At 40.7% G+C, this 72,089-nt stretch overlaps 1 protein-coding gene across 4 annotated transcripts; it reads right to left on the minus strand.

Annotated features, from left to right (window-relative positions):
* Positions 1-570: 570 nt before the first annotated feature.
* LOC111142857 (SERPINE1 mRNA binding protein 1) lies at positions 571-16,675 on the minus strand. 4 transcript variants are annotated; one of them, XM_022496212.1, is made up of 8 exons: positions 16,252-16,675; positions 12,164-12,314; positions 11,347-11,487; positions 11,145-11,234; positions 10,442-10,561; positions 7,467-7,644; positions 4,138-4,311; positions 571-2,791 (listed from the first exon to the last, which is right to left on the minus strand). In XM_022496212.1, exons 1-8 carry the CDS (start codon positions 16,562-16,564, stop codon positions 2,735-2,737), a joined length of 1,224 nt encoding a protein of 407 aa, XP_022351920.1. In that variant the 5' UTR covers positions 16,565-16,675; the 3' UTR covers positions 571-2,734. The 4 variants fall into 4 exon arrangements, with proteins under 4 accessions (XP_022351920.1, XP_022351923.1, XP_022351921.1 ...); XM_022496215.1 differs by having other exon boundaries at positions 10,442-10,516; positions 11,145-11,216; positions 16,252-16,660; XM_022496213.1 differs by having other exon boundaries at positions 11,145-11,216; positions 16,252-16,660.
* Between the last annotated feature and the right edge of the window lie 55,414 nt (positions 16,676-72,089).

Raw genomic sequence — 72,089 nt, forward strand, 5'->3', positions numbered from 1 at the left:
TCCAAACCCATGTCCTGAAATAAGCCCCAAATATATTTACAACCCTGGAGATTATGTGTCATGCTTACATGTTCAAAATAAAACTGAGTAAATTAACTAGATACAGTACTTAATATTAAGTACCAACTCTGGCATTACTCCCATGTAAAAGCATCAAAATAAATGTTGACTAGAACATTAAATCAGCCACTATTATTTAGAGATACATATTAAAGGATTTTTAGTATTTTATCATGTGTTTAAAAAAAGAGAGGCATTCAGTATGATTAACCTTCACAATATGTGTGATCTGCTAAGAGAAATGCCAATTGCCTTGTCAGTCCTTGAAATTCATTTTTTTTTTTAAATTCATTTTACAAGTTAAAAATTCAACTTTCTAATTTTTGTAGGTTTCATCCCTTCCAAATGTGATCCAATGTCCTGGTTTAACAAAAACCCCACAAAGGCAAAATCTAAATCTAAGGGGGGGGGAATGATACGTGATCATTATCTTGGGGGTGCACACACAGGTCAGAAAACACGTGACGATAAATGGGCTCCTATTTGATTGTTTTCATGACTTTTAAGAAGTGAGCATGAAAATAAAATCTTTATTTTCAGTTATTACCCACCAATAAGAGAAAGTTAGGTTCACAGTTTTAGCTCTTGACACAAAGTGAACTTGGAGGCAAATTTACATCCATCAGATACAACTAATGGACCAACTTTTTAAAGTTCAGGCTATCTTGAAAGCTTGCAACATACCAGATATTGCTGTATTCTCTAGTGACAGAATGCCAGCAAAGGCTGACACTAAGTAGAACTTGTGACGTGTTTTTAATAGGTGTTTTCTATATGTTGCTAAAAATCAAGGTTTACATACATGTTACATGTCCAGAAACAAGGTAAGATACTCGAAAGTCTAACCACAATGATTTCTGAGCGTGTATGTTGCAATCTCAAGAGGGGTCAATAGTCCATATGGACTAAATTAATACTTGCCTCTGGGTAGCAGGTATGTTTGTAAATATAAAATTATATTAGACATTAGCACCAGTGCAGAACATGCTCAGCATCATAAGATCCAAACACCAGCACGAAAGTTTACCCATCATTAAAAACCAATTACCTCCTTCCTAAGATGTCAAGCTAGCAGGTAACTAGATTAATAAATCTAATCCAAATGAGTAACTCTTGTACTGTACAATTTCTCTTTTAGAAGTATACGGAAGAATGAATCAGCTAAACAGATATTTTATGATTTAAGATCTTCAATATTTCAAAACTGGACATTACCATACACAGGTAGAAAATACTGAGTTACAGAAGATCTTTGAAACTGTACATGAAACTTCCTTTCCTGTTTACTAATGAATGTGGCATAAGATTAAAAAAAAGAATCCTAGAAAATCTGTTTGTTGATAATTCTCCATGTATGTTTTAGTAAGTGGTGATGCCCCCATTCAAGGAACCCATTAACCTAATTTTCTAATGGAGGAAGAGGTAAAAAATACTTATCACTTTATGTGGAACAGTTATCTATCAACTCAAGACCAAACTTAACAGTAATATAGGAAATTCAGAAACAGTAAGATTTTTGGTTTATATTTCATGGACGGTGCTGCTGTTCCAACCTTATAAAGTAAAGCTGTCTGCTTTCCAAATTCCAAAAATTAACATACTCCCCCATCTTACCATACAAACCAGTGCCCTTTGGTTTCTTTAGAAAAAGGAAGGGTTAAAGGGTTGTTGATTATGGAAGAACAATTTTGATTTGGGACCTTCCATACACACATATACTGAGTGGCTAGATGCTTATTTTACATAACAGTTTAAATATTATGCAGTAGCCAAATCAACTTGTTCCACCCATCCCTTGAAGGGGGAAAAAACCCAACCCCCATAAAACTACTTCACTTGATAGGATGTGTATCAACAATAAGTAGCTTAAACTTCCACCAATAAGGTGTCTAGTCTGGTTTTTAAAATGGGAAAGCCACACATTGTAAAAGTAAATATACTTGAAATTGTGTCAATTATAAATTTGAACCTAATGAACCATGCAGGAGCAAGGGTTAATAAACCAATGTGCTTTGAATTTGTTCAAGTACTGATATTTCTGTATATAAAGATTTAGCATATATAACAGCTATCATGAGAAGTGAAAAAAGATTTTCCCCAGAAATGAAAATATTAAAACTAAGTTAAAATACATAAAGTAGTATTAGTATTCCACACAGCATAAAATTTGACAAATCAAAGTTTACATGACCCAGCTGACCATGTGTGAAAATGCAAAGCAGGTATTAAAACTGATATTATGTCCAATATTTAAAACCAGTTTGTAATTGGGAGAACATCTAAATCCTTAATTAAAAAACACAAATGAAGTGAAAGCTTTAAACTGGTACACACTGTTCACACCTATATTTCAAGTTTGGAAATGCATATTTGCAAGCAGCAATACAAAAGTATTCATGAAGAATGCATAATCTCTGAAAATTATGAAAACATCCCTGCTACCAATACATTTCTAAATACAAAACTGACTACCATATTGTTACTTCTGTGTAGCGAGAGAAGTTCATTTTCAAAACAGATAAAATTCAGTCTTTAGGTGTGAATGGTATGAATGACAGTCTTTTTTTTTTTTTTTTTTTTTTTTTAAATTCTTAAGTCGTTTGGGATCCTTAAGCATGCAAAACCTCAGATGGGAGGGTCCACAAAGGAACCAGGGTTGTCTTATGGCATCCAGTTACGCCAGAGCTGGGAATGCCTCAGGGTCATCTACATCAGGAGCAGAAGCACTTGACTGAAAAAGAAAGAAATCAAAATTAACAACTCTCAAATCTTGGATTTCCACGTCTACATTTACACACATAACTCTAAAATACTAAGTAAAAATGTGTCAAAGCTTTACTGTTACAGATCAGAACAGGACTATAATTATTTGCAACAAGCCTTGTCCTGAGTGTCTACCAAGACCTATTCCTTAATAACATGGGTTTAGTTTTCTAATAAATCACATAAAGAGAACCACATGGGATATATATATATATGATTCTTTGTTTACTATTTTATTCTCAATTGCTAAATAAGAATGGCCTCAGTTTGAAAGCAGGCTAAGAAACCTATTACATGATTCACTCATCAATACTAGAAAGGGACCCAACTCCTACTTATAGTCAAAGAGTAACAGCAAAAACGTACTTAAAGATCTACATACACAAAGACCCGTTAAAAAACCTGATGTTCAGAGGAAGAAAAAGAAGTCAGCACCCCATTATTATTGGCAACCATAAAATCTGTATTAAGCTACCACTATAATCAAACATGACAGACTCAATCAAGCAGGTAGGTTCCCAATTTGCATCATCAGGTATTGACGATTCAGGAGGACATCACTGTTTCCTAGCCAGACCACAAGAGACAATGAACTAACCTAACTCAGAAGTTACTGCTAATATTTTAATAGAATCTAGTCTTTAACAGTATGTACTTTGGTATCAGATCAGAATTCAAATTTATCATTTACTAGGGCTTCTATAAAAATATTTAAGAACGTATTTTGTGTCATACACATGGTACAAGGTATTAAATTATAAAAGTAGGACAAAAATGAACCAGCTGTCACACTGTAGTTAAAAAAATTTTTTTTAAATCAAGAAAAAATACATGCCTATAATCATCCAGTTAGTGTCACACAATTATGGACACAAATGCTATCCTGAGACTAAAAGAGCAGGAGAGTCGAGGCAAAGGAAGTAGCTGGAATTTCAAGTAGACCTCAGCCAAAGTCAAAAGTTAACTTGGTTCCCTACACCTCAATTTCCTTTTCTATAAAATGGAGATGTCAATGTAGTAACAACAATTAAATGTCACAGTACATAAAATACCTAGCACAGCACCATGACCAGCACCTAGTAAATACTCAATAAACACCTGGTAAATACTCAGTAAACAGTGATTAAGTGTAACTTTACTAGAGCACTATTCAATTAAGTGCCTTAAGCAATAATATAGCCTAGAATGTATTTTCCTCAAGGTATATCTACTTCCTTTCCCTTTTAATCCTATCCCCAAAAAGATCTAGGGCACTCATTTACCGAAAGAGGTCCTCGAATTAACTTCAAAAAGTGAAAGAATTCTTAAAATTACCTTGTCAGTTCTGCTGCCACGGTTTGGACGTCCACCACGCCCACGGCCACCTCGTCCTCCCCTGCCACCACGTCCTGGGCGGCCAAGGTCTCCAAAATTGATCTCCAGCTGAGACGTTATATCATTTGCTGGCTTCCGGAAATGATGGTCCATAACTGAATCTTCAGCATGAGCCTAAGAATTTAAGAGCAGGCCATGGGGTGATGATTAATAGGAAAACAACACTGCAAATTTCTAAATAATGAACTTTCTCTTAAAAAGACTAAAAATCTAATCTGCACTTCATGTGAACAAATAGATCAACAAATGATAATTTAAAAAATGCCAACGCCACTACAGTTAATATGTAACGCTTAGGGATCAGCTATAGTCATCTTAGAGTAAGAACCCTTTGACTTTTAACTTTATAAACTACAGTTCATACTGGCAAGTCTTGAATAAAGGTATAAAATCAAACAACAGAAGTGGCTGGGCGCCATCTGAAACCTACTGAATCATAATCTTTAGAAGTGAGGTTTGGGAAAGTACATTTTAAATATGTCCTTCAGGTAGATTCCAATATGGAACCCCTGATGAAGACTTATGGATAGATGGAATGGGAGGTCTCTACTGATGATTAATACTGAATCACTTTTTTTTTCCTTTAAATACTGAATCACTTTTTAAGTTATAAAGAAAACTCGCTCTGTACTCTTCCCAAGTATTGGGAAAATCAGGTATTAACTTCTCAGAATGCTTTTCTGTTCACGTACAACTACTCTGTGTTCTTTCCTATAAACTGGAAAATGACAGACTCAAGTGAAATGTAACTTTCTATCAGGGAGCCTTGAAAAGCCAAGCATAAAAAATGCAAGTCTTAAATATAGACAGGTAAACTTAAAGTCAACATGTCTGTGAAATCCAGATCCTCCTTTGTATTTATATATAAGGTATACCACCCACTCTGTAAAACAAAAACAAAAACAAAGCCAGACAATTTTAAGCAGCTGAATTCTTAATTTCTTCCTGTACGTTTGGGATGAATAGGTTTTAAAATCTTCTAATTGATAACTTTTCTTACACTACTTTAAAGTATGTTTTAGTTTTTCTAAATACTGGTATAATCCTTTTCTGAAGGAACAATAAACATTTTGTTCTAAATCTTGTAACACTACATCTGTTAATAACTATCCCTTAAAGTACCAATATTGTATCTTTATCTATGTCTTTACCCCTTTAATCATCTACTATCCAAACTAACTGTCATTCCTCAGTGCTAGGCAACTTAATTTAAAGGCAGTAAAAGGTTCTTCTTAAGAGAGCAATTTAAAATTAATGTTTAAATGTAAATCCACAAAACCACTAGCAAATTGAAATCAATTATATATACTAATTGTTTAATTTTTAAACATTTGCTATTGCAAGGCAACAGTATCAATTCATTAATTAGAAGCTTTTTATAAGTTTATAGAGCACAGAAGCAAAAAAAACCTAATTGATACACTGCTGAAACACCTCAAAGTTTTTACTACAGTAATACAGAGGACATCTGGATGTTCAGGGAACATCTCTTAAAGGCAGCAAATAAATGTGCATAGTTTTTGCTTTTTCTTCTAGGGCAGTGAAATGATATCAGGAAATAAGAGCTCTAGCTTCAGCCCTGTCAATTAACACCGTAATTCAATTTTCCATTTCTAAAGTTTCTTATTTTCCCTAATTACTACTTATTGTTTTGAGGATTAGGATATGTAAAAGAAAAAGAGCCCTTGGGGCGCCTGGGTGGCTCAGAGGGTTAAAGCCTCTGCCTTCAGCTCAGGTCATGATCCCAGGGTCCTGGGATCGAGCCCCGCATCGGGCTCTCTCCTTGGTGGGGAGCCTGCTTCCTCCTCTCTCTCTCTCTGTCTGCCTCTCTGCCTACTTGTGATCTCTCTCTGTCGAATGAATAAATAAAATATCTTAAAAAAAAAAAAAAGAGGCCTTAAATATACAACAAACTTGAAGACCTACACAAAGACCAGACCATATATGCCAGTAAGGTCAGATCCGAACAGGTAGCCACATCACAAAGGCTACATGAATCCACACAAAAAGTGGCTTGATAACAAAATTATCCCAGTTTCAGTTATTCTCAACCACTTTCACATTTTAATTTTCAAAGATTCCTAATTCTATATATATCATCTTATATAATAATTATTTCTGAAAAGCTCAATGTAAAACTGTGACTATCTAACCTGATTTTTACAAACTGCATAAAGAGACTTCAGGGTAACTAATGAATTATGTAAAATATATCAGTATTTTGTGCAGTGTCGTGTTCTGGAGACAGTTCTGTCAAGACCCCAAAAAAGTTACAGATAATTCTATCAAAGGTACCTAAGTAAATCTTTCCCATATTAAGCAGTTTAATCATCAGTACAAATTAACAATCTCCCCAGATGAACTTGCATGATTTCTTTAATCAGGAATACTTTAACCCAGATACACAACTTTATCTGAAAGAATTACAAAAAAAATAAGCAAAAGCATTCAAATGAAGCCAAATATTTTTTTCCCGCAGGACTTGGCCCTTAAGACAATGTCCCCATTTATATTATTTTATTGAGTCAAAGTTGTTTCAACCTTGATTTTATTTCAAAATGTCCCAAGTTTGTTTCGCAGATATTTAAGAAAATTAAAATGCAATCTCACTGAATCTTATTACAGGTTGCCTTAATTTCAATTTAACTTTATGATTAAAAACTCATACTTGCACAAGCCCTAAATGATTTAGCAGTGAGCCATTCCTCTAACTACCTGCCCAAGGGACTGTTACCAAATCAGAAACCAGAAACATGTCTTTCTCCAGTAAATTAATCTGCTGGTTCTTATAAGACATCAGCCCTCAGAAAGGATAGCATCATTTATTGAAGAGTCTTGATCATTATAAATGACAAAGTTTGAAAAACTGAACATTGATGAAGCCATTCTTTTAGGTTTGGTTAAACCACACGAAAATGCTAACCTTTCAACTGATTCAAAGGCGGGACTTTTAAAAATACCACCATGAAAAGACCTACCTTATTTCAAAAACACTAGTAATTGTATGATATACAACAGACTGCTTTCTAGAAAAAACAAAACCACCACATTAAATATATTCTGGATATATTTATAGGAAGACTACCTTTCTTGAAATATATGGTAACATAGTTTATTTTCCTTTTTGAACAATTTATCTACCCCCAAGGATCTTATGTAAAGTTTTTATTTTTTATAAAGATTAACCACGTGATATTTTAAAACAAGTAGTGTAAATACAATTCAATACACATCTGAGCATTTCCAAACACCACAAAATTTAATTTTACCTCTTCACTCTTTGACTTATGAAGAACAAAACCCTTCTTCCATTGCCCATCAGCACCTTCATTTGGTTTTCGGATATTAAATTCTACTTTTGCCCGGTCCTTATTTTGAATAGCTTTCCACTCATCCAAAGTCATTTCTTTTGGACCCTCTTCCTTTACTTCTTCAACTTCGTTCTCCCTGTGAAAACATACTTGTTTTATAGTTGGTAAGGGGCTGATAAAATCGTAACTTATGATTATAAGGAAGAAGAAAATTTTGGCTTGTTGGTAATCTTTAGAGATTATCCAAGGACAAGAGGATACCAGTCTTCTGTCCTCCAATTGTTAACACATAATTTGGTGGAAGATAGAAATTCCGTGCTTCTTCAATTAGTGAAAGCATGGGTAACAGAAATACACAACTCAACTTCATAAACTATGAAATCAACTATCAGTAATAACAACCTTGAACGCTCTTTATCCAAAATACACATTTCTTAAAACTATATTGCTTTAAAACTGTATTCTTGGGGTGCCTGGGTCATGATCCTAGCATCCTGGTATCAAGCCCCCTAACGGGCTCCCTGCTCAGCAGGGAACCTGCTTTTCCTTCTCCAGCTTGTGCTTGTGTTCCCTCTCCCACTCTCCATCATAAAAATAAATAAACAAATAAAAACTGTACCCTTATGTGATTAAAATAGTTGACCTAGCTTCTCTTAAAACACACTTTTAATTTCTACAATTTCCCACAATATAGAACTTATAACAAAAATTAGAGGCAGTCATCTAGGACGCCTGTGAACAACCAAAATTCATACTCTAGAATATAAAAGAACTGTTCCTCTCTCCTTTATCAACTAACACTTAATGACAAAACAATTTTAAAAGCAAAGTTCCCATAAATCCAAAATCCTGTATACTCCAAACTTTCAAAACAGCCTGCATATGGGAAGGAGACTGTGGTTTTATAAGTATTGGAACCCTCCACAAAACAGTTTCAATACTTAATACTAAATTAGTTATTTCCAAATAAAATTCTCAGGATATAACTGTTATATACTATTCTTTTCCCTTTTTATAAAAACAAAGCATGGGCCTAGGATTCTCTTATTTTAGTCTAATCTCAACATGTAATGGTCACCAAACAAGTTGTTTGCTATTTTGGGAGCCCTGCTTCCTTCCAAAGATAGCAGGTGATTCAGTTAGCCTTAGAGCTCAAATATCTCTCTTCCATGCTACTCCTGTTTGACAAATCTTATCTTAAAACCGCCTATACCACGTTTACATTTAATTAATGAGATCTTGGCTATCAATATCAAGTCCAACTCTGTCACTTTACAAATGAGAAAACTAAGGATCAAGAAAAGGTCCTAGTTATTCCCAAATCATGACGAGCCAAGAATAGAACTTGGCATACTTTTACCATGTCATGAAACCACAATACCTACCTTCAAAGGTTGTAAGGATCAAATGAACAAAATAGAAGTTCTGGGAACTACATATTAAGGGAATTAATCAAAGTTCAGCCTGTGCTTCTTAAATTTATACTTCCATATGCAAGATATAATGCTATATTCAGATTCTCTCTACTCTAGAATAAGACCAGAAACTGCTCTAATGTCATTATCTCAATCATCTTTAGGCCAAATATCCACAATTTCATTCCTGGGTCCTGTCAATACATCATTTCTTCTGATAAACTTATAATCTTTGCAAATCACTCTTAAGGTGATCTAAATATAGGCTCTTTATTAAAGGAACAGTTGTGTTGGATGTTGTGAAGTACTCCTGTTACATTAAGGTTCATTTTAGTCGCCCACCATAATTTCATTGTTTACCACTCAAAATTGTAATTTCATATTACCCCAAATTCAACAACACTTAATACCATGTGTTTTTATTTACTCTAACTGTAAATCAATTATCATTCCTTCTTCCAACAAACCTATGGAATATGATAGAATTACCAACAGTGGTTCACTGTAGGATCAAGCCTTGGAGAAAAAGCAGAAAACCACCCGACTTATATATGCTCTGATTAAGAATCATAAACCCTATATGATTCCTAAAGTCTTTACATCACAATACTACATGACCAGCATGTAACTTCTGCTTGGGCTGATGGATACTAGAGGAAGGCATTAAAGTATTTACATCTTTACAATTCTTTCATCCCTGAATGAAAACTTCAAAATCAAATCTTATACCTAAAAATTCAGAAAATGAAAAAATTGGATTAAGAAAGCCAGTGAATTAATAACATATTCTGGCCCTTGCTCTCCTCATACATTTTAAAACATGCTAATAATGCTATGTTCCAATTCTATGTTGATGGAAAAAGAAAAAAACTTCAGATGGACAAAATATTTGCCCGGTCTTCTAGTTTTGGAATAAAATTTATATAGTTAAGAGTCCAAAGTACTTTGAACTATGTGTTCTAAATACTACCTTTTCTGTCAATCATTTGGTCTAATTTTTAGAAACCCCCCAACTTTAGCTTCCAGTTCCCACCTATTCAGTGCCTCTGGATAGCTATCATCACCAGGATTATTCATTATAATATTAAAAGCCATTCACAACTTCTCTACCAAATAGCTAAGTAAAATGCAGGACATCTTATTACTATTCTCCATTCTCAGGTTAAATAGTTTATTTTTGTTCTTAAAGTTAACAGATATTACTAAAGTATGTGTTTTCCTTATCTTTTCAAAGACAACAATGATAATTTTAAATAGAAATAACCATTTCTATTTTTCAAACAATTATAGCCCAATATAGGAATGTGTAGAGCACTCTTCTGAATAGATACTATTTGAAGAATTGTTGTACAACACAAGTCTCCTGTTAAAAGCCATCAAATAACAGCATTAGTGCTCGCTTCGGCAGCACATATACAAATAACAGCATTAAACACCTATGTTATTTTCTCGGTAGAAACCCAAATTGCTTCCAATGCTTATACATAGTGGCATCACCACTATACATAAACCACTTACTTATTTTCAGTGTCTGCAACTGGGTGCTCTTCACCTTCAGGTGTTTCCTCAGTCACATTTGATTGATCCAAGTCACTGCAATTATAAGATATTTGTTTCTGAATGTATTTTGGGGACTCTCTAAGGAAAAAAAGAAAAAGAAAAGCATCTAGGTCCATTTACATGTAGCTTAAGGATTTCTTATACAATTTAAAAAATCTTCACATTCTGAGTCTTTTCTTACTAAATTTACTTCCCAGTAGACCTCTAAGAGAAAATAATTTAAAAATGCATACTGATCCAAGGTTATATAGTTCAAGTACTTTACTCAAAAAGTAGCAGGACAGAGTAGCTTGCTTTAAGACAAACATCACCAGGCTGTCAAATTTTTAATGACCACAAGGGTCAACAGCTCTACCAGGAACTATTAAAGTCACACAGAAAATCAGAATACCCAAATAACTAAAATGTAAAGTTTCAGGAAAAGTTATATAGCTGTATGAAAAGAAAAACTAACATCACACTTATTTAAATATAGAAAAATCGGTCATGTGACATACTGTACTCAAACATATCCAACAAGCTATTTTAAGGAGTCGCTCTGAGAGCACCTGTTAATGTCCTACAGATAAGTTAAAATATAATAGTTACAGACAAAACTCTAATAAAGCATAAAATCAATCTTATTTAAATATTATTTATTTTAAAAAATCAGAATACCAACGTTAATTCATCTTTGACAGTTCCCCAGTTGTGAGATCCGCTACCTCCACGTTTATCCTCATGCTTCAGGCCACTGTAATGTGAAAAAGAACTAACAAAACTGAGTTAACATAATACTCTTTAATTCTAGAAATGCAAATTTTGTTATATTAAAGAAGTAGAATCACATGTAAAACTACAATAAAAACCAATATAAGACTTACGATCTATCACTTCCACTATGCCTATCAAATTCACGTTTGCCACGAGAATCAAATCCATCTCCTCGGCCCATTCCACGTCCACGGCCTCCTCGACCTCTTCCAAGACCACCACGGCCTCGGATGGGCCGATCAATAATCGGTCTGCAACAAATAAAAAATATCATGTACTTCCAAGGTTTCCAGAAAAAACAAAGGGGGAATGGGATGCATCCAAAGGCTCAAATGTAGAAACATATTTATTGGCTAATAACCCAATGGTTCATTAAACACAGGTTTTAGAAAATTCAGAAACAGTCTACTTCGAACCACATAAAAGGAATCAGAACTGGGAAGCTCCCCCCAAACAGGAAAATTATTTTTGCTTTCTCTAAAAGTTTACTACTAGTGCCTGTACTTTTTTCATGATTATTCATATTATAATCCAGTAAAACCACTACACCTCACCAATACACTTCGAAATTAAAATGAACACATCTAACATGCATAACACATCTAACACGATAATATGAGTAATCTGTTTTGCTATAAACAATTACCCAACAGGACTTTTCTGCTAACATCTGGGGATACCAAGGAAAAGAAACTGTCCATCGATTCAACTGAAGTGTTCCATTACCAGAAATCCAAGACTGCACACTAAAAATTGTTACCAAAATGTTCATAGTAAAACAATGAATACACTTAGGTATTTCTTGAAAAACTGATAAACGTAACCAACCACACCGCTACCTGGCAAATTACACCCAATTTATAGATTTGTATTAAGACATCACTCTCTTAAACTGACAAAACATGAAGAGATTTTTAAAAATCTTGCCTATCAACTGAAAATTCTCCTCCTTCACCCTTTTCTTCAAGTGGCTTTTCAAATCGTCGTTCACGAGGTGGTCGCCTTTCTGGTCTCCTATCAATTATTTTCCCTTCACCTTGCAGCTGTTGATCAGGTCTTCTTCCAACACGTCTTATTCCTGAAATGATAAATAACCTGCGTAAGCAAATTATTTTTGCAACACAAAAAAACTGGCAGACTACTGAAGACCAGAAAGAAAAAAAAAGCTGTTTTTTTTCAATCCAGGAACTAGCACTTGCAGCTGAAAAAGGCCAAAACTACGCATCTCTAAAAAGGATAACAAAGTACCTGAGAAATTCCTATTTAAAGACCATAAACTTGTTTCAAACTTCTGTGTAGTTTGCATAATTATGCCTCCCCCACCAAGCAGTCTCTATAACCAACCTGAAAGTTATCTGAGTAACCGTCATTCCTCTCAGGTTTCAAGATGCCAGTCTCTTAATTTAAAATTCTAACTTTTGAGAAATTTTAGTCATGATACATTTTGGCTTTAAAGATACCAAAAGAGATTAACACCAGTAGCCATTCATTAATAATACCCAAGCAAATCAACACACTCACCAAAGAAGGACCCTCAGAAAAACAGTGAGAACCACTATTTTAAATGATCTGGAGAAAACAGAATCCCAGCAGAGTAAAAAGAGTGATAGTTCTATAAATTGAAAAACTGAAAGGAAAACAAACAGCATTGAGGATTACATCTCCACAGTTTCAAACAACTAACTAACCAGAAAAGAGTACTATTTTCTTGTATTGGTATATGTATTCACATATGTATCCATCCATATCCATACACACAGATTTAAAAAAAAAAAATACTGCTATGCAACCACTAGGAAATAGTCCAGTTGTTTTATTATAAATGGAGAGCTTTTTTTTTTTTGCCTTAACAAATATCTTTGTTTCCAAATCTTTAAATCCCCTCCCCCCAACCACACATACCCCTTTAAAAACTATTTTCTTTCTATTTAAGAAATAGAAACTTGTGGGGCGCCTGGGTGGCTCAGCGGGTTCCAGTTCAGGTCATGATCCCAGGGTCCTGGGATCAAGCCCAGCATCCCGCTCTCTGCTCAGCAGGGAGCCTGCTTCCTCCTCTCTCTCTGCCTGCCTCTCTGCCTACTTATGATCTCTGTCAAATAAATAAATAATCTTAAAAAAATTAAAAAATTAAAAAAAAAAAAGGAAATAGAAACTTGTGGCACTAAGTGATGGCTGAAGCATTTAATGATTTCCCCCAGTATTACTTTATTCCTGTTAGTGTCTGAGGGCCACAAAGGCAACCAGTATACATTACTGGCCTCAAGGATAAGTAGATAAATTCATGACTGGAAAATTTCAGGTATGCTCTAATTCCCAAACCATAATTTCTGACAAAGAAAAAAAAAGGCTGAGGAATTAGTCTTAGAACAAGATCTTAAGCTGATTCACTGGTTCTAAGAAACTGACCACCATCAGGATGCACCCCATCATTCAACTGCTTATAACTAAAGTTAAATAATAAATATCAAACTCTTAAATGAAATTTTAAGGTCCATTCCACACAAACTCTCAGGACAGCCCATAAATGTTAGATCTTAAAGCATCTTAAACAAATGTTGTCACAGGTATAGTGTACTGGGGTGGAGCTATGGAATGAGTCCTTATAATCATAATATCCAAGCCAAACACACCCGAATGAACAATGGCTTCCTTCCCCACCCAATATCCATTATTACACTTAGAAAACATAAAAAATTTACTAAATAAATTCACCCAATGGCTGACATTTAAAAATTCAAGCTTCTCTTAATCTATTTACCTGTACTTGCAAACTTCACTTGATTTTCAGTAGATTCCAGGCTTTGAATAAAAAAATTTAAAAACATCTCAAGCTACACTATTAGTGATGTTCTGCGGTGTCAGTTCTCAGATTCTTCAAATAGACAAAACGCAAGATACAAAACTCCTATAATATTACTAAAAACATGTATCTAAGATATGCCTAGTATCTGCCAGCACCTATATCCAAAGGCATAAACACATAATCAGGTAGCAATTCTTCCCACTACATGAGGTAGGGAGACTTTTCACAGGTCTATCAGTCTCCAATGCCCAAAACATCAACTGACAGATAGTAGGATTTAAAAACAAAATCTTTTTCACTCAACATTTTCCCTGTATTTATAAGCTTATGTTTTATGCAATTTAAGGTTAAGAGTACTATGAATTGCTGATCTAAGTAAGATGGTGATAGCTAATATGTAAGTTTTCCCAAGGAAAGAGTACTGAATGGTAAACTCTGTCCTGGTTATAAATTTATGAAGTAATTCCCCACCACAGCAACTTAAAATACTAGGTTCCAGGTCAAAAGCTTACCTCTTTAAAGCTGGGCTTTATGATCAAAACAACTGAGGGGTTTAAACCAGGCTTCACAGTCTGAGCACTCAAAATGGGTGAAACACATCTACCTGGTACACTTTAGATGTATACATTAGACTCAATTTTTTCATGCACTTTTTTTGGATTAGTGAGATCAAGGAGGTAAACCTGAGCAAAAACAGTAATACAGGCCTGTGTTCCTTAACGCAGAAATTAAGTAATTATTCAACTGTGCTACAGACTGCTTTAAAACCTAGATGACTGAATTGATATTTGGTCTAAACGATGTATAAAAGGCTTTCCAACACTCCCAAGTTGTGCTTCTCCCCAACCTGTAATTTTAACACAAGAATGCTTTTGTTTTATTCACCACATAGGTTCTTCATTCCAAGCATTACAGAAGCTCTGTATTTAAAAAAAACAAAAAAACAAAAAAACAAAAAAAAAAAACAACCTAAGCCAAAACCAAACACAATTGCTGTGATTTTTATAATTAGTTGAATGCTGCGGGATTCAACTAAAACTAATGAGAAACAAGTTTCTTTCAGGAGCACGTGCCAGTGAAGGGTAATTCCAACTTTCAACATAAAAAGGCAACTTTAAAGATCCATAGCTTAAGTCCTACACCTACTTGCTACTGATCACATACACTTTTTATCCTCAACTCTTTTGCTTTTTCATCCACCACAAAAGATCAAACAGAAATAAGAAAATGCTAAAATCAACCTCAAGACAATCCTGTGAAGTTTACAGTGACCTCTGGTAGCAACTATTACCCGCCAATGAATCCTGACCATGCTTCACGCACATGTGGCGAAAAAGTTACAGACTCAAAAGAGATCTTCTGTGGCTAAAGCTGTGACAACCTCTGTACTCAATTCACCACGAGGCCCAAGCTGGGCCACCATATGAAATATTGAGTGCGGGGGGGAGGGAGCGGGGGAGATGTTGGGAGAGAGGACGGGCCTCAGGATTTCCTGCAATAACCAGTCTTCGTTCAGAATTCCCGCTTCTGCTTACTACAGTGTAACCAAATTTCTCTTTTCAAAAGGTTAATTCACTCCAGCAAGTTGGTAATAGTTGAAGGGATGTGGGGAGGACAATAAGGCACATGTGGCATCTGAGACAGTAGCTCACTCCACAGAACCCAGAACTAGCTCAGGTGCAAACTCCGACCCCCAGCTTTTCACTTGGGTACTCCGCGCCATCGTGGGACAAGATGGCAGGGAAGAAGCCAACCGCACCTAAAAGCAGCACGCCGAGGGAGTGCTCTGAGCAGAAAGAAGCTCTGGACCCCACGCTTCCCCGTAACTACAAAAAGCTTCACTAAGTAGCCAGCTTCCCCGAACCTCGGTCCATGCGCTTGCCCGCCACGGAATCCGGCGGGAAGGCAACAACCTCCCAGGATCGCGAACACGCTCAAGGAGCAGCTTATCTATGGAGCACGCTCCCCCCCTCTCAGGAACTGAGGCGGGAAGGGGGTGGCTCCAGGATCCTTGCAGGTGGTTTCAACTTGGGGCTACCACGCTCCCAGCACCTTCGCGGGACCTAGCTTTTGTGGTGTGGGGGAAAACCTGAGGAAATCGGCGGCAAAGTCTCCCGCGAACCCTCGGAACTCCAGAAGCAAGTGATAGCCTTAAGTCCCCTCGCTCCTTCCCTCCATCCCGGTTCTCTCCCACCTTCTACCACAGCTTTACCTTCTTTCTTAAGCGCCACGGGCGGCTGCGTCTCCTCTTTCTTGTCAGCCACGCCAACGTTGGGGGGCAGCGGGTTCTTGCGGTCTTTCTGGGACTCTTTACGCAGCTGTTTGCCTGCCGCGTTGGAGTTGGTCTGGGCTGCGGCCTGAGCTGCGCTCTTGGCCCCAGGGCCCCCAACGCCGCCCCCGCCGGCTTCTTTTTTCTTGTTCTCTGCTGCCTTCAACACCTCAAAGGGGTCCGATTCGTCGTCAAATAACTGGTCGAATCGGTTGGTGACCACGCAGCCGAAGCCTTCCTGTAAGTGCCCAGGCATGATGGTGGCTCGGCGGCGCGTTCCTCCACGGATTGCAGCGGGCCGCGCCGAGCCAAGAGCGCCTGCTTCAGCTCTTCCCACAAGATGGCCGGGCCGAGAGAGGGGGGCCGTCTTCTCTTCCGGCGCCAGGCGCACATCCGGGAGCGGCCAGCGCCGCACGGCACTATGGGGTATGTAGGCCAGAGTCGCTTCTCCTGAGGGGGTTTCCGGCGCCAAGACTACAATTCCCAGAATACGTGGCGTGACAACTCTTCGCGCGCGCCTAAGAGGCGGGACCTCACGGAGGGCGTGGAGCGTGCGAGCTGAGGGCGGGGAAGCGCGATGGTGGGCGGAGTTCTGCCACCTGCTCTTGCCACCCTTAAACTCTCTGGGTCTCACGCTACGCTGAAAACAGGAGAACGTGACCGCGTTTTTCGCTCGCGAAAGTGTTCTGTCTTTAGTTTTATTCTCCCCGCCTCCATCCCTGGACTAACTTTCCCCACTTCCCCGGGAAGGTCAAGGTGACTCTAGATTTTACAAGAGGGGAATCGCAAACTTCCAGGGCTGGAGGGCCTCCTGAAGGCAGGTCCCGATCCGTTCCATGTCCCTAGCTGCCCAGGTGCTGGAGTAGCCCTCTTGAATCGCCAATAACGAATCGAGACTCTAGTGTTTAATGTGAGGAGGAATACGCTTTCTCTCGCGGTGACACGAACTCAGCAGAATTAATAAAAAAGACAAGTTGAACTGTCGCAGGGGTGTACTGCGCGCCTTTCCGAAGTGTTGCGTTGGGTGCTTTAATTGCTATTAACTCCTAACAGTGCAGCACTAGCTAGACGCTGGGCAAGCCACGAAAGGCAGTGTTTGTGGGAACATTTTCTGAACTCAATCCAACTGTCCATTAGTGTCCGGCAAGCTGAGGATTGGGTGTTAGTAAAATGTGCTCAAGACACAACATTTTAAAGTATCCCACTGCACGGTGCTGAGAGATGCAGTGAGAGGAGGAAAATACGTCATCAAATTAATTGCCATTACTAAAAATACTGATATTAATTGGTAATATAAAAGTCCATTAAGGTAATAGATGTCAGTGCACATTCAAACATACCTGGTAACACTCAAGTGTTTAACTATATCACCGTAATTTTTCAACCTTTTTCCCATCTACACTAAATAGAAAAATGCATCTCTATGTTCCACGTGGCATGAATAACTTTAATCTCAACAACTTGTTAGGTAGGTAGTTTCCTCTTTTTACAGCTGATGAAACCATTTCAGAGGTGAAATGAGTTACCAAGTTCACACCTCTTTAAGTGCTAATGCCAGGAGGTAATCCAGTCTTCTAACTCCACGGTGAGACCGTTGACATCAACTTTTAGATCCAAACTATACCTTCTGATAGAAGTTAGTCCATTATTAATTAATTTCCAATCTTTAATAAGATTTGAATATGGTTGCATGTCAGGCAGGGTATGTAAACATGGCTGAATGTAATCTTACCAATTTCTGAGACTTTAAATCAATTCCTTAACAGGGAAAATAGTCATACTGCAGGCATGTGGCAGCAAGCCTGGTGGTTTTCTAGTTTCTATCTGCAGCCTCACTCCTCAAAGTCAATTATTTCTCTGTTGCCTCAGTCCCTGCCACACACACTCCCATTTTACACACACACGCATCCCACCCCGTTCTGCAAACTCTGACTCTTGTGGCTCCCAACAAGACAAAAGACAAGGACTTTTTGACAGTACTCTTTATGCCCGTGCAATCTCCATGCTTTAAGAAACTCTTCCTCTTTACATAGGCTGTTAATATTTGCATCTTTGAGATATCTGCTACAGCACCTCTTTACCTCTTTCTGGCCAATGCCACAACAACAATAATAAGAGCTAAAACTTGACATTTTACGATGTGCTTGATGCACTTTACATTTATGATTTCATTTCATCCTTATATCAACTTGATGAGAAAGCTCATGTATTCCCTTTTTAAGGTGAGGAAAATGAATGATAGAGACTAACTGGGGCGTGGAAGTATAAAGAGGGATTAACTGGGGCATGAGATAAGCCTATCCTCAGTAATTTCTATGTTATATACAGATCCCCAGTTTTCTCAAACAGATCTTTATGACCACCAATTGTTATTACAACAAGAATATTTACTAATAAGCTACACAGAGGGGAATTGTGTAGCTATGAGTTTCTGAGGTTTACTTATGCTCCTCAGAGAATTTTACCTACCAATACAACATAAAAATAAGAGTAAACATTTGGGGGAAAAGGGGAGAAATTTGTAAGTACTTTCAACTTCCTTCTCTCCCTTTCTTATCTCCTGGAATTTTGGTTGATCCTGGAAAGTTTTAAAGTCCACTTTTAAAGTATACAGTAAACCTTAAAACAGCAATTCTTTCACACCTCACAATCAGTTATTATTTTATAAGTAATTATTTCTACTAATGTTTCCTCTCTCCTAAGAAGTTAAAGTAGTCCTTAAAAATAGTTAGAAGTTCCTGCTGTTCTCCATAGAAAAAATATTGACTGAATAAACCTTAAGGGAGGAGGAAAGGAGACTTCTTGACGGATTTGTTACTCAAAGGGTTGAGTTGTAAAGTGACAAGTGATAAGATACCACTGATTAGAAATGTAGCCTAAAATATCAGGACTCTGTAGCAATGATTGAATCACATACTGTTTTCTGAAAAATATTCATGCAACTTCAAAGCTTTATGTTTAGCAAGCTCTCTAAAGAGTTTTCCAGCAGTAAATCCTGAAAACTACCATCTTGTTTAAATATGTTGTTTAAATGTTGAATACAGTTACCTATTTTAATGAAATTGAGAATAACAATATTGTATATCCTTCCAGTGCTCGCTGTTAGGATTTTAATACTCACTTCTCAACCACATTACAATTTGTTTCTACCCATTTCTTAATAATCTCAATCACCTATCAGTTATTAAATTAAAATAATAATAGCTAATAACTACTGCAAATTGAGCATTTACTATGCTCTTGACATCTTGTGCTAAGTTCCTCACATGCATTATTTCCTTTAATTCTCAGAACAACATTATGAAGGAAATAGTATCATGATCTCTACTGCCCTTTTACAGATAGGGAAACTGAGGTTAAGTGTCTCTCCCAAGTTCACCTTGCCTGAAACGGCTCAGGCAGTCTGATCTCACAGCCTGAGCACTCAACTATAATGCTTGTGAGGGACACGGCAGAGGGAACAAAGTCTTTCATCTTTATATTGCTATTACCTTTTAGCAAAGTAAAGCTGTTATTGTTATAACTTGGAGGCCACTAGACATAGGCAACATATAATGTAAATAAAAGACTCTAATTTTTAGTATACTCTAAATATATTATGCATTTTTAAAACAAAAGCAATAAAGGTTGTACTTGTGAAGAAAAGGGCAAATCCTCTGGGTCTAAAGATGCAAAGCTAAGTATAAAATTGCAAGTCTATACTCTTGCTAAAGTTAGAATATCAAAGCTAAAAATAGAAATATTACACTCTATTTTGCCACCTCAAACTTACTTTGAAGTTTGATCCTCTTCATTTTAAACTTCCTTTCCTTTTATTCCATTGCACTGTATTCTTAAAAAAAAAAGATTTACTCTCGAGATATGAATCATATGCCATATAAAATTCACCCATCTAAAGGGTACTATTCAAAGGCTTTTGGTGTACTCACAGTTATGCAACTATCACCACTAGCTGATTTTAGAACATTTTTATCACCTCCAAAAGAAACAGTCACTCCCCATTCCCTCTACCCCCAGCTAGGCAACCATTAATCTATTTTCTGTCTCATAGATTTACCTATTCTGGACATCTTAAATAAATGGAATTATATAACAAGTGGTCTTTTGTGACTGGCTTCTTTCACTTAGCATAAGGTTTTCTGGGTTCACTCATACTGTAGTATGTATCAGTACTTTATTTTGACTGAATAATATTCCATTTTACAGATAGACTACATTTTAATTATCCATTTTCCAGTTGCTGGACATTTAAGCTGTTTCTGCTTTTTGGCTATTATGAGTATTGCTGTTGTGAATATTTGTTTATAGGGCTTGTGTGGACATGATTTCATTTCTTTTGTGTATATATATCTAGGAGTGGAATTTCTGGATTATATGGTAACTCTATGTTTAACATTTTGAAGAGCCAAACTGTTTTCCAAAGAGGCTGCATCGTGTTACAATCCCACCAACAATTATGAGGGTTCTAAAGTCTCCACATCCTCATGAATGCTTGCTTGGTCTTTTTGACTATAGCCATCTTACCGAGTGTGAAAAGCTATTTCACTGGTGCTTTGATCTGTATTTCCCTAATGGCTAATGAGGTTGACCATCTCTTCATGTGTTTATTGGCCATTTTTGTATCTTCTCTGGAGAAAATCTATTTAGGTTCTAACTGGTATATTTACCTTTTCAGTATCAGGTTATAAGAATTCTTCATATATTCTAAATTTCAAGTGCCTTATCAGTGATATGATTTATAAATGTTTTATCTCATTTTGTGGGCTGAATTTTCACTTTCTTGGCCGTAACATTTACAGCATAAAAGCTTTTAATTTGATGTGGTCTTTTGTGATGAAGTCCAATTTGTCTTTTTTTTTTTTTTTTTTTGCCACTTGAACTTTTGTTGTCATATCGAACACAACTTTGTCTCGCCGAAGACCACAAAGATTTACATCTATGTCTTCTTTTATCTATCTATCCATTATTTATTTTCATCTAAGTCTTCTTCTAAAAGCTTTATGGATATTTTTTATAGTTTTAGCTTTTACGTTTAGGTCTATCATCCATTTAAAAATAATTTTTTGTTTCATATATTCCCCTTCCTTTTTTATTTTTTTTTTAAGATTTTATTTATTTTATTTGACAGACAGAGATCACAAGTAGGCAGAGGCAGGCACAGAGAGAGGAAGGGAAGCAGGCTCCCTGCTGAGCAGAGAGCCCGATGTGGGGCTTGATCCCAGGACTCTGGGATCATGACCTGAGCCAAAGGCAGAGGCTTTAACCCCAGGACCCTGGGATCATGACTTAAGCCAAAGGCAGAGGCTTTAACCCAGGCGCCTCTTATTTTTTAATTTTTAAGTAGGTTCCTTACCCCGTGTGAAGCCCAATGTTGGGCTTGAACTCACCACCCTGAGATCAAGACCTGAGCCAAAATCAAGAATTGGACTCTTAACTGAATGAGCCACACATGTGCCCACCCCCCTTCCTTTTAATTTAAATTAATTCTGAATATGTCAAAACAAAAAGAAGAACTTTAGAAGAAAAACAAGATACTGTTATTATTCATCTTGTGAATTCATCTTATCTTATTTTTTATTTTTGACATTACAATAAATAGCAAGTTTTTAGGTTTAAATACATCCAATGAAGTTCCAAATACATCTGTCTAAACCCATTTGAAAATAGAAAATATGGTTCACACTTAATACTATCTATTCATTCTAAGAATAGACATTTAATTCAACAATTGTTTATTAAATATCCACCTAGGTCTCGAGTACTATTCTGAGCCCTGAGGATTCTATGGTGAACAAAATAGGCAAGACTTTCATTTTCATGGAGTTTACACACTGGTGGAAAGAAACAAAGAAAAACAAGTAAATAGATGCATCATTAAGATTATTTTCAGAATGATAAGTACTGTGAGAGTATAATATGAGGGAGGGACAACTTTTTGGATTACACGGTCAGAAAGTCTTTTAGCTGAGGTCTGAATTAATGGCCAATAACACCAGCTTTGCAACAATTTGAAAAAATAAACAAACAAACAAACCAAAACAGGTGGAACAAGAGACCAAGAGGTAGGAAGAAACTTGTAGGTGCCAAGATAAAAAACAAGAGGAAAACCAATTATCTCTGCATATCTATAGGCAAATGAGCGTAAGATTGAGATGGCAAACTGGAAGATCGTTTCTGAAGTGAATACAAAAGTAATTAAAACTGTATATGCCTCCAGTTTCCTATTTAAAGAAGAATTATCAACTAACATGGTAATAAGGTTTAAAATTTAAATGAGGAAAATATTCTGTAATCAAAATTAGTGTTTGTAATTCTAAGGAGGCCAGATCAGTACATTCTTGAATTTTAACCTGCTACCTTAGGCATTGAGAGGGCAAAGGCATTCCCCACTTTATCCAACTTAAGGGGAACTTCAAGGCATTTCTTCTTGATCCAAAGGGAACTTAAGCATTGTTTTTTTGTTTGGTTGGTTTTTGTTTTTTTTTTTTACTAAAAGAAAAGTCACCCCCTCTCCATACTCCAGCTGTTGATGGCTTCTGTAAAGTGAATTAGAGGCAACAACACCAAACAAAGATTGTTAGCAGAAGCCTTCTTCGTAGTAATATCATATTATTTATCAGGAGTTACCATAGAGCTGAGATAGAATATACCCAGGTGTTATCCCTAAAACTGAAAAATTAGGAGAGGTAATTAATTATAAGAACAATGCTCAACCATAATAAGCACTTAATAAATGGTAGCTGTTATCTCAATAGCTTTGGCTGATCTTCAGTGATACTACTCTTGATTGCTGTCTGGAATCTCTTAGGTTCCTGCTGCCCTCAAAGGAAACAAATGGTAAGGGTGAAAGAGATGAAGCCTCCATAGTTAATCTTCGCAGGAGGAGACTATATATAGAAACTTTGGAGCAAGTTTTGTGTATGCGGAAGTCTCAGGTTAGGCACAGGTTTGGGGGATGAGAGGGCTACGAGCTCTTGCTACCCACCATTACCACTGGGAGGTTCTTCCTTCCTCTCATGCCAACTTTGTAGAAATTCTGTTTGCATTTATTAAAGGTATTCCTTTTAAATTTTAATCTGAGGTCTCTGATTGCCAAGAAATTACATGTAAAATTTGGCATATTCCCAGGGTGGAAGTTACTTTCATCAGATCTTCTGAAGCATTTAAGAGCAAACCTAAAGAAATAGTAAGTAGATTAGTGGCTGCCTGGGTCTGTGAAGGAGTGGTAGGGAAGGTTGGGCAGTGACTACACATGGGAATGGAGGTTCTTTTAGGGTTGATTAAAATGTTCTAAAATTAGATTGTGGTGATGGCTGTAGAAGTCTGTAAATAATATGGAAAAACATTGAATTGTAAACCCTAAATGGGTGACTTGAGGTATGTGAATTATATCTTTAAAAAAATTTTTTTTTTTTTTTTAACAGTAACTATCTAAGACATTCAAAAGACTAAGAACTGTCTGGCATACATCCCTGATCACATCTTATTTTCTAACCCCAAAAACTCACAACTGTCATGTTCTGAGTGCTTTCTATGTGCCAGCCACTCTACTAGGTACTTTGTGTATATTATATTATCATATAACAAACTTTGAGGGGGGGATTCTTATCCACATTAAACATGAAACCAGCGCATGGTAAAACTGGATTTGAAGTCAATTCATCCAGCTCCAAAAACTTATGTTCCTTCAGTTATGCCCCCAGTACTTCTCCATTTTTTTTCCAACTAAGTATCCATAATAGCTAAGAGGGTACCATTGTTGAGGGCAATGTACAGTATTATTGCCTTCCATTCTGCTCTGATCAGTCATTACATTCTTTTTTGTTTTAATGTTACGTCAGTCATTACATTCTAACAGTTCTTCCCGTTATCTCCCAAACATCCCACTTCTCCCCCGCTATGACCAGCACTCCAATGCAGAGTATCTAGGAGTATCACTGTATCTGGTGGCCCTGACTTCAGATTTCATCTGGACTGGATTGCAGATCATACCATTCCTAGACTTGACAGCTCTTCCCTATTAGATACGAGATAAAGTCCAGAACCCACAGCAAAGCCTTGGAGGGCTTTGATAATCTGGTACTACCTTCTTTCCAGCTTCCCAGTCCATGCACTCTGACCCTGAAACCCTATGGGACTAACTCACTCTACCCCATGCACACTCGCATGCTTCCTATCCTTTAAATACCTAAAATTTACATACTTTTCCAAGAATTCAGGTGGCAAATTCCTTCTCATCCACCAAGTCTCATCTTGAATTCACTTCCTGTAAGAAGCCTCCTTTGACCCTTAAACGTCATGTCTCCCTGCCCTGTCATGTGTTCTATTATTACCCCCTTTCTACCTCATTTGCACTGTTTACCACACTGCATCATCATTGTCTGTTTACCTCGTCCAGTAGTTTTTAAATCTTTGCAATGGGGGTGTTGTGCTTAGCAGTGATGTACCCAAGTGCTGGTGCTTAGCACATAAATCCCTCTATTGGAGAATGTGCCCCTTATCTCACACAGAATATAAACTCATATATCTAGTGCCTAGCATACTTCTATATCCTAAATACCTCGTCAGTGATACTTTAGGCATTTTGAGCATTTATTGCATGTCAGGCACAGTTCTAAATATTTAATATGGGTGAACTCGTTTAAAACTCATAATTAGCTTTGTGAAGTCGGTGGTATCATTAACCCATTTTACATGAGGAAACTGAAGGACAGAAAGATTCAATAACAAGTGGCGTGACCTTGAGCAAGGAAATGGCAAAACCACAATACAAACAAAGTATAGTTGACCCTTGAACTACACAGATTTGAACTGTGCAGGTCCACTTACATGTGGATTTTTTTCCATTAACTACAGTATAGTAAATGTATTTTCTTTAGGATTTTCTCAGTAACATTTTCTTCAGCTTTATCGTAAGAATACAGTGTATAATACAGATACAAAATATGTGTTAATTGACATCAATAAGGCCTCCTGTTAGCAGTAGGCTATTAGTAGTTAAGTTTTGGGGAAGTCAAGAATTAATATGCAGATTTTTGACTATGTGGGGGGTCGGTGCCTCTGACCCCTGAATTGTTGAAGGATCAACTATAGCCTGGTTCCAATGTCTGCACTCTGGCACTATGCCATGTGGCCTGTGTGTCTGTCCAGGGAGGGACTGAATAAATAGAATCCTTTCCAATTTCCACAGGATAAAAGCCCAAGAGTCCTGGGCCTATTTAAGGAAGGGTTAAGGAGCCTGTGGAAGGAGGCCCTTAATTTCTCATTGATTTCATTGGGAAGGATTGAAATACTGTAAGAACTTTGGGCACCTTCCAGGCAGTACACGCAACAGTGAGTTAGCAGAGCCTGGGCTTGATCCCCAGGGCTGTGTAAACTTGACTCTCACGATGGGCTGCTATGGAATTAAAGGCTCTCCCATCAAATCATCACCCCGTTTCATAGCCTTGCGCGTGGAGCTCAGCTCTTAACCTCTTTAACACCAGTTTCTTATCTGTTAAATAGAGATAACTATTGTTAGGATCTCTGAGGATTGTGAGGACACCGTGAGTTAAGACATGCAAAACACTTAGAGCAGAGTGTGCGATTAAGTACTCCAGGAAAGAAAAAGGAGGAGGAAAAGTGTTTCTCCTTAAGGAGGGTCACTAACACCGAGTAGTCAGGTCAGTAGTTTGTAAATAGCAGCCGGCACCTTTTTTCTTTGCCACTTTCCATCTATTTGGGAATTTAAGGTTAGGAGGAGAAGGCCATTGTAAACTTTTGTTAAAAGGAAATGTTGGGACAAAACACATATAAATATTCACCTAAGGAGTCTACATAGCTCACCAAGAAGTACCTGGCCATGTATTTATACTTAGAAAGTATCTCTCTTTTGAGGAATTTAAATGGCTTTTAAAATTAGAACCTTTCAAGCTCAAGGGGATTCTGAATTCTGTTAATCATTTAATGGCTATGTTTCCTCCTTTCCCTCCATCACCTTTTTTTCCTTTCCGCTCCAGCTACAAATTTCCCTCACAAACTGCTTTTTAAGATGCATTTCTAACCAGTCAAATCCCTGAGTTTTTTTTTTTAATTTATTTTGAGAGGAAATGGTTAAAAATGAAAGTAAAAGAAAACAGAGAAATACTCAGTCCCCTTGGCTGCCTGCCAAGAAAAATGCCAAATGTCAGAGGCCCTGATGAAAGCTACCCAGCCACAAGCAGGAGGGATTGGCCCACCACAAGATCATCCTCCCAGGGGACTTTTTACCAACAGCCTAAAAACTGGACTGCCTCAGAAACTTTTCCCCAGTAAGGTCCTACAACCGGACTTAATAGTAAAATATCAGGGTCTTAAGCTCTCAAAACCATCACTAAACAAGAGCCTGGGAACTCAGGTTACATGCAAAGGATTTAGCTATGTGAATACTTTCATCTGTCTGAGAGGCCGTAGAGCACAGCAGTGAAACACAGGCCCAGGTGCCAAAGGGACTTTGGTTTGGATCCTGGCCCACCACTTAACACCGTGGTGATTTTGAACAAATTGCTTATTCTCATCTAACTACTTATGCCTTCCTTTTTAATATTAGGAATAATACAAGGTCCATCTGAGAAGGTTGTGGTGAAGCTTAAATTAAAGATCCTAACACATTGAAGTACCCTGCTCAGTAAATGTTAATTAACTGCCACTACTAGTTCTGCCAGCCCTCAACACTGACAGGTGGGCACTGACCCCTCATACTACTACTTCTAGGACAGAGGCTGTGGGACCATACCACTCTCGGTCGTTTTCATTATGTCTACATCAGTCAGTAACCCCAGAGGATCTGAGTGATCCTCAGAACTCAATCATGAGTTTCCAGGGCAAAGGAAACCTGAAAGGGAAGAACTTGATTCAAGGTCAAGTGATAAATTTAGTAATAACAGTACCTATCTGAGCACGTGACACATTTCTCTACCTATTCATCGCAATAGCCCCGGTGGGGGAATCATTACTACTTCATAAATAAAGACACTGAAGCTCTCAGGAGTTTACCTACCTAGTAAGTGGTAGAATTGGGATTTATTTGAGAATTATCAAACACCAACCTTTTTTTTTTTAATTTAGAGATTTTATTTATTTATTAGAGAGGTTTTATTTATTAGAGAGAGAGAGTGTGAGCACAAACAAGGGGAGCGGCAGGTAGAGGGAGAGGAAGAAGCAGGCTCCTCACTAAGCAGAGAGACAGACCTGGGGCTCAATCCCAGGACCCTAGGATCATGCGCTGAGCCGAAGGCAGACACTTAACCAACTGAGCCATGCAGGCACCCCGCAAACCTTCTTTTTCATATCTGCCATAAAGTCTTGATGCTGAAAGCTTCAAGATTTAGCAATGTAATCTAGAAATGCTCAGTATTTTTATTCAAATGAAGTGTGGCAAAAGCTCAAAAAGTAGTCTCTCTACAGTCTCTTACCCACCTCAAGATCAGAATCCCCCTTAATGGCACACTTCTTATAGGCACATGCTTAGTTAGAAGAGATTCTGAGCAAGAAGCATTTTAATCATGTTAGACACCAAACAGGGCCAATACCCTGAAGCTGTCTTATCTATCTATACTTGGTAATAAATGCCTATCAACAGGACAGAGCTTGCAGAGAAACCTGAGAGACAGAGCACCCAAGCAAAGAAATGGTGTGTCCCCCCCCCCACCCCATAGGAGAGCCCTGTGGTAGAATGTTGGGTTTTTTGTTTCTTTGTATTTTGTTTTGTTTTGTTTTGTTTTGTTTTGTTTTTAAGTAGACTCCACACTGATCTTGAACTCCCGACCTTGAGAGCAAGACCTGAGCTGAGATCAAGAGTCTGACCTAGCTCCCCAAGCTCCCCAACAGAATATATCTTTTAAAGACGAACAGAACAATGTCTCATCCCATGTGCTCTTCTGCAATGTGATCTTGCAACTCCCCAACAAGAGGCGGGGTTCAATGCGCATACCCTTGGGTCTGGGCTGGTCTTAATGATTTGCTTGACCAATCACATGTGTTGCAAGTGACAAGACATACTGGGTCTTCCAAGGTTGTGTCATAAAAAACATTTCAGCTGCAGCTTGGGTCTCTCCCAAAGTATTGGGTCTCTTGAAATACTCTCTCTGACAAGCTCAGGCCACACAGATAAGTCACACGTGGGTACTCCAGGTGACAGCCCCAGTGCAACTCCCTGTTAACAACCAGCATCAGCTGCCAGCCTTGTGAGTCAGTCAGCTTGAACATCCCTCCTACTCAGCTCTACAGATAACTGCAGCCTCGGTCAGGACCAGCTCCATAATTTGTAGGGCTCAGTGCAAAATGAAAATCTTGGGTTTCCTGTTCAAAAAATAAAGACAACAACAACAGAGCAATGAACCAAATGTGAGGCCCTCCAAAATATGGGGCCTTCCATGGCTGCGTAGGTCACATGCTATGAAGCCTGCCCTGGCGCCCTGGCCATATAGGAGACTTGGACTGCAACCACTTGAGACCCCAAGTGACAACTTCTCAGCTGAGCTTTTGTCAACCCATATAACTATGAAACATAATGAGAAATTGTTATTTTAATTGGCTAAGTCTTGGGGTGGTTTGTTATGCAGCAAAGGAAAATTAGAACATTCGTACAAATCAGCTGCAGGACCTCTACCAAAGGACCCTCTGTTGGAATACATAGAGGAGGTTGATTTTACGTGACAAAACACAAACAATCCCAGATCCAGAAATATGGCTTCCCTGGGGTCAGAGAGATTTTTCTTTATTTGGGCAGATCCTGGGAGAAGAAGACAGGCAGTATACCTGTCTCAGAAATAGCTAAAAGAAGAGGCACTACCATTAAATATAAAAGTCAAATAAAATATGAATAAAGTTGTACTCTGCAATCAGATTTCTTGGAGCAATGGAAGGAAATTAAAAGTGAGGAAGCCAAACCACTATTTTATCTCTTTAAGGTATCAAGGAGAATGAGAAGTTTTCCTGGGGGTGCATAAATAGCTTTATTTTCTAAAAAAGTAAAAAAGCTGGATTCTGCAAACTACAGCTTGGTTCCCTCATCCTGGGCTAGATTCTGGAATAGCATGTTAAAGGAATACTTTGTGAATTACTAAAAGAGGAAGAATCAATCACTAAAATCCCACACCAATTCATTAGGGACAAATCAGGGTAGATACAGAGCCTGACATACAGTAGGTAGCCAAGAAGAAATACTTGTCCCATGAACTAATTTTATTTCTTTTTTGATGAAGTTATCATACATTTTGTTCAAGAATTCAAGACACTTAGCAACACATTTCATGAATTCATGGAGGGAATTGTGGGCCACAGGATAGTGGAGTGAGTTATTAACAGATTAAACAACCAATTAAAAGCTCTTTGAAAAAGTCGTAAGGAATAGACCACTTGGCCCATCTACTGTAGGGGAATGAAGCATGAATTTTGATGTCGTTGTTCTGTCATTTGCTTATAGTAAGACCTTGGGCAAATTACATAACCTCTCTCATTCTCTGTCTCCTTGCCTGAATAGTAACCCATGTGGGATAGGCATGAAGCAGTTAAACAGAAAACCCGGGTCAGTTGGCTACAATCCGTTCCCACAGAACCAGAGCAGGTGGTTCCTCTGCCAGGGAAACAATTGCAGTGAGAGGCGGGAAACAACCAAAGAGGAAAAGATTTTTGAGTAAGAGGAAAGTCTTCTGGGCGGTACTTGGCTCAGAAGACTGCCCTTTTATTTCAACAGACTTTAGATACAGAGGTCCCTAACAGCCTCTCTCCTTCCACCATAGGTCTGAGAAGAGTCACTGACAGTCTGGCGCCTTTGCAGTGCTGTTTGACTTAGGGCGGGAAGAGGGTGGGGGAAGGTCAAGGTTCCTGGTATTTGTGTCTGTTCTATAACTATTAGAGACAGAAACAAAACACAAGAATAATCTAGATTTAGCAACACAAATACATAGTTCAGGGAAACACCATGCTTGAAAGACCCAACTTCGAGCAGCTTCAGGAACGGAGTTCTGTGCAGATCAGCATTTAAAGAGAAAAGCAAACAATTCAGGGATAGTCCAGGAGGCCCCCACAAGGCCTGGGCCTCACGTTCAAAGGTCTCCAGTGTAGATTTTTTTACGTTATTCCTAAATAAATTTATGTATTTGGTTGTCCTGCAGATATACTTACAGAATTGAGAGAAGGTCATGTTCACTATGCAATTTTAAACTTGCATTTCATTTCTAGACCACACTACCTATAATGTGTTGTCAATTGATATTTTTAATAATATTAATAAATTTAGTAAGACAATCTCATAACTATGTTGTGCATGGCAAAAATATATTGCTTTTATCATATGTTAACAAAACTGTTACTGAAAACCACATAAATAAAATATGATCATAATTTTTACCACCTCATTTTAGCATGTTTTTAGAAACATACCAAGATTCTCAAAAACCATACATGGCCTGTACTTGTCTCATTCTCTCCAAGAAGGCCAGGTTCAGAATCATGGCAGTGAAAATAGATAATTCAGACAGGATAGCATGGGCACTGCTCCCTGGTTGAATTTCTACAGAATCAGAGAGACGTCTTGGGAATGCTGGCCCTAGCTTTCTGAGTTACCATTTGTGTGTTGGGAGGTGATTTCTCTATGGATACTAGTTTTTACCCTTTAAAAAGAGGAAGATATTGAACTTCATGATCTCTGAGATATTTTCCTTCTTTAACATTTTAATAGAGCTGTGAATACCTGAGTCAAGAAAGGGGATCCTCAATTCCTTATCTAAAACAGGTGGATCCAGTTTTCAAAATTCAAAATTTTTCAGATTTAAGAGAGATAACATGTGTATAGAAAGTATATTACCTAACACTGTAGTGGGTTACACAGCAGACCTGTAATCATAATCAAACATTAGTTCTGCATTGAAATGTATGAATATTCATACTAAGTGGGAAATAAAGACTATAAATAGCCATGTAACATGCCAGCTCAGTTCAGGTTTGCCACTAAATGAATTCAGATCAGGTTAGGTCTTGTCAGGAATGAGTTACAAAACAAAACAAAACACTAACCTTTAGCTTTTAGAACTTTTCAAAAACTTTCTGAGGTTTGCAGTTTCAAAAGATTTCTGAGTTATGAAGTTAGCATCACCCTAAAGGTATGTCTGGATATCAAATGGAACTTATGCCTATCTTAATATGTTTCAGTTATATTTACCAAACTGCAAATTGTTCATGTAGAACATGACTTGTCTTTTGTTTTTTCATCACTAATGATTTTTTTTTTTTCCTTATACAGTTTCAAGGTAGAAGAAGTCCTTCAAATACAGGAAAGGGAAGGTAGCTGGCAATTGCAAAACTAAATTTCCATTTACAAGGAAACCACGTTGCTTTTAAATATCAAAACATCAGCGTATTTTTTGTTACATGTATATATATAACCTGAAATTGAAGCACTTGTTTTTGGGGATGTGTCTAAAGAATTTTACACTGCATTAAAATTCCAAGTGGAACAAAGGTGCATGTTTTAAAAAGTGTTCTGATGACATCCCTTCCTTGTTTAAAAACTCTTTCAAGGTCTGTTAGCTTCGTTTTAAATTTCCTTTTCTCAGGTTTCCAGACAGGTTGGCAGCCTAGGTTTGTTACTCGTTTGTACGCCCCACTGCCTCTCCCCAACCTGTGTTTTTTCTGAGGGTGTCCTTTTAGAATGCTGGGTGGTGACAGGGAGGGTGGGTGGTGGGTGGAGAGGGTTCTACGGAAAGTATGTACTTTGGTGATGGGACTAGAGGAAGCAAGGATTAGGTGATGTGATGGAGAGGAGAGTAGAAAGTGCAGGAAGGTGTCAGGTCAAATCCCCGTCCTTGCCTTGGAATCTAACCACCTTCCATTCCCTAGTTCTGCCTTCCCTTAACATTCTTTCCCTTTCATCTTCTAGAATCAGATCCATTTTCTCATAGCCTCACTCTACCACACTCCTAGGATAACTTATTTTAGTTAGGACTTTTTTTCGCCCTAGGCGTAAGCATGTTACATGGAGATAGTAAAAGCTGATGGGTAAAGAATGCCTAGTCCTAGACCCTGGTCTTTCCCACAGGGAAGAGCATCTGGGGACCAAGTGTAGAAGGACAGTGAGGACATAGCTCAACCAAGTACAGAGGTATCAGTCATGTCATTTTATGCTGGTGTCATAATCCCTGCTATTTTTAATGTTCATCATAGTCAAGGAGTGGAACTCATCATCGATTTCCTAGTAGACCAGAGGAGATCCTACTAGGAAAATCACTGTGGGGTTACTCTAGTCTCTAACTATCTTCACTAGTCTACACAGATAGAGCATGAGCTCTGGAGCCACACTAAGACACCTTGGAGTAGATATTTAGCCTCCTTTATCCTCAGTATATTTCCTCTATAAAATGTGAATTAAAAATTCCTACTGCCTGTAAATTGGCATGTAGAGATAAAGAATATAGCATGCCCAAAGCAGTGGCAATGTGTATTAAATGCTTAATAAATGCTATTTCCCTTTTTCTCCTTATAGAAAATTGTGGCCCCAGCAAACTGATGGAGATGTTAGAGAAGATAGACAAAGAATGGGAGAGATGTGAGTCCCTACAATTTCAGATCTTCTTAGGTAGACCTGAAGAGAAAGTTGACTGATACATGTTTTTTAGATATGAACAATGTTGGAAGGGGAGAAAGGGAAATTTTATTAGCATCTAATTATTTCCCCCAGTTTATCTGATACTTTACAGGTATCCCTTGCCTCTGTGTCATTGCTATTTTTTTCATGACTCTTCTAAGAGAAACATACCACAGCAATAGAGTTCTATCTATGCAAGCTTTCCAGAAAGCAGTGGGGCATGAGGTCAAAGGTTAGTAACCAGGTTAGAATCACATAGACTTGTTTCCAGTCTTAGCTATGCCATTTTTTTGTGTGTGGCCATGGGCAAATCTCAGTCTCCTTTTCATCATTCGTAAAATGGTATGATCTTACCTAACTCTAAGGTCATTAATTTGCTCACAAATATTTTTTTCTAAGCACCTACCATGTGCTAGGTACGGTATTAGATATTGGGGATAGACAGTTTAAAAAACAAGATCCCGTTCTTACAGACTTTGCATTCTAAGGGGAGACACAGAGACTATGCTAAGAAATGTAATTATGTCAAATGGTAACTAAGTCGGAAAGTGGCTACAAGGGGTGCCTGGGTGGCTCAGTGGGTTAAAGCCTCTGCCTTCGGCTCAGGTCATAGTCTCAGGGTCCTGGGATCGAGCCCCGCATCGGGCTCTGTGCTCAGCGGGGAGCCTGCTTCCCTTCCTCTCTCTGCCTGCCTCTCTGCCTACTTGTGATTTCTCTCTCTGTCAAATAAATCTTAAAAAAAAAAAAAAAAGAAAGAAAGAAAGAAAGAAAGTGGCTACAAAGAAAAAGCCAGGTAGAAGGACATGGGAGATGAGGGTGCAGGTTACCCTTTTATATGGAGTGGTCTGAAATGCCTCCATAAGAAGGTATCCCCTGAGTCGAGTCTAAAGAAACTGAGGAAATGAAGTGTGTTCTAGGCCATTGTGAGATTTAAATAAGATAATACTGATAAATTTAGCACATTATCTGGAATATATTGGGCACTGTATCAATATTAGCTGCTTGTGTTATTAAAGAAGGTATTTCATCACAGTCAAGGCTACAGGCAGGTGAAATCTTTCTAGCTCCACCTAACATGCTCCCAAGGGACCCTTAACCATTGTGAAAGAGAGGGGTGGTGGCTCAGGGGACTTCATACACATACATTTTATTGCTGGCAATAAAATTCCAGTTGTGCAAACAAAAGTATTTCTGTGGGAGTGGGATATTTTAAGCCAGCAAGAAAGAGAGTGGGGTAAGAGAAACTCTTTAGGGTATGTGAATCTTAAGATTCACATTCTCTGTAACAAATATTCCCAACTCTGAAGTTTGCATGTGTGTAGAAATAGTCCACCTCATCAACAATAATAATGGCAATGATGACATTAATTATGCTATTTATAGGTTTGTAAAAGCTATTCTTTCAAAGACCTCAAGTGTTTTATGTACATGACCTAATTCACCCTCACAGCTTCCCCAAAGACAGGTCTAGTCCCATTTAATGGCGGAGGAAACTCAACTATAAAGAAGTTAAGTCACTTCTACAAGGTCAAGCAATTATCTAGGCAACTCTGATCTAGATCCCAGACTTAAATTTCAGGTTAGGTCCCTTCCTGCCTGATTCTTCATCTGTCTGGATGTCAGAGATGATAAGTTGGGGGCAATGAAAGAAAGCCCTGATGTCAGATGTCAAAATGCTCACCCCTGGCTCATCCTATAGTCAGTGATGAGCAAATGCTGGCTTTTTAAAAAGCTCTTTTAGGAAAGGGCTTCTTTAGTGCTACCAAAATATTAACTATCTCACACACCTCTCTCTGATAGTCACTCAAACTTATAGATCAAGATGGTATCAAAAATATAAACTTTGGGGCACCTGGGTGGCTCAGTGGGTTAAAGCCTCTGGCTTCAGCTCAGGTCATGATCTCAGGGTCCTGGGATTGAGCACCGCTCAGTAGGAAGTCTGCTTCCCACCCTCCTCTCTGCGTGCCTCTCTGCCTACTTGTGATCTGTCAAATAAATAAATAAAATCTTAAAAAATAAAATAAAATCTTAGGGCACCTAGGTGGTTCAGTCAGTTAAGTGTTTGCCTTTGGCTCAGGCCATGATCCCGGAGTCTCAGGATTGATTCCCACATCTGACTCTCTTCTCAGCAGGGAGCTTGCTTCCTCCTCTCTCTCTGCCTGCCTCTCTACCTACTTGTGATCTCTGTCTGTCAAATAAATAAAATCTTAAATATATATATATATATATATATATATATATATATATACACACACACACACACATATATATATTTAAACTTTGGTTGATGAGATAGGCCTAGTTTAGAAATGCCCATATACTTACATACAGATATTTGGCTTCTCTCTGTGAAAGTCAACACGAAATTAGCAAAGTAACTTGTTTTTGTTGATCACCTTCTCTGTGCTAGTCCTTCTACATATATTATTTCATACTCATGGCAAAATTTGCAGGAAATATCATTGACCACACTTGACAAATTAGGAAACAAAGCATCCAAAAAGTCAAGTAATTCATCTAGTGTCACACAGCTTATATATGGCAAAGCTGAGATTCAACCTCACATCTATCTGACATCTGAGTCTTGATACCTTCTGTAAACCCAAACTTACAATTCAAACTACCAGTCCCTGCAGTCTGATGATCCAGTGTGAATCGTTTATGACCCATTTCTCCCTTTACGTGAAATATTAGCAAAAGAGTAAAATCAGCAGGTAAAATTTAACAATTTTGCTATCTTTAAACTTTCCTCTTAAAAGTTTAACAGGTTTGTATATGCAGCTAAAATTTGGAATTTTGTAAGTTCTATCTGGATTTTAATTATCTGGTCTATCCCTCTGCTCATTGGTATGAATGACTGGTAGCTTTCTAAACATTTCAGTGTACCGCTTTTTCCTATGCCAGAGATAGTCTGGATTTCACAGACAAGCATCTCTGGAGATATAAGGAAGGACTGAAATCTGGACTTCAGTGATATCAAGACCATTCACAGGTGCCAGAGATGATATTTTATAGTAAAATGCTATAGACTTGGGAAGGAATTTCACTTATAATTTAATCATCCAAATCATTCAAACTGGTATAGTGATGACACAGCAGGTAAATTATGTTTGGGGCACCTGTGTGACTCAGTGGGTTAAGCCTCTGCCTTCAGCTCGGGTCATGGTCTCAGGGTCCTGGGACCGAGCCCCGCATCAGGTTCTGCTCCGCGAGGAGCCTGCTTCTTCTCCCTCTTTCTCTGCCTGCCTCTCTGTCTCCTTGTGATCTCTGTCTGTCAAATAAATAAATAAAATCTTTTAAAAAAATTATGTTTCTATAATCTCTTAAGCAACTGTCAAAAAAGATACACAAAGAAATTACTCAAAAACACTACAGATAAATACAAACGGAATTCTCAAAAACAGGTAACTCAGGAAGGCATTAAAAAGAAAACAGAGAAATGAGACAGAATAAAGAGGATATAAAAATAAAATGGCAAACTTTAACCTTCACATATCAATAATTAAATTAAATATAAATGGTCTAAATACATCGATTAAATGATAGAAACTGGCAGAGTGAATTAAAAAATATAATCCAAATATGTTGTTTGTAAGAAACTCACTTCAAATATAATGATATAGGCAGGCTAAAAGTAAAAGGATAGAAAAAGATTTGTCATATAAACATTAATCAAAAGAAAGCATGATTGGTCATATTAGAATGAGTAGACTCCAGTCTGAAGAAAATTACCAAAGACAGAGAGGGACAATATATAATGATAAAAGGGACACTACACCAAGAGGAATGGGCAATTTTAAATATGTATGCACCAAACAACAGAGTTGCAAAATATGTGCAGCAAAAATGGGAAAAACTGAAAGGAGAAATAAATTCACAATTATAGTTGGAAAATTTAATATACTTCTCTCAATAATGGATAAAATACTTAGACAAAAAAAAAAAACTAGCAAGTTTACAGGAGAACTCGGTAACGCCACCAACCAATAGAAACTAATAAACTTGAACAGAATATTCTACACCATGACAATTGAATACACATGCTTCTTAAGTACCCATGGATCACATACCAAGATAGACCATATCCTGTGATGTTTGCCATAAAACAAACCTCCACAAAATTAAAAGAATTGAAATCACACAGAGTGTGTTCTCCAACCACAACTAAATCAACTCAGAATAACAGAAAGATCTCCAATGCAGAAAAATCTCCAAGCACTAGGAAACAAAACAAAACCCCTCAAAATAACCTGTAGGTTAAAAAGAAGTCTCGTGAGACATGAAAAATTACACTGAAATGAGTGAAAATGCAACATATCAAAGTTCGGGGGACACAACGGAAGCAGTTCTTGGAGGCATTCCTTCTGTCCTCTCAATCCCTTAGTACTCTGCATATTCTTTTAGCAAAACACATAATTCTGGTTTAAAACCATTCCTTCTGTATCTTTCTTCTTTCCTAGACTGTGAGACAATATCTTATATTTCTATGCCAACATCTGGCTTAGTGCTCAGTAAAAGTTGCCTGAGCTAATGAATGACTGGGCAGAATGAGCTCCTTAGCTGAATGGCATCAAGACCAAACCAAATTCTGCATGGGATCTATCAGAAAGTGTGTACATGGAATGCAGGTCCTTACGCAGTGGGGTCTGCTGCATAAACACTGTTCTGAGCAGCTACCTAGTTTGTCTACCAGGAAAGCCTCCTTGGATTTTTAATTGCCAAGAGTGACATCTGCCTATGAACAATGAAGGTGGAGAAAATTCAACATCCAAATTCCGTATCTCTGCCCTCAGTAAAAGTAACTTCTTTGGTTAATTAAGTCAGATTTGGCCCTCTCCTTATTTCTCTCCCCTCAATTACCCAACTTTTCTCACCTTTTCCTTTACTCCCTTGTGACTGGAAGGACCATAAAGGTCATCTAGTCCAGTTTCCCTTCCCATGACTGAATGCCCTGCAGTCAGTATAGGGGTTAGCGGCCAGTTTTTCTCACAATTGACTCAACTCAACTCTCTGAGAAGAGCTTCAGTGAGAATCAGTAAGTGAGGAAATGACCTAAGAGAGAGTCCGTGAACCCTCCCTTTTCAAAACAAGTGTTTCTACTAAACACATAAAGGCAGACTTATTCTGGAAAACTAGTTAAAGTCAAAAGTTGGGAAAATGTTTCAAAAGGTTGAGTATGCTAAAATCACTCGATAGTTTTACATGCTATGAGCTGGTTCTCTTCCCAGAGAACTAGAAGTATGATAAATTCCCTCACTAGACACAGTCTTGATGATATATTTCCAGGATTCTGTAGATGTGTTTAAATCTTATTTTTCCCCCCTCACAACTGATAATGCAGTCAATTAGTTGACATATCCTGTATGTTGTGTAGTTATACTTCTCAATGGGAGAGAGTAAAGAGCATTCTAAATTTTTATATACGTCTCTTGTGAGTTTGGTAAGTTAGTCTCAGCATTTGATCTAATCATGGTGAACTTGTAATTCATTTTATGAGCCTTTAAAGGGGAAAATCCTTCCTGGAAGTCTGGTGACTCTACTTAATTAATGCCACCATCTGGTAAACTCTCTAGATAGACAACTAGCTTGCTTGCTCAAGTCATGTCTTACTTTACCCCATGCCTTTCCATTCAGATGACAAGGTCCTAACAAAGGAGACTTCTGCTAGAGAGGGTTCTCAGTATTTACGGGTTGCTTTTTTGGCTTTTGCTTGGTGCCTTTATTTTTTTTTTTTTTAAAGATTTTATTTTATTTACTTATTTGACAGAGAGATAGCGAGAGAGGGAACAGAAGCTAGGGGAGTGGGAGATGGAGAAGCAGGCTTCCCCCTGAGTGGGAAGTCTCAGGACTCTGTAGGGCTTGATTCCAGAACCCTGGGATCCTGACCGGAGACAAAGGCAGTCCCTTAACAATTGAGTCACTCAGGTGCCCCTGCTTGGTGCCTTTAGAAATGCTAAAACCTGCCTTCTTTCCCTTTTCTTCTCCTTGATCCTTGTTCTAGCCCTCCGGGCTATGATGAGAAAATTCAAGTTGGTTTAGTTGAGCCAACATTAAAAACCCAAAACGGCAAAGTAAAATTAAATAAAATAACCAGATGGCAGCAACAATATTACCTTATTTTTCTCTTGTGGTAATTAAAAAGAAAGAGAAGTACAGCAATCATCACCCTCATTGAAAACCTCTCCCGAGGGGCGATCCCAGGGAGTAGGAGCCTCTAAGGACATAGGGCTGCGAGTCAGCAGCAATTACCCTCCCACTCTGAAGTCAGCAGGGCTGAGGGCTGACTGTGTCCTCACAGGTCTTATCCAGGGTGCCTAAGACTGGCTTTAGCCCAGCCTACTTAATAGCGCGTGCTATCTGTCAGGATGCTGGATTAAGAAGGGTAAGACCAGCGGGACTTGTTTGTCAAGGTCCTAAAATGGGACTTTTCCTGGTCATACACACAACAGTGAGTATGAGCAACATCAATAGTGGCAAGAGTGATGAAGTCAAAAGCTTGAGTCTTGGTCTACTGTAATTATTCGATGATGAACCCCCAAAGTCGGCTGGCAGAGCTTACATTTCAAACGTAAGAAAAAGTCTACGTCTTGCCTTAGCTTTAAGATACATGTTTGGCTCAAGTTACATTTTGATGAAGCTGACTTTGCATTAATTACAGAGTGTTTATGCCTTGAGAAGGCTATGGGTAAATTTATGGAAAAGGTGGATTCCAGAGCTAATAAATATGTTCCAAGCAGCTGCTTGGAGGTGATGACTGAAGACTTCAGATCCCTCAAATAGAAGAGTGTTTTCTGCATTTGAATTTTCTCTCTCCCTCCCAGCCTTCAAACCTGCGGAGATGCTTGAGGTCCTCTGAGTTTGGAATATTCAACAGCTCATCTGGGAGGCTAAGTGCAGGCCTTTGAGCAGTTATTAACTTGGGCTCCCGAATAATAACTGACACAAGATGACCACCAAGGCTTGGCAGACTAAGCATCTTCCCCAGCTCTGCCGCCTACCCCCGCACCCCAATCCCCGCACCCCATTACTTTACGAGACATCATCTTTTTGTTCATCCCGGCTGAAAAACTAGGGCTAAGTGTTTTCACCTTCCTCTTGTCCCACACCCCTAAGGATTTTGCTTTGGACGGGTTTTGTAATTGTCCCCTCCTCTCCAAACCTCCTCTTATCACCCTTTACCTTTCCCATGAATTATCGTTAAAAGCCTCCAAACTAAAGGAGACATTGACTGTTAACAGTTGTTGTCTCTGGGCTAGAGATCAAGAGGTGCTTTTACATTTTTAGCTATGCATTTATATAGTCTTTAACACTTTTGACTGGCACAAACTGCTTTTGTAATCAGAAAAAAAAAATTTTTTTTTTTCATTAAGGAGGACACAGAGGAGGGAAATGGTACTCAGAGAGCACTCTTCAATGTGATGGTACAGGAGTGGTATAGGAACACTTAAGAACAAACACATTTCTGTGAGTTTTTTTCATGTAACATAACCCGGAACCAAATTCCAGTTCTTGTAGTAGCTAAAGCAGCACAACTGTCTTCTATAAATAGTCAGAAACACTCAGTCTGGATTCTTATACAATATTATCTAACAGACAGGATGGTAAAGACACATTAGTCAAGAACTGAGGAAAATAAAGTCCTAAACAGCTTATAATACAGATGAGCTCTTAAAGGGACTCCTCTGTGTTAGACCTATGTAATAGGAGCTGTGTTTTTCCCAAGAGTCATTCCTTAGACTCACTGGGTTATGATTCCTGAGGAGAGCCAGCTTGCTTTCTTGACCCACCTCCCTTTTCACATAGCACAGGTACTATTTATGGAGCTGCCTGTCCCAGGAGTGAGCCACCTGTCCCAGGGGTCTAGCCCCACGGAGGCCCTGTGTACTTTGTGACACGTTCTCCTGAGGGTGGATAATTTTCAAGACTAGCCAACAACTGCTACTAATTTTTACTAAGAAAGGCTACCACAGCAAGGGAGGGGACAACACTAATGACTCCTGGAGAAACAGGGTCTTCTGGCTTCCTCATTTCTGGTTGAGCCAAAGCTGGACATGTAGCACATAGGTTTTCTATGAGCCCAGAGCCTAAAGTCTGTGAGTATATGTGGGGTGGGGGGGGGCAGATAATACATCAGTCTCCTCTTGGAACATCTTCTCTGCAATTAATGCTTATGGAGATTCTGAAATTAGGCCATAAGCTTGTGTTTGTCGAGGTATGAAAAAGGTCATAGAAGCCTTTACCATGCCTTCGCTAATGAGTACTTGCCTCAGCAAAAGCACATGAATTATATGTACAACGAGCAGGAAATTAGGAAAACAAGACATAGTCAACAAATGTCTTTTGAGTGAATAGTAAAAGATGGTAGTCAAAAGCACCAGTTCTGGAGGTGGCCTCCCTGGGATTCAAGTCCCACTTACTTAGCTGTGTGACCGTTGCAAAGTTGAAGCTGTGTGGGTAAGAATGCCTGGTTTCTAGTCCAGACTTTGGTTTAATAACTGAATGTGCTGGGTCAAATCTTTTCACTACTCTGAGCCTTAGTTCTGTCATCCATAAAGTGGGATAATTATACCTGCCTTGTCTACCTTATGGGGTTGTCAGTGGGATCAAATGAGATAATGTCATAAAAGCCCTTTGTAAATTAGAATATACTATACAAATGCAAGCTATTATTACATTTAATTCTAGTGACTAGTGAATAATAAACTGGTGGAACCAACAATCCCATTGTCACCAACCTGAATCTTACAGAGCAATTTCCCAATTCCACCCACTCTACCTGCTAGGCACCTCCACCTACCTCCTTCCATGACTTTAGTCAAAGACAAGAGAAAGAGAGTACCATCATAATTTCCCTAATTAACTTTCTCAATCAGAGCCCTATAAAAACAGATCCAAAAGAAAAAGGGAATGCATAACAGAGTGTATACTGTTTCTTTTAGGTCAGCTCTTTATTCACCCGGGGTTTTTGGTTCTGTTGCTGTGTTTCAGCACTCTGAGTCTAAGGTTTCTTCCACACTGTTATTTGGGTATACATCAGCAGGCTAGGTAAGTTTCTGTTCTGCTTTTCATCACAGTTGGCCGGATGATCTTATACAAGTTACTTTCCCCTCACTTTCTCCCATCTGTACACCTAGGGTTTAAAGTAGATGACCCATTGATCCCTTCCAGTCCTGAGAGTCTATAATTCCTCAGGTTCCCTGAATCCACCACCCGCTCCAGATAAATTTCTAACTTTTTAGTATGGGGCGTGTGCGATTTATGTTGGAATGAGATTAAGAGCAAAGCAAAAAGTCGCAAACACAGCTATCACAGGAGGTACCTGCCAAGCTTCTTTTCAATTCCTCTTGCCCATCCATCTTGCAGCTCTTCTCTGGAGTGGATTAAAAAAGAAAGGGCCCTTTTTAAAGAGCTGGAAGCCAGAATGGGAAGTCGGTGTGGATTTGGAGGGAGACATTGGATCAGCTCCTCAACCCCATTTATGTTTTCTGCAATGTGGGTAAGTGAATCTCAGTTTTTTAATCTTTAAAATGGGGCTAATACCTGCCTTATTTATTTGATAAGCCTGTTGTTAGGAATAAAAGACACTGCTTAGTATCAAAGTGCTTTGTTGTCCTGGTTTACAATACAACAGAGGTTGATTCTGGAAGCTGAGGGCATAGCAGGGCACTTAGATCCAGGCGGACTGAAAACCAAAAATAAAATCACAATTGCACAGAGCCTAGAATGAAAGCATTAGTAGCTGCCTACCCATCCTTCCCCTTCTCCACAGCAAATTCTTCCCAGGACCTTTGTGTTGAGTTAGTTGTCGAATGTTCCAATTCTCAGATGATTCAGGCCGACTTTCTTTAAAATATCTCTGATGTCTAACACATAACTACCACTGTATTTAGAAACCTCTCAGCAGAGCCATGGAATTTGGAACTGCTTCCCGCAGCTAAGCTCCATAGGTGCAAGACACAACTGCCAGCCACTTCTCATTGCAGACTGACTTGATCCAATTGTACTGACAGTGATGGGCCGAATATAGGCCAGCAGCAGGAACTCACATTGGCTAGGGTAAGCCTACTCACACATGTGAGGAGGACTAGCTAGGACAAGTCACGTCACCACTTAGCCTAATTACCCTTAATGGGTTTAGGGTTGCCTACCTGGAGGAAGGGAGCAACTTGCAAGGTTCTGTGGACATATTTTTCCCTTCCCAATCCACAGTCTCTCCCCTTGGGGGATCTCATCCATTCTCATCCTTTTCCAATGACTTTTAGACCTCTGTCTTCAACTGAGATATTTTACCTGAGGACTAAGATAGCATCTTGCAGCTAGCCATCTCACTTGGATGTCCCACTTGCCCCTCAAACTCAACAGGCTGCGAGTTGATGTCCTTGCCCACATGTGGGCAAACCAGCTTCTTCTCCATTCCTGGTGCTTCCCCTCCAGTGAGCCCCGCCCTAGGGAATGACGCTCCACCCACTCAACTGTCTAACCAAAGGGATGGCCCTTGACTTCTCCCTCACACAGCCAATCTCTGATCAGCCTCAGCAGTTCCACTTCCTAAATATCTTTGGAATTCATCTACTTCTTTCTATCCCTGCTGCCACTCACCTAATTCAGGCTGTGATTATCTTTTGGTCACGTATTGCAAGAGCCTCCCAACTGGTTTTTCTTACTTCCATTCCTGTCCCCCCTCTCATCCATATTCCACAACAGGGATGTTCTGAAGTCTGCAAGTCTGATCATGCCCCTTCTTCCCTTGCTTAAATGTTTAATAGCTTCCCCGTGCTCAGAGAAGAAAACTCAAGCTCCTTGACACAGCCTTCCAGGCACTGTGTGATGTGGCCCACTTCACATCTCCAGCCTTACCTCTTACCACTCCCTCCCTTTTATCCCATGTTCGGGTCCAGTGGCTCTCAACCCAGGCTACACATTAAAGTCACCTGCTTTAAAACAGACTCGAGCTTGTAAAACATACCCAAGGCTGGGCTCTCTCCAAGACCAATTAAGTCAGAACCTCTGATGGTGGAGCCCTTCCGGGCTACTCCTCAGGCCTGCAGAGCATCATGCCCTCTCTCATCTTTCACTTTGCACATGCTCTTAGCTTGGCCTGGAAACTTCCCTTTAACCTTGCTTCCCCTCCTGCTACCTGGCTGACTCATTCGTCCTTCAAGCCTCACCTGGGCATCCCACTGTCCTTCAAGAAGCCCTCTCCAAACCTGGGGCTTTGAGTGAAGTGTCCCCTCCCGTGTGCTTCCCGATAGATCACCCAGTATGTTCCCTCTGGCAGTATCACCTGTCACCCTGTACCATTCTCACTCATACACTCCAACTTTGAGCTCCATGAGAGCAGAGACTGGGCCTGCTTGGCTCACCCTGTATCTCTAGGGCCTGGCACAGGACCTGGCACATACTGCATGCTCAGGGCATCTGTGGAAATAATTAGTTCATTTTATAAAGTCACCCTGCTTATTCTAGACTTGCCAATCCCTCGTAGTAGGAGGGTCAATAGTCATATCCATTTCTGATTTCCTTTATTTAGTCACTTATAAATTCTTCTAGCAAATATTTGACAGTCTGGTATGTGATCGGCATTAATCATCTTGAAATAAACTGGACTTCCTCAAATGAAAAATTCCCCACAACTGGGGCCTGAGACCTATCTACAGAGAAGCTAGGAAAGGGTCTCACATTTTCAGATTGCCTGAGCTACAGAATCATAGCCAGGAGACCCAGGCACCTTTCTTTGTTAGCACTCACTCCATTGCTCTTCCATACAGGGAACTGGGCCAGAAATTACTCATGGTTGTTTCCAAGGATTGCCTCTCTGGATTCTTGAGAACTTGAACAAGAAAGGTAAAAAAATCGGAAGGATTATAGTAAATCTTGAACTGATGATCCCAAGGGATAGAAACTGGTTTCTTAAACACCTAACAAGTGAAAACACAAGTGAACATCAGTGCAAACTACCTTGGCCCTGGGGGCCTTGTCCCCTGCCTCTAAGGGCTTTAGAGACCCACCTGTGAACACCAGACAGCCAGAGCCTGAAGTGCATGGGCTGCAGGTGTGCAAGGTTTCCACAGAGCCTGGAAAGCACCCAAGTCTTCTTCAACCTGCACTGGGCTGGTTCTATCCAGTCAGAACTCTGTGTCACCACCAAGAACACCAGGCAAGGTCCTCCCTTTCCCTCACATAAATGAACCAAGGAGAGTAAAACTAGCCTAGTAGGACTGAAAGGGGAGGGAGAAAGGAAAAGGGCAGGAGGCAGAAGCTAGAAGCTTTCATCCTAATAGTGATAGAAATGAGACAGTCTGCTGTTGACTGAACAGTGTGAATCTGCCAGGCATTGTGTTCACCCCATCCTCAGCCAAACCCTCAAATTCTGGTCACTAGTCTGACCGCAACCTTATCCTCTCAGCCACCATGACAAAAATGTGCAGGGCGGAAGCTAATGGGGTTGGGGATTTGGGAAGAGTTGAACAATTGGAATGCCTGCCTTAGGGGAGGGGAAGTAAAGGAGGCTTGGAAGATGTGGAGGCTCTGAGGACAGCAGAGGGGTTCCAAGCAGGGAATGCTTGGGTAGGAACCCTAGAGCATGATGGTGAAGACCCAAATATGGCTCTGCTGGTTTCTGAGTGCTACAGAAGGATGATGAGAAGGAATCAGGTGTCATCCAGGTCAATGATAAGTCATCAAAGATGGCATGGGGGGGAGAGATTAGGGAAGTATGAACTGCATTCTTCCCACTTACGAATGGATATTGAGCTGAGCTCTGCGATGTGTCAGACAAGACTCTCAATTCTGGGGATACAATGGTGACCAGGACAGCTAGGGCCTTGTGTCATGGAGCTCATGTCTCTGTAGGAGTGACAAAGAATACAATCAAAGAACAGGTACACAAGGAAAATGCCAGGAAGCAATTAAGTGCTAGCAAGCCACCGTGTAAGTACAGATTGGGATTGGGACTGGGGAGTTTGGGAAAGTCTTCTCAAGAAGATGACATTTGAGAGGGAGTGAAAGGCAAGAAGGGGTCAGCCATGCAAAAACCAGGGAAAAGAGCATTTTAAATCTGGAGAACAGCTGGCACGATGGCCCTAAGTGGGACTAAGCCTGGAGGAAGAACAAGGTCGGGGTAGCTGGGACATAATGAACAGCCAGAATGGCTGTTAGTGTGGAATGAGGTCCCAGAGGAGGGCAAGGGCCTAATCATGTGAGACCTCATTGTCCACAGTCTGCTGTATAGATTTTAATCGAAGGACAGTGGGAAGCTGTGAAGGGTTTTGATTAGAAGAGAGATGATCCGATATGTGTTTGGGTGTGTGTGTTTTAAAACGTCTTAACTGTGGAGTAGCAACAGAGCAGAGAGGGGAAACAGGGTCCTGAGCAGAAATAAACCATCTTTCACAGGAGGTTGTTGGGTTGGGTTTGGTTTCGTTTTCTCAGATCTTGGAGTAGAATGCATTTCCAAGGGTCAACTCCCAAGGTCAAGAGTAATCTGAGAAGTCTGTCTGCTCCCTGTGGTTGTTTGTGAGGAAGTCAAAGAGAGGCACAGACCAAACCTCTCATTATGGAGGAGAGAGAGTGTGCATTTTTCCATTCCACTGAAAAACAGACAACAGAAGAATAAATGTATTTGTCTCTCCCAGCAGAGGATGTCCCACCCACTGTCCCCTCTCCCAAAGTACCTGGAATTCCCTTCCCATATTTTTATCCATCCATTGGTTTAACAAATTAAACCATGCCTAATTTCCAAACTGATTTCCCAAGGGCCCTGGCTTGGGGAATTCCCATTCCTGCCATAGGAACCGGCTGACTGACTTGGTTTTCCTTTCCTGCCCTTGCCACTAAGGCAATGGAGCTGGGCGTCACCTCCCTGACTCCACAGTGCCCCTCCTCAGCCTTCGGATTGTCCTGCTGGGGCCTCCATTCCTCCTGCTGCTTTGGTGGTCCAAACTCCTCATTTTCACCAGGTTTCACGTGGACAGCTAGGCTGAAGGAGGAAGCTCCCAAATTATCTTTGCACCCCCAGTTGCTGCTGCCTTGGCTTCGCAAGCCTGGAACTGTGGGGGGCCTATGTCTGCTCCCAGCCCAGATTCCATAGCTCACCTCACCTACCATGAGGTTGCTGGCAGAGCCCCTGTGAAACTCTGGATTACTTGGTGCAGGGAACTCGCCTTTTCGGACTCTTCCGTGAGTTCTGGTTGCCATGACACAGCACTGAGGGTCACCCTACACCAGTGGTTCATGCTGAGTGAGGACATAGTACGGGCCTGGCTCTGCACTAAGATCTGTATAGGCCCATCTCATGAGGAACTCATAATCTTCCTACAGAGAAGAGATCTTTATCTCTATTTTTATGGAGGAGGCTCTGAAGGGTTGAGAACCCAGCCTGCCAAAGTAATAGAATGGGAGTCTAACCCAGGAGTCAAGCTTCAAAGCCTCAAGGGGCTTAACCAGGATAGAGCTTCCACAGCCTTGACCTTTGTTTCTCCCTCACCGAGATTTCAACCCGAGGGAACCCATCTGATGCAATTTACTTTCAGGTTCTCATAACAAAATCTCCCACCGTGGACTCCACTATCCACTCTGAGATTCTTTCTTTCTTATTACGGGCCCTGGGAAGATGTGGAAGAGGTTCCAATTACTGATGTCAAATCTGAGGCCCCTTTTCTCCCAAACAGCTTCATTTTCTTAATCAATGTACTTCTAAGTGCCGCACATGAAAGTGTTACCAATGTTTGAAATTACAGATGTAATGTTGTCGGTACTTAAACGTTCTTCCCAGGTTTTTTTTTTTTTTTACATCAAACATGTATTTACTATCAGGAAGGAAGAAAAGAAGGAACAGTGGGAAATAAAACAAAAAGAGGGAAAGGAATTGTTGCAACTTGTTTCTGACTATCCACGCTAGTTAAGTTCTCTGTGCAGAGGATTTCACTGCGGGCACGTAGAGCATCCTGCGGGCACATGGCTAAAGACCACAACTTCACATCTGTAGTGCCTGGTCAGTACCCTTGAACAGAGTTGGGGCTCAACAAAGATTGGTGGGTTGAATCAGAGGTGACCCACAATGCACAGCGTAAGTATTCGGCTAGTTTGAGGTTAACAGTCCTATAGATTTATTCCCCATTGAGGTATGAGGTCATTTTTAGTTAGACTCAGATTTTAGAGACTTGGGAAAAAGACTGATGTCATGATTCAATGAGTTCCTGAGAAAACACATAGAATTTTTTGCCTACATATTCTCAGTTTTTTGGTTCATTTGACATATCGCTATGCTAAATTTGAAAGCAAATGTCAAGCATAATTACTATATATGTAGAAATTCACCTCCCAGGGATCTACATTCCTCATCTGGAAAATGAGGGGGTAAACCAGATGCTCCCTAAAGGGCTTTCCAGTACTTGTGTTCTCTGGTTTATGTATTTCAGACATTATATATCACTTTTTGTTTATTATAAACTGAAAAGAGTGGAAAAGGGTAATATCCAGCACCCAGTTTCCCAACCATGTTATAGCTGTTCTACAAATTAGAGTCTAAAGGATTATGTCACTTTGGATTAAATAAGAAGAATAGGTTAGCACTCTGAAAAGGTGTTTGGATTGTGGCCTTTCAGGTAAGTCCATGCCTAGGTATTTGCAACAACTTCCCTGTGTCACAGACAAGAGGATTATTCCTTGCCTTTTGAGTATATATATATAAGAGGGGATTAAAATAAGGTATTAAACCAAAACCTACTATAGTATTCAAGTACTTCTAACTTTGTGTTTTCACCCAGAATATATGTGTCATTTTGTGATTCTTTTTGCATTTTCTTTTTCCTTTTTTTTTTTTTCCACAAGTAGTCTATAAATAACAATGACTTGGGGGTCTTTTATTTTTAAAGTCATACAATATTGCAAGTAAACCCTCTAATGCTCAAGTATGTGTGAGGTGATATTTAGGGACAGAACCATGTAGAGGTTAAGAGCAGAAGTTTCCTATCTCTATTTTGCCACTTAATTAGCTGTACAATCTTGAGTGAATTACTTAACCTTTCTGATTCCTCATCTATGAAACTGGGATATGAAAGATTCTTTCTTCCCTCCCTCTTTTTTTTTCTCTCTCCTTCCTTCCCTTCTTCCCTACACATACAAATACTTTTTTGAGCACCTGCAATATGTGATTCAAGGCTCTGGGAATAAATATAGCAGTGAACAAGGACAAATTTCCTTTCCTCATGTATGTGAGAGTTTAGTTGAGTGAAATAGATAATAAATAAATATGGACGCCAAGTGGCAAGTGCAATGAGCAAAGCATAAGTAAGGGATATCTGTGAAGGATGGAGGGAAGCTATTTAGAAGGGGTAATCAAGGAAGGCTCCCCTGAGAAGGTGACATTTGAGCTGAAGTATGAACTAAGTGGAGAGAAGAAGTTTCCAGGTGAGGGGAACAGCAGATGTGACAACCCTAAGGAGGGCATGCTTTCAGTGAATGTTTGAGGAAGAGTAAGAAGATCAAGGTGACTGGAATGCGTAAAGCATCTAGATTTTACTCTAAATGCATTGGAAACCATGGAGGGTGGGTGGGTGTTGTATTGAGCAGAAAAGAAATAATATGATTTGGTCTCTGTGGAAAAGGACCAACTTTCCAGATGTTTTAATATGTGGTTTGACTATGTGTCTGAAGATTGACTTCTCAAGCATGTGTTAAGATTGACATGAGCTTATGAAGCAGTGTGTGTGAATGGCTTAGTGTCTGGCAGTAGACTGCACTTAAGAAGTAGTTCTTATTATTATTATGCTATTAGTCAAGTTGATAGACCATCACCAAGGTTCTGCACTGATGATGATAGAGCATCTGTCTGAAGGCCAAGGAAACAGGGAGGGAAAGCCATCATTTCTTGAGTACTTGCTCTATGCTAGGCCTGTACGTATTTAACTCAGATACAGTATAGAGCAAAGCAGCGTGCTATGAGGAAGGGAAAACAATGGCATCTGACCTTAAACTCCTCTATGTTGTATCGGTCTTGTCATGGTACCCAGAACTAGTCGTAACTCTGGGCTGAGGTGACTTTTAAAATGTACATGTTAGCCTGGAAAGGTAACATCTGGTCGTATTCACCCCCTTTTACCTTAATGTGATTTCATGGATCAGACGAACTAACTTGCCACCGCAGTGGCTCTGGAGTCTGAATGCCTGGGATCAAAGTCCAGCTCAACCTCTTACAAGCTGTGTGCCTTTGGGCAAGGCGCTTAACCTAGTTGTTCCTCAGGTTTCCCATCTCAAGGATGATAGTGATAATTATCTCTCAGCCTTTACAGGAGCTAAAGAGGGGTACTCAATGCAAAAATGCTTTATACAATATAGTGTGTTATTTGCACACTTAAATTAATTTATGAGCCAATCAGAAGAGCTTTGAGGGGGTGGAACACAGGACTGGTAAGTTTTCAGGAGAAAGCAAAGGGCCAAAAATGTTATGGTGCTGCCGTAAGAAGTTCTGCAGGATGAACATTTCCAAAAGGGGAAACAGCTGGTAAAAAGATGCTAAAATATTTTTAAAAATCTGACTTAAGTCTTTGCAAGTTCTCACTGTGGAGACAGAAGATTCAAGTGATCCAGCAAGAAGTTTTGACCAATAAGCTGCAGGGTGATGGATAATAGGGAGCCAAACAGTGAGATAGGTCACAGAAGGAGTTTAAACAAAACAGTAGGAAAAACAGGCAAATGTGGGAAAGGGATCGGAAAATTCATAGAGTAAGAAATGTAACTAGAAAACAAATTAGTGGGGAAAATGTTTGCCCATCAAGTCAACAAGGATTCAAAAAAGTAATACGGGGGTGCCTGGGTGGCTCAGTGGGTTAAGCCTCTGCCTTCGGCTCAGGTCATGATCTCACGGTCCTGGGATTGAGTCCCGCATCAGGCTCTCTGCTCAGCGGGGAGCCTGCTTCCCCCCCCACTCTCTGTCTGCCTCTCTGCCTACTTGTGATCTCTGTCTGTCAAATAAATAAATAAAATCTTTAAAAAAAAAAAGTAATACGATTTCCCTTGCCGTTAAGGCAATAAAAAGGGGAGGAGATTTCTCATACACCGCTGAAAGGAATGTAAACCAATAAAACCATTTGAGAAATCAACGTGCTGACATAGAGCAATTACCTCCAATATGGTTACACTCTTTGACTTGACAATTCTATTTCTAGATTGTTACATACCAGTTTGTAGGGTTTTCTAGGTTTTATTGATTTATTTGAAAAAAAAAAAGAAAAGAAAATTCTAGGGATGCCTGGGTGGCACAGTCAGTTAAGCATCTGCCCTCCACGTGGGTCAGGAGCCCAGGGTCTCAGGATCGAGTCCCGCATTGGGCTCCCTGCTTGGCGTGGGCCTGCTTCTCCCTCTGCCTCTGCTCCCCCTGCTTGCACTCCCTCGCTCTCTCCCTCTCTCTCTGACAAATAGATAAATGAAATCTTAAAAAAAAAAAAGAAAGAATAATTTTAGATGTAGAGTCATCATAGAATTTATTACAGCAAACCCAAATTAGAAAGATTAAAATGTTTCAAATAAATGGCGTATTTCATAACCGCTAAAAAGGACATTTATATGCACATGAAAAAGAATGAAGTTGGACTCTTTCTTCACACCATATACAAAAATTAACTCAAAATGGATCATAGGCTGAAATGGTTAAGAGCTAAAACTATAAACCTCTTTAGAAGCAAATATAGGAGTAACAGTGACCTTGGGTTAGTCAAAGCCTTCTTAGATATGACATCAAAAGCACAAACATCAAAAGAAAAATAGTCAAATTGGACTTTATCAAAATTAAAAACTTTTTTGCTTCAGAAAACACTGTCAAAACAGTGAAAAGATAATCCAAAATAATGGAAGAAAATATTTGCAAACGCATTTATCCGATTAGGGACTTGTATCCTTCTAGAATATATATTTAAAAATTACAACTCCAAAATAAAAAAAAAATCCAGATAACCTAATTAAAATATGGGCAAAGGTTCTGCATGGACATTTCACAAAAGTACTTGTAAGAATGGCCAAGAAGCATAAACATGCTTAACATCCTTAGCCACTACAGAAATGCAAATCAAAGCCATTGATGAGGGACACCTGGGTGGCTCAGTCGGTTAAGCAGCTGCCTTTGGCTCAGGTTGTGATACCAGAGTCCTGGGATTGAGTCCTGCGTTGGGCTCCCTGATCAGTGGGGTGTCTGCTTCTCCCTCTTCCTCTGCTGCTCCCCCTTCTTGTGCTCTTTCTCTCCCTCTGTCAAATAAATAAATAAAATCTTTTGAAAAAAGAATTAAAAAAAAAAAACCATGATGAGCTACCATGTTACACCTGGTTATACTAAAAAAGACAGTTAATAACAAGTGCTGGCAAAAACGTGGAGAAATTAAAACCCTCATAATGCTGCTGGTGGGAATGTGAAATGGAGTGGCCATTTTGACAGACAGTGTGGCAGTTCCACAAAAAGTTTCCCGTGTGACCCAGCAATTCCACATAGAATTCCACTCAGAAATAAAAACATATACTTTACACAAATTTTAAAGCAGCATTATTTATCCTAGTTAAAAAGTGGGACCAACACAAATGTCGATCAACTGACAAACTGATAAATAAAATGCAGTGTATCTGTATAATAGCATATTATTTGGTAATGAAGAAAAATGAAGTATTGATATAAGCTCTAATATGGATGAGCCTTGAAAAAATTATGCTAAATTAAATAAGTCAGGCACAAAAGACATGTATAGTATATGAAATACTTAACATTTATATGAAATGTCTGGAACTGGCAAATCTATAGAGACAAAAGAGTAAATTAGCAGTTGCCTCGGGGATGGGAATGGGGAGTGACCGTTAATGGGCACAAGCTTTCTTTCTGCAGTAACAAAAATGTTCTCAGATTGATTATGGTGATGATTATACCACTCTGTGTACACCAAAACCCATTAAATTGTGTACTTCAAATGGACAAATTACATGGCATATGAATTTTATCTTTATAAAACTATTAAAAATACATTTGTGTAAAGTATAAGAGAAGAAATATTCATGATATTTGTGAATGATTTGGAATCGTGCATTGTGGATTATGATTACAATCATTTGGAAAGACGATCAGAAGCTCTTACAAATTCTGGCAAGAGATCCACTAAAGTGTTAATGAAGGCTACTTTGAAGATTTTATTTATTTATTTGAGAGCGAGAGAGAATGAGAGAGAGAGAGCATGAGAGGGCAGAGGTCAGCAGGAGAAGCAGACTCCCTGCCAAGCAGGGAGCCCGATGTGGGACTCAATCCCAGGACTTCAGGATCATGACCTGAGCTGAAGGCAGTCGCTTGACCAACTGAGCCACCTAGGCACCCAATGAAGGCCACTTTGGTTGGTGAACTGTGGTTGATGGTTTTTTCCCCTTTGATGAGCAGACCTTTTATAATAGGGGTAACTTTTTTTAATAAAAGAAAGGAGCAGGCCTTATTTCCCAGACAGTCCTTGGGTGTAATCCTTCTTCATCTCTACCTCTGCTCAACAGAAAGCAACCGAAGAAGAGTTTCAGCTGTCATTCTGTAGAAAACAAAGTCTGACTGAAACCAAAAGTGACGTTTTCCATGCTCCCTCCTACCTCTTGTTCTTCTACCCCACAGGCCCATAAAAGAAAATGATTCAGAAAGTCCTGAGCGAGTGAAACCGGAAATGGGCTGTGCTTATATCTGGCAACCTCATGCCCCGGAGGTGAGGAGCAGACAGCTGCTGTCCACGGTTTCTCACAGTGAAAGTGGAATGAGGGAGACATGTGTTCCAGCTGGGAGCAAGAGTTAGGGCCTGTGCCAGGTACAAGGAGAAGTCTTATTTTTTCCTTGAGTGCACACTATATGCTTATCTCTACTGAGGAAACCAGCTTTTCCTTCTTACGTCCCAAGAGGAGGAGCAAGTGCTGGCTTACGTCCCTGGCCAGAGTTACATTTCCCAGCTGGCCCTTCTCCAGAGCAGCCAGTTGTCCATCTCTATCTTGGAGGAACAGCTTCGACAAAGTCCTTGGCCCTGTTTGGAAATCCCTTTCCCCTTGCACTCCCAAACAAAATTAATTTGAAACGGTTGGGTTAATCTGACATTTTTCCTCTGAGGAACATGTGTTCATATGAAGGGGGAGGGTCTCCTGGAGGCCCCAGGCGCTCTACTTAGAGTCCATATACCTACCTCCTGAACGCTGGCAATCTGCAGTGCATTCAGGGGCATGCGTCTGGGTTGGAGAGAGGTCTGGGGGCCAGTTCTCTGAGGAATGGTTGAGAGACCTGGGGTTGCTTCACTCGGAAAAGAGAAAACTCAGAGAGATCCTGAGATGGTCTCAGTGAGCTGCTAGCATGAGACAAGCTTATTTTGGAATAATATCTCAGAGAAAAATTGGAACCCATGTGGAGAAGTTGCAAGGAGGCAAATTGCCTTAATATTAGAAAGAAATTTTAATAACAAGAATTTTCCAACATACGATAGGCTCCATAGCTGAGGAAGTACTTTTCATCAGAGGAAGTCTGTGCAGCAACTTTCTTTCAGGTATCAACTTGAGAGTGTAAAACTTTTCCAGCAATTATGTGGTGCTTATTATGTGCCAGGCACTATGCTAAGTACTTTACATATATCTATAATACATATATAATTCCCAGAATACTTATAACATCCTTCTAAAATAAGTGTATTTTTATCTCCAATTTATAGATGAGGAAAAATAACACTCAGAGAGAGATTCAGTAACTTGCTCAGGGCCCTACTGTAACTCAAACCTGGGTAGTCTGGGTCAAATATCCATGTTCTTAACTCATATATTGAGGTTACATGTATATTAATACTCCCAAAATATGATTGTAGGCTCCTGTATGTCAAAATATAGGATTAGGCTCTCTCATCCAGCGGAGCCCAGATCATTTCCAGGAGTACCCAGAGAGTGTCTGTACCTACAACCTAGTGGGTAAGGTTCCATGCCCGCATCATGCACCATGTCTTCTCTCTTGGTGACATCTCAGCTCTCAACACTATTCAAAAGGCCTCGCCAACTATACTAATTGGGTGTGCTAGCTGGCCTCAAAAGGGCCTCCAATAATCCTTGCCTCCTGGTGTTCGTGTCTTGCATATGTCCTTCTCTGCATTGAATCCATGTTTGTATAACCAATAAAATATTGCAAAAATGACAGTGTGTGACTTTCTAGGCTAGGTCATGGATTCTACCTTGGTCTCTGGGATCATTCACTCTGGGGGAAACCAGCCACCGTGTTGTGAAGCAGTGAAGCAGACATGAGGAGAAGCCTATATGGGGAGGAATTGAGGCCTCCTGCCAAAGCCAACACCCACATGTCAGCCAAGTGAGTGAACCACCCTGAAAGAAGATTCTCTAGCCCCAGTAGAACCATCTGGTAACTGCAGCCCCAGCTGATATGTTGACTACAACCTCGTAAGAGATCCTGGGCCAGAACTGCCCAATCTCCTCCTTACCTATAGAAACTGTGGTAGATACGGATTTAAGCCACTCATTTGTGAGCTAATTTATAACACAGCAATTGATAACCCATGCAAAGAACAAGTCTGATTATGGGCCCTCTAGCACCTTTATGCATCATGTCCTTGGGAGGCCAGAGGGTGGTTTTCTTTTTCTGTAGTAGGGGTTGGCAAACTAGGGTCCATGGGTCAAATCCAGCCCTCCACAGGAGAAATCTGCCCACGTCACTTGTCCAACATATTGTCTATGGCTGGTTTCTTGCTACGATGACAGAAGTGAATAGTTATGATACATTGGATGGCTCACAAAGCTGAAAATGTTTATTTGTTAGCCCTTTTTTAAAGAAGATTTTAAAAATTTATTCATTTGAGAGAGAGTACGAGCAAGAGTATGAACAGGGGGGCACCTGGGTGGCTCAGTGGGTTAAAGCCTCTGCCTTCGGCTCAGGTCATGATCCCAGGGTCCTGGGATCGAGCCCCGCATCGGACTCTCTGCTCAGCGGGGAGACTGCTTCCTTCTCTCTCTCTGCCTGCCTCTCTGCCTACTTCTGATTTCTGTCTGTCAAAAAAAAAAAAAAAAAAAAAAAAGAGTATGAACAGGGATTAAGGTCAGAGGGAGAAGCAGACATCCTAATGAGTAGGGAGCCTGACCCAGGGCTCAATCTCAGGACCCCAATCCCAGGACCCCAGTATAGTAACCTGAGCCAAAGGCAGATGCTTAACCAACTGAGCCACCCAGGTACCCCTACTATTTAGCCCTTTATAGAAAAACTTGCCGACTCTGGTCCTATAGGAACAGTGTGGTGGCGAACTGTCTTTCTCACACACATACAGATACATAAGCCCTCTCCACACAGGAGACTAGAATGTACATATGCTGTCTCACCTGCCTGGTGAGCCCTCTCTGATTTCCTCCTCTGGCTAACTCCTACTTACCTTTCAAAACTCAGTTCAGATAGATGCACCTCCCTGAATCCAAATCTTTACTTGTGAAATCCCTCTCCTTTGAGGTTGGCTTATGTATCATCTCCTTCCCTCAATCCCCCAAGCTGAACAAATTCTAACAGCAGTGTTTCCATATCTCTTCTAGAACTCTAATCAATTACACGATGGGGATTTGTTCAGTGTCTTTCTCTCTCACTGGACTATATGTTCTTCAAGGCCAAGGGCCGTGTATTACTCATTTTATAACCTCAGAGAAATATACCCTTACTTATATGTTCATCACAAATACTTACCAGATGCTTATTATTTGTCAGATAATTTGTTTACACAGAGAAAAAGACCACGTCCTTGCCCTCAGCTTGCTCTAGAATGGAAGTGGACAAGCAGACCGGCTTTAGGATATGGGGTGGTGGAGGTGTGTGCAAACTTCACTGTGAGCATAGCTGCCGTGGCCACGTAAACAGCTGCAGGATGATGTTGGCTTTCAACACTTCCATAGCACTGACTGTCTGTCAGACACTGTACTAAGGACTTACACACATTACAATTCACTTAATCTTTACACGACGTGAGGCAAGAACTACAATTATTTCTATTCTACCAGATACAGAGACCAAGAGAGATCAAGTAACTTACCCAGGGTCACAGAGCTAAAAATGTCAAATGAATTTTGGAGCAATTATTTAGTTGAATAATCAATTCTAAGTCTCAGGAGCAACTCAAGTGTAAGAAATTGGGATAATGCTGTTCTTTTCTCTTTGAACACTAAGTGGATGGTTTCTGTCGAGCTGGAAATTCCAGCTCCAGAGGCTTTCTGATGACTTACACTATGCTTGGCATTTCATTTCTAGGAATTGCCTTCTGGGAGATTCTGCTGTTTTAATGATTGTGCATGCTTGGTTCCCTCATTGAATTGCACTATTTGCCACTTTTAAGTCATGCCTAGTTATCAGTTTTACTTTCCTAGGGCTCTGTGGGGGAAGAACACAGTCAACAACCCCCAGCGGTGTTCTTTCTTTGCTAAAGTCAATAGGACTACGTGTTGTCTACAGTTGGGATGTGAGATGGATCCCTGGTACCTTCTCTCTGCTGTCACTCATCTCCAGCTGTGATCTAGTTGTGGATTAATTGGTTCAAACCTTGGGTATCAGTCAATGGATTGGTTTAAAGACATTTTTTTAAAGATTTTATCTATTTATTTGACAGAGAGAGAGAGATCACAAGTAGGCAGAGAGACAGAAAGAGCGGGGGTTGGGGGGGAAGCAGGCTCCCTGCTGAGCAGAGAGCCCGATGTGGGACTCCATCCCAGGACCCTGAGATCATGACCTGAGCTGAAGGCAGAGGCTTAACCCACTGAGCCACCCAGGCGCCCCTAAAGAGATTTTGTGTACAGTGGCTAATGGCACTGGTTCAGGCTTAAAGAAGACCTTTGCCCCTTGTAGGACGAATCACTTAATTGCGTTCTATTTTCCTTTCTAGGAAAGAAGACTCAAAAGCTGTTCCGCTTTAGAAATACAGAGTAGGTATTCTGAGCCATGTGTCCACTCTGTTCTGGTCACTCATTTGTGCTTGGCTCAGCCTTCCTGCGCAAAGATGTGGACGCTTTGTGGTAAAGACTGAAGGTGGGGGAGTGGGACAAATCCCACGGAGGATGGTGATAGGTGCTGAAAACATGTATGCCCCTTGCTCAAGAGCCTTTGCTCCGCAATTTCAAAGGAAAAGGTGCAGAGTGAAGTGATGAGGAGTAGTGTCAAAGTAGGGGGGAGAGGGAAAGGCCACTATGTCCACTCACAGTTTTCAGCATATTCACCCTCATTCAACAAGTCCTGATGGAATTAGTTATGTGCCAGACCTGTTTACAGTCCGGTCCTGGAGTTTACAGTGGCAATTAAGACAGATATGTTTCTTGCCCTTTTGGAGCAGTGGGGAAGACCAGAAAGAAGTTAACAATTAAATACAATAATTGCAAATCATGGTAAGAGGTGGTAGGAACAAAGAGTGGGCTGTTGCAGAGAATAATCAAGAGTGGGGGGTGGGACAGGACTGTTTATTTTGAATGGAATAATCAGAGACGGTCTCTCTGAGGATGTGAAGGATTGCACTTGAAGGACAAGGAACATGAAGGGTAAAGAGGCAAGGGGAGACTTTCAGGCAGAGGGAATGGGTTGTGCAAAGGCTCTAAAGCCAAGGTCAGCTCAGGCAAGCAGAAATGGCTAAGTTGTCTTGGTGGGGGCCTTCAGTGCTTTCCTTCTTTCCAACCAAACATGTTCCTGGTGATAGCTTGAGAACCCGCTTTACAAGGATCTATAAGAATCTGAAGGATCATCTGGAGTCTCAGCCTTCAGCTATGGCTCTGAGGGCAGAAGAGCATTCATCAAGAAAAGGAGAACATTCAGAGACATGGGGTCCTTTCCCTTCCATTTTAGGACAAGCAGACCTTGGTAAAGCTTAACATTACAAATTACTTAGGTCCTCTGGGTTCGAATCTTGGTTCTGCTCCTTGGAAACTCAAAGTATAACATGCTACTTAACTGCTCTGTGCCTCAGTGTCCTTATCTGTAAACTAGGTCAGAAAAATGTATCCACCTTTCAGGATTGTTATGAAGATTTAATTAGTTCATGTTAGCTAAGCGCTTAGATCAGTACTTGGCACATAAACATTCAACAATCATGTTGTTGTATTATTATCACACTGTTGTACCCTGCTGACAATTCAGATGGCAATGAAGGTGTGTTTTAAAGTCCCCAGAGGCTGATCTCCCAAGAATCAAGCTATAGTCTTCCTATATAATTCAGTTCAGAAATCATTTTTGTACGAGACACTGTATTGCATACTTTGCTGCATCATTTCCTTTGATCCTTCCAACAATCTTAAGAAGCAGGTATTACTACCCCTATTTTATAGACGCAGGAGCTTTAAAGGAGATTTAAAGAGGTTACCTGACTTACCTAACACCACGTAAAGCTAGTTTGGTTCCTAAGTCCACCACCGAGGTCTGACTCAGTAGGCCTGGGTAAGTCCTTGGAATCTGCATTACAAGTACCAACCCCAACCTTCCCAATTCAGATGAGGCTGACCTGTTTACCATACTTTGGAAAACCCTGGACTCAATGATCTCTAAGGCTCCCTCTGGCTGCAAGTCCGTGAAGATGGGGAAGTCCGCACGTGCTGAGTACACAGAGAAAGGCAGTTTGCTGCTGTCGATGTTTATTATAACAGAACTAACTCAGTTCTTGGCGCTGGTTCCCTGCTATGGTTATCGTCCAACAGGCACACTGGGGCTGAAACACGTCCCCAGAGTGGTTTGCATTATGTAACCTCAGTTCCCAATTTCTCATCTCCAGTTCCAAAACAAGATCAAATGAAAATGCTCTGAAAACCCAAAGTCTTAAACTTGGGGAAACTCATTTTGCAGTCAAACATGACTGCAGGGTTTTTTGGGTTTTGTTTTTGTTGTTGTTTGCTGATGTTATTTAAACCACTTGCTGTAAATATTTAGACAGTACACTGCAAAAGTATCAGTATGCTTGATTATGGGGTTGTATTAATGATCTATTGTTGCATAACAAATTGCCCCAAAACTTAATGGCTTAAAACAACAAACATTTATTTTCTCACAGTGTCTGTGGGTCAGGAATTTGGAAGAGGTTTAACAGGGTAGTTTTGACTCACGGTCTCTCCTGCAGTTGCGATCAAGATGTTCTGGGGCTGCAGTCATCTGAAATCTTGCTCAGGGCCGGGGTGTCCCTTGCAAGACGGGTCACTCATATGGCTGCTGGCAGGAGAAAGCACAATGCTTTTTATGACCTAGAGTCTGAAATGTCCCACTGTCACTTCTGCTTTGCCCTGTTTCTTAAAAGAGAGTCACCAAGATTAGACCACACACAGGAAAAGGAGATTTGGATGTCACTTTTTTTTTTTTTTTTTGGATGTCACTTTTTTAAGAAAGGAGTATCAAAAAATGTGCGGACATTATTTTAAAACCACCCCAGAAGTGTTACCCAGATCTTCCTGGAGGTATTCTGTTGTATGCAAGATACGAACCAATATTATCTTACAAAAGGATACAGTAAAGATTACTAAATAATTCTGAATTGCATCTGGCACCAAGAATTTTGGACAAAGGGTTATGTTTCTGTAGTATCATGATAAGCTTGCACTATGGTTTTTACACTTTATTTTTTAAAATATTTTATTTATTTATTCATGGAAGACAGAGAGAGAGGTCAAGTAGGAGGGAGAAGCAGACTCCCCACAGAGCAGGGTGCCCTATGCGGGACTCAATCCCAGGACCCTGAGACCATGACCTGAGACAAAGGCAGATGCTTAACAGACTGAGCCACCCAGGTGTTTGGTTTTTACTACTTTAAATAAACTAAAGAAACATAGAATATTTTGGAATATCTTCCAGCTTCAAGGAACCTCATGGATTATCCAAGAACTGGAGTTTACCCTGATTGCTTTCACTCTACAAGTGAATAACTTGAGATTCAGAAAGGAAAAAAAAATTGCTAAAAACATACATACTGTGCTTCAGATACCGTTAAGCGCCTTAGATATATTATTTTATTAAATTTTCCCAGCTTTACTGATGAGGAGACTAAGAATCTGAAAGGTGAGTAGAATGTTCTGGATCAGACAGCTAGTGTGTTCTGGAGACAGGGCTAAAAACCCATGTCTCCCAAGTGTCAGCCAGAGCCCTGCACATGTAACAGCCCCTCTTATGACCCTCTGGGATGTGAGAGCAGAACTGGCAAAACCTAGGCATCATATCCCTGGAGGATCAAGTTGAAAGGTCTTCTGTCCACACACACAGTGTTCTCCCTAGTGTGAAGCTTTCACCAGGCTGCTGCTTCCCTAGCTAGTGTCCAACCTGAGATTCTTCCTTGGGAACTGGATAAGAAGCCCAGAAGTCGCAGAAGCCATGACCGCACAGCCTGTTGCCTTATCCTCAAAGTTGGTTTCTGAACTTCAAGCTGGGTGGGAGCCACTGAGGTGTGACCAGGCTCTGTTCCCACTTTGAAATGCCTACTCAGGGTACCTGAGATATACCTCATGTTCACACTCTCATCTAAGAGGTGTTCCTGAGCAAAACCTCCTCCCCCAGGGGAGTATGGCTGGAGAAAGCCTTTCCAAGGGCTCTACAAAGGATATGCCATCATTAGAAATCTAAGTTTAAAAATTACACGATAGCTGTTGTAGTAATAAAATCAGTTAGGACTCTTTCAGTGACATGTGTCAGAGAATTCAATCCGAAATGACATAACCGAAACGGGAATTAATTGAGAAGTTGAGATATCGAGTTGATTTCAGGTGTGACATGATGCAAAAAATGAAATGCCCCAGAAGGACTTAGTCTCTCTTTCATCTCTCCACTCTGCCTCCTCCGTTGTTGACTCCAAATTCAGACTGTCTGACAGGTCCTTGAGCCAATTACTATCATAAGAGGACAACAATGTTCTCATTGACCAGACTTGGGTCACATGACACTCCTTGATGGGGGTGGATTGTGTGGAGTACAGACCAGCAAGTGAAAAACTAGAGGCTCCACTGGAAGTAGAACAAAGGGATGTTGCCAATAAATTTGACAACATTTGAGCTCTTATACGCCAGACTCTACGCTAAGCATTCCACATGCACAAATCTCATTTAATCTTTTTTAAAAAATATTTTATTTATTTATTTGAGAAAGAGAGACAGCATGAGTGGTAGGGAGGGACAGAAGGAGAGGGACAAGCAGACTCTGTGGGGCTCAATCCCAGGACCCTGGAATCATGACCTGAGCCAGAGGCAGACGTTTAGCTGACTAATGCACCCAGGCATCCCTCATTGAATCTTTATAGATAACTCTGTAATATATACATTTATATTACTTCCATATAAGAGATGAGGAAACTGAGGCTCAGAGAGGGTAAGTAACATGCTCAAGGTCACATAACTAGTAAGTGATGGGGCTGAGTTTGAACCAGTTCTGATTCAAGATCCATTCTTATTCCATTTGTATGAAGCTGCCTGTGGCATCAGCTTCCTCTAAGTCATTTAGGCTGGGAACAGCAGTGTCTTTTTCAATCTCTCCTTCATCATCTGCATCCAATAGTCACCAAATCTAGCTGATCCCACCTCCACCAGCTTCGAGCTGTCTGTTCCCCTCTCAATTCCTAGTGCCACTTCCCTAAGGACTTGATCACTTCTAGGGCTACCTGGGTGGCTCAGTCAGTTAAGCATCTGCCTTCGGCTCAGGTCATGATCCCAGGGTCCTGGGATCGAGCCCTGCATTGGGCTCCCTGCACAGTGGGGAGTCTGCCTCTCCCTCTCTATCTGCCTCTCCCCCAGCTCATGATCTCTCTTGCTCTTCTCTGTCTCTCTCTTCCTCTTGCAAAAATAAATGAATAAAATCTTAAAAAAAAAAAAAAAAGGACTTGATCACCTCTCTCTGAATAATTAGAATAGCTTATCATCTTCTTAGAGGACACACATGTGAGGTCTGAGGGCCATTTTAATCTACAAATTCATATTAAAAAGTTAGGATTAGGGGCGTCTGGGTGGCTCAGTTGGTTAAGCATCTGCTTTCAGCTTCTTCATGGTGATCTTCATGGCAATAATGGCTGAAATTGAGCATCTATGGTTCAGCTGGCCAAATCCCTGTTGCTTTTTACCTCCAGACCTCCTCACTCAGGTAAGTTCTTCACCTGCCCTCTGCAAACATCTGAGTTTACAAGCCTAGTCCCTAGTCTCTCCTCATTTTTACCCATGTTCCTGTGTCCACTAGGTTTATCTTCTTAAACTATGATCTGATTATCTCACTTCCATATTTGAAGACATTTAAGAGTTCCACAGTGCCTGTAGACCCCAAGCTGGATCCCAACCTACTTTTTTAGGCCTATGCCCTGTTGAACAACCCTCTACACACTCAACTTCTGCCATACCCCTCTGGCCCCACACTCTCTGTCCCACTTGTGTTTGCCCAGGCCTTATTCTCTGGATCCCTAATGTCCATTCTTAGTCCTCTCTGTGTCTCTTCACATCTGTTGTCTTAGTGCTCACACAGCTTTCAATGACTGGGTCAATTCCCACCTTCTCTAAGAAGCTTCCATCAACATTAATGAGCTCCAACTCCATACACCACCAGTCCATTATCATTATTATTATTATTATTATTATTATTATTACTGGAGCACCTATTTTGAATGACATTTATTTTGATAATAACAGTCTTTCTAATCAATCCATCAAGTTCATGTTTATGGAACACTACTATGTGCCAAGTATTTTTCTGAGTGTCTTACCCTCACAACAGCTTTCTGATGTACATGCTAATCTTATGACCATAGTGCCCAGTACTTTGCCCAGTTTCATAGAGCTGGGAAGCCATGGAGTCCAGCAGTAGAGTTGGAATCCAGTAGACCGGACCCAGAGCCTGGGCACCTTATCACCATCTTTGATGTGTATTTAGCACATATTTTAAAGAAACTGCTGTGTGCCAGACACTGTAGGGATATTGCAAATGTAAAGATGAATAGCAGTGCACTATCTGCCCTCCAAGAATTTCCAAGCTAATGGAAGGAGATGGACGTGGTCCAATAGAAGGAATAAGTATCACAGGTGCCCCCACAGAAATGGAGAATGAGAACAAGGGTAACACGGAGGTGTCTGTGAGAATTTGGAACTCGTGCACAAAGAGGGAGGGTCACAGCCATCTGAAAAGGTCAAAGAAGACTTTGTAGAGGAACTTTGAGTTGAGTCTTCAAAGGTGAGTTACACAAAAAGCCACATATTGTATTATTCCATTTATATGAAATATTTAGAATAGGCATATCCACAGAGACAGAGCAGATTTCCAGGGGCTGGGGGGAAGGGGAGACAGAGAGGTGGGACTACTTAATGGGCACAGTATTTCTTTTGGGATTGATAAGAATATTCTGGAATTAGTGGTGATGGTTGCAGAAGATTGTAATCGGAGTGACTGAATTGTACAGTTTATTTTATTTTATTTTAAATATTATTTATTTACTTGGGAAAGAGAGAGCATGTACGCATAGGCAGGAGGGAGAAGTGAGGGAGAGGGAGAAGCAGACTTCCCGCTGAACAGGGACCCCTACGTAGGGCTCCATCCCAGGACCCCAATCTCAAGACCAGAGCTGAAGGCAGACGTTTAACTGACTGAGCCACCCAGGCACCCTGAGTTGTACAGTTTAAAATGGTTAAAAATGCAAAATTTATGTTATGTGATTATATCTCCAAAAAAAAAAAAAAAAAAGATGAGTTGTATTTATCAGGTACGCTGAGCAGGGCATGGGGTGGTAGTCACTGGAGGTGGGTTGATTTCAGGTAAAGAATGCAAGTTTGGGAAACAGTGAGCTGAGTCAGAATGGCTGTTATTAGAGTGCACTCAGGACTGATGTGGGCAGGGCCTAGATCTCACAGCAACAACTCAAGCTCCCAAAGCAGATGGGGCCATATAATGACTCTGTAGACCATTCTCAGGAGCTTGGACTCTATCCTGCAGGAACCGGGGTACCGGTGATGACTTTCAGCAGGACCATGACATGCTCTGGTGTATGAGGATGATCAAGCCAGTCCCTATATGGAGGATAGGGATGTGTAAAAAATCTGGAGGCAGGGGCGCCTGGGTGGCTCAGTTGGTTAAGCCGCTGCCTTCAGCTCAGGTCATGATCTCGGAGTCCTGGGATCGAGTCCTGCATCAGGCTCCCAGCTCCGTGGGAAGTCCGCTTCTCCCTCTGACCTTCTCAGTTCTCATGCTCTCTCTCACTTTATCTCTCTCAAATGAATAAATAAAATCTTAAAAAAAAATCTGGAGACAATAAGGGAATTATTGTAACAGTCCAGGTGAAAGTCAACAAGGAGCTGAGGATGGGGCCATCCCCACATGCTGGAGAACAGAATCTATGTCATTAGCATTTGTGAATTTCATTCATTCATTGACATATTCCCTCAGTGACCATAACTGGATTTTCATTATGGACCATTATGTGCTGGTGCTGAGGACATAGCAGTGAACACAGGCCAGGCCTAGCTTTCCTGGAGCATACTGTCCAGCCAGGGAAGCATATGATAAAGCAGTAATGACACATGGATGATTGACAGTTGGGAGCGGTACTATTAAAAGACAAGGACAAGGTACTAGCTCTAGCCAGCCCTAGTTTCAAAACCTGGTTCTTCACAGCTCAGGTGGGAGCAAGTTTCTCAGGCTCTTGAAGCCTTGGTTGCCTCATCTAAAAATGTGGGCAGCAGCAATACCCACCCGCAGGATGGTTAAGGAGATTAAAGTCAGTGCCGTAGATAGAGGTGCCTACCAGGGCTTGGCAGGCAGAAGCTCACAGGGATCATTTGATTCTTCCACATTAGGTAGGCATCGTGAATCCGAGTTGGGCAGAATTATGTTATTGATCTTGAACCCGTCAGTCTCTGAGAACAGGATGGAAGACACTGGGAATGCTGATCTGCTGTGTATAGAGTGGCCAACTGATCTGTGAAGAAGCCTTCTAGGAAATGCCCATTTTTGAAAACAGCAGGCCTGTCTTAACATTGTGGAAGGTGCTGTCCTCCCGCCGTTATCCCCCTACACAACCCTCCCCCTTAGCTAGGCTTCTGCTGCGTGTTTAAGACACAGACATGCATTTCGGTGTCTCCCTCTATAGTTCGTCCCTCAAGAGAATGACATTCCCTGGCCTGGTACGAAATATCCTCTTTCGCCCTTCAGAAGCCAACGTGCCCATGCTCCTTGTAACTCCAATAGAATGATACCCACCAGTGTCTTTCTCTTATGGGGTTCAGGCTTAGTCATAAACCCCCTTACACACGAGTACCTTTATCCAAAAGTCATGGATTGAGTGCCTGTGTGTGGCAGTCACTGTGCTAGGTGTTAGGATTGTAGTACTGAAAAGACTAAAACCCACCCGCTCTCTCAAAGGTATGCTAATCTCATGGAGAGTTAGAGAGGTAAATGAATCAGGGCCATTTGTGTTTAAGGGGCTAGAATCCAAAGTAGCACAGGCCATAGGGTGGGTGCTCAGAGGCAAACTGAGGCAACTTGTCTGGGAGTGCACGCTGGGCTCTGTCAGATAAGGCTGGGCTTGGGTGTCCAGCCCCCGACACACTGCTTGGTGATAATAACTGTCCCTTAGTGAGTGTCACTGTGTCCGTGGTAGAAAGTGCCAGATACTTATCAGCTATTTATGTTGCTTAATTTAATCCTCATGATGATACCATGAGGACAGTTTTAAATGAATCAGTACATTACAGCATTTTGAAGAGTGTCTGACTCATGGTAAATGTTCCCTAAATGATACTTTTGTTATTCTCTCTCTCTCTCTCTTTCTCTCTCTCCCTCTCCTCTTTCTCTCTGGATAAAACTGAAATTAGGTGACAGGAGCTCAAAAGTTCACAGGGTCCAAGCATAAGTCTTTGGCAAATTCCCAAGGAGGCCCAAAAGGCAGCTTGGGTCTCCATCACAGGCAGCAGGGAAGGCGAGGAGTGCTGGGTTCTTACAGTGGGACACCACGCGGCAGAGAGAAGCAGTATCAGCCACACACAGAGGGCTCATGCCAGCAGGAGAACTTGATCACTGGCTCCTCCTGAAGAGGGCTTCTCAGCTCTGGCAGATGGCCGCCCTGTGGGAATAAAGCCTATGACAGATACAGCAGAATGACTCGCTCTGCATCTGTCCCTCCTTCCTCCTCGTGCCTTCCTGGATTGCAGAGGCTGGAGAAATAACATCCACGGTTCTCAGCCTCCCTTCCAGTTTCTGGGTGTGATTGGAGTCTGCCATTTAGACGTGCTCACAGAAGGTTCAAACTGAGTGCGGTGGGGATGAAGGTGGGGTCATCTTGCTGCTACACTGCGTTGCTGGTGCAGGCGCAGCCAATGCAGGCCACCAGTAGCAATGACAGCTGCCCCATCCAGAGTTGTGGCTAAGGGGATAGAAGGCTGGAGTGAGCAGCTGAGATCCCATCTGGGCGTTGTTCCGAGGGCTGCTCCTGGGGGCCCAGCCTGTTGCCCACTCCATCTGTCTTGGCAGCACCCAATTCCCTGTATTGTCTTCCTGCTTCACATAGCTAGAACATTTTTTCTTATCTTACGTGTGTGTGTATGTGTGCGCGCGCTTCAAAGTTTCAATGTGAAATCTCCTGATTTACAAGTAAGAACTTGCACGGAGCTCCTCACCCTTTCCGACCCCAGCTTCCTGGTGTGTGACGTGGTTGTGTGACGTGGTTGCGTGAAACTGCTTCCCATCATGTAGTGGGAAGGATTCTGTGGAACATCATTTGCAAAGCGCCCATCATACACCACCTCCTCGATAACAGATAACCTTCTGTAGCATGAAAAGCACGGGTTTTTAGAAGCTGGGTTCAAATTGTAATAACACTGCTTACCAGCCGTGTGACCACATAAAACTTTCCGCAGCCCTGGGCAGCGTGGGTGGTAAATACCCACCATGGCAGGGTCTTTTGGCTGGTGTGCTGGTTTCGGTGAGTATTACAGAGCTAATGTGTACACGGACGCCCAGCACGGGACTTGCCTGACACAGTGCCGTCTCTTCTCCAACGTTCATTTCCTTCTTTACCGCCAATTTCTTTCAATTCATAGTAATATTTAATATGCTTGTGGAGAATGAGGATGGTTGGAAAGAGACTAATGCGGTGAATGGTTGTAAAGGATACAATTACACCACCAACCATGTGCTCCCACTTTGGAGACTGACAATTTTTCCCCCTCCATAATTCAGGAAATAAAGTGGTATCTGTCATTTCAGCGGGTGTGTCTGGGCACTCTGGAGACTGTTCTGCTCACACTTCTTTCCTTCTACCAACCGTCCTTTCTCCTGCTACAGAGCCACGGCTGAGCTCTGCTTTGGGAGATAGGACCTGCGCTCTGGGCATCTGGGGACCTGCCAAGGGAGATAAGAGAGAGTGGGCTGGGGAAGGGTAGCCCTCTGAGATCCTTGGCAAAGTGCCAATAAGTTAAGAGAAGGAATGGATGATGCTGGACACATAGTAGGTCTGTCGGTTTTGTCAAGAGTTGGAGGAGCCTCGTGTGACCTGTGGAAGGGTGTGGTCAGGCGCAAAGCAGGATATTGAGGAGGGTCAGAGCAAGAAGACTGCTGATAGAATGGGAAGCACGGTGGCTATTCTCGGGTTATCTGTTAGCCTTTCTTGCTGTGAGATATACCTCTTGGCCAGAAGTGTAACAAGTGGAATCCATTGACATGTATTTGTAGAAGCCATAGGTAGACATTTATGTTGGGTACCAGGAAGCATTGGAGGGAAGAACGGTGTTTTCCTTTTATTATTTTTTAATCCCTTCCAAAGCCTAGCAGGGGCGGTTAGCGCATAATCTGTAATTTACTGTTAATGTAGGCAGGACGTCTTGTGAAGAGACTTGGCCGTTCGACAAACATCTATGGAATGCTCACTGCCCCGTGTATTCCCGCCAGGAGCCTTGCTGGAGCGGGAGGATACAAAGTCCCTGCACCCATGAAGCGGACATTCTAGAGACAGAGGCAGATGCAGGCATTTGGCTAATGCTAATCGAGAGCCTACTAGGTTCACACACCTACCAGGCTCTGGGATATAACAGTAAGACCTGGTCTCTGCGTTATAGGCTATCGAGGTGGGGCGATGGGAAGGAAATGTCATGTGGACAAGTAGTTGCAATCTGGTGGGCTTCAAACTGGTGTGGGTGAGTTATCCAGGTTTGAGCAGGAATTATCCAGGTGACAAGGAGGGGGGCATGTGTGTTTTTGTTGCTGAGGGTAAGAAGAAGGCATTTCAGGTAAAGAAAGCTGCACTGAGTACAAGAAGTACACGAGGCTTGGGAGGACAAGGTGAGCTCAGTATTGCTGTAGAGGAGGGGACAAGACTGGGAGGCATTGATAGGAAACGACATTTCAAGCAAGTTGAGACTGGATCTTGCTAAAACTTGTTTGTCGTGCTCAGAACCTGAACTCCATTCTGAAGTCAATGGGAAACCGTAGAGGTATTTTAAAAAAAATAGACTGAATCCATTAATCCTACTGAGTGTTAACTATGTATGTACTTGCTACTGGACTAGATTCTGGGAATTTGATGGTGTGTAAAATAGTTTTTAATCCATGTGGGGTTTATGATCTAATATGAAAGACAAATTAAACGAACTAATTTTTTTACAAGGATAATGTATTAAGGTAGTTTACATAATTAAAACATAATTAAAATCATAACATACTCCATAGTCACCCAACATACATATAACGTTATTAAATATGACAAGTGCTGTGAAGGGGACTCCGAGTTGGCTGTGGGTAAAATGCCAAATAATGGTTAATAATAATAGTCACAGACATTTGGTAAGTGATCATTACATAACTGTCATCATGCTTCTTACAGATTATCTCATTTAATCTTCAAAGCAATCAGATGAATGGGTTTTATCTCCATGGAGGGACATATGTCTGACTCCAAGAATTGTACGACTCACGGAGGTTGCATTTTGATTTTATCTTTTGCTAATAGCAATTGTGATAGTAGACTGGATAGTGGCCACCCAAAAATGTCCATGCCCTGATCCTTGGGACCTGTGACTGTATTACTTCCCATGGCAAGAGGGACTTTGCCGACGGGATTGCCATGGGAAGAGTGTCCCAGATTATCGGGGTGAGTTCAATGTAATCACGAGGGCCCTCATAAGAGAGAGGCAAGAAAGTCAGAGAGAAGGAGGAGCAGAAAAAGGAAGAAGGGTGTGCTTTGTAGATGGAAGAAGGGACTGCTGGCTAAGGAAGGCCTCTGGAAGCTGGAAAGGCAATGGATTCTCCCTCAGAGCTTCCAAAGGAAACAAAGCTCTGCTAACACATTGATTTTAGCCCCTAAGAGCCAGTTTCATCTTCTGACTTCCAGAACCATAAGATAAATTTGTGTCATTTTAAGCCAACAAGTTTGTGAACCCAATAAAGCAACTTTTTGAGGGTTTTGACTTCACAACAGCTGGATCAAAAGCCCTACGTCATAACATTCAGCTTTACCTAAACAAGGGCAAACGAAGTAAATGTTTTAGAAGCTTGTAGAAGATCTGCAGCTGGTGGGGGTGGGTGGGGGATGAGTCTGAAAGCCAAAGGAGGATGGGAAGAAGTGGGAGAGGGGGTGTTTGAAGTGCAGGGATGAGCAGAAACAAACTCATAAGGACAAGGTTGGGCCGTGAAGGCACGTGTGGAGGTTTTGCTTAAACCACCTGGCATAGCAGAGGGCCAGAGTGTGACCTAAGCCTGGAATTATGGCTACAGTCAGACCATGGAGCCGGACCCCCGTGTGAGCCATGCGTGACTAGGCAGTCGGAAGCCACAGGAGTTCTTTGAGGAGGCCCGTGACATAATCAGGTAGTGTTTTATGAAGAATTCCCTCAGTGGGTGGGAGTGGTGGGAGGAGAGGGGCCAGGAAACCAGTTCTGAGGATTTGTTGTCCCCTGCCCTTGTATGATGCTAGTCTGAACCAGGATGGTGGCTGTGAGAAGAGAGAGAGGAGTCTTCCTGTCATATAGTATGCAGAAACACACGGTCTTGTGTACCTGCCATTCTCAAAGTGCGGTCGCCGCACATTTGTGGTGTCCTTGGGACCCTTTCAGGGTGCTCTCAAGGTTAATTTTTTTTCATTTCAAGGTTAAAATTTTTTTTAAATTTCATTTCATTTTTCACACTCAGGCTCTCACAGTGCATTGTGGAGTTTTGCAGAGGTTACAGAAGTGAAATCACTGCAGACTCATTGGAAAAGGAGAATTCAGCTCTCTTTTATTAAGCCAGACATTAAAAAGACTTGAAAAAAATGTAGTATTTGTTTTGGAAAATATTATTTCACAACAATCCTCTTTATGCTAACATATAATGACTTGTTATTTCTAAATGAATGTATATATAGACAACTTAGTGTTAATTTATCATATGGTAAATATTCATAGATATAAGCCATAGAAACAAGAGCTCTTTGGGGTCTTTAATAATTTTTCAGAAGTATAAAAAGATCGTGAGACCAAAAAGTGTGAAATCTGCTATTGTACACAAATCTGTGGGCTTTCTGTTTCTGCTAATTTAGGATATATTCCTAGGCTTAGGCCTTTTAAGTTCTGAAAGAGGCAAGGCAGATGTGGCTCTCCTCAAATGTCAGAGGAAGCTCCGTGAGATTAAGGTATGGGCCCAAACACACACAACTTGCATGAGTGGAATAAGGGCTGAAAGCCATGTGTTTATGGCCAGATCGTGGACTTTCCCTTTGCTCTACGTGCTGGAGAACGGCTTGGCCTGCTGGGAGGTGGCCTGGGGAGGGCTCCTCCTAATGCTGCGGCTGGAACCAAAGGGCCTGGGTGCGCGCCAGGCTGGTGCTTCCCAGCTGGGCCCAGAGCTCCCTCTAGAGGCTGAAGGTAGAATCTACACCATTCTTGCTTTCTCTTCCCTTTATGGCCGCCAAATTTCAGTCCCAGGAGTTTGAAATTCCTAGTTTCCTGATGCCTTGAAGCAGGCAATGGACAGCAAGCAGAGCTCTGTTTTCACGTGAGGAGGCTGTGGAGTCTGCAAGCAGTGTGTTGCAGTGATGAAAGCCCTGGACTGACCTGAATTTTGGTTCAGACTCAGTTCACACTGGGGTCACTTGACCTCTTTGGGTTTCAATTAATCAGGAAGAAATAGTCTGCACGACTTGGGCACAAAGATCCTTCCAGCTCTAGCAGCCTATGATCCTAGGTGCTAATTGTCCCCATGGCCCATGCCATGAGAAGAGACATTACG

The sequence above is a fragment of the Enhydra lutris genome, unplaced genomic scaffold (genome assembly GCF_002288905.1).
Source record: "Enhydra lutris kenyoni isolate GAN:26980312 unplaced genomic scaffold, ASM228890v2 scaffoldscaffold9, whole genome shotgun sequence".
NCBI lineage: Eukaryota > Metazoa > Chordata > Mammalia > Carnivora > Mustelidae > Enhydra > Enhydra lutris.

Bases quoted from the DNA above. Each gene is read 5' to 3' on its own strand.
- LOC111142857 (XM_022496212.1), bottom strand. From the start codon at position 16,564: ATGCCTGGGCACTTACAGGAAGGCTTCGGCTGCGTGGTCACCAACCGA. The intron at 12,315-16,251 runs GTAAAGCTGTGG...TTATCATTTCAG, and splicing joins CGTGGCGCTTAAGAAAGAAG to GAATAAGACGTGTTGGAAGA. The intron at 11,235-11,346 runs GTAAGTCTTATA...CAGTTTTGTTAG, and splicing joins CATAGTGGAAGTGATAGATC to TTCTTTTTCACATTACAGTG.